The 69,416-nt window shown below is 31.5% G+C and overlaps 7 protein-coding genes across 7 annotated transcripts; 5 read left to right on the top strand and 2 right to left on the bottom strand.

The window, feature by feature from the left end:
- Positions 1-1,385: 1,385 nt before the first annotated feature.
- HELRODRAFT_63527 (hypothetical protein) lies at positions 1,386-18,366 on the top strand (the record flags this gene model as incomplete). The annotated part of the gene is made up of 17 exons (XM_009010489.1): positions 1,386-1,434; positions 2,641-2,831; positions 3,543-3,679; positions 4,054-4,217; positions 4,302-4,360; positions 4,420-4,560; positions 9,942-10,150; positions 10,250-10,421; positions 11,894-12,085; positions 14,343-14,459; positions 14,563-14,745; positions 14,858-14,995; positions 15,077-15,286; positions 15,847-15,951; positions 16,259-16,372; positions 17,976-18,098; positions 18,178-18,366. 17 exons carry the CDS (start codon positions 1,386-1,388, stop codon positions 18,364-18,366), a joined length of 2,493 nt encoding a protein of 830 aa, XP_009008737.1.
- An 11,229-nt stretch (positions 18,367-29,595) lies between these two features.
- HELRODRAFT_63395 (hypothetical protein) lies at positions 29,596-35,164 on the bottom strand (the record flags this gene model as incomplete). The annotated part of the gene is made up of 7 exons (XM_009010488.1): positions 29,596-29,733; positions 29,962-30,045; positions 33,848-34,000; positions 34,228-34,330; positions 34,647-34,814; positions 34,881-34,939; positions 35,078-35,164. Coding segments are annotated over 7 exons (792 nt in total), but the record flags the coding sequence as incomplete, so codon positions are not given.
- Positions 35,165-40,579: 5,415 nt separating this feature from the next.
- Positions 40,580-48,914, bottom strand: HELRODRAFT_158402 (hypothetical protein; the record flags this gene model as incomplete). Its single annotated transcript, XM_009010487.1, has 10 exons — positions 40,580-40,620; positions 40,682-40,795; positions 41,799-41,922; positions 44,149-44,271; positions 44,997-45,065; positions 45,505-45,568; positions 46,614-46,711; positions 48,153-48,191; positions 48,251-48,360; positions 48,908-48,914. 10 exons carry the CDS (start codon positions 48,912-48,914, stop codon positions 40,580-40,582), a joined length of 789 nt encoding a protein of 262 aa, XP_009008735.1.
- A 3,823-nt stretch (positions 48,915-52,737) lies between these two features.
- HELRODRAFT_158401 (hypothetical protein) lies at positions 52,738-54,791 on the top strand (the record flags this gene model as incomplete). The annotated part of the gene is made up of 4 exons (XM_009010486.1): positions 52,738-52,786; positions 53,306-53,414; positions 53,702-53,879; positions 54,702-54,791. 4 exons carry the CDS (start codon positions 52,738-52,740, stop codon positions 54,789-54,791), a joined length of 426 nt encoding a protein of 141 aa, XP_009008734.1.
- Positions 54,792-57,574: 2,783 nt separating this feature from the next.
- Positions 57,575-58,216, top strand: HELRODRAFT_62096 (hypothetical protein; the record flags this gene model as incomplete). Its single annotated transcript, XM_009010485.1, has 1 exon — positions 57,575-58,216. The coding sequence occupies one exon, from the start codon at positions 57,575-57,577 to the stop codon at positions 58,214-58,216; it is 642 nt and encodes a 213-aa protein (XP_009008733.1).
- Positions 58,217-60,019: 1,803 nt separating this feature from the next.
- On the top strand, positions 60,020-60,169 carry HELRODRAFT_62298 (hypothetical protein; the record flags this gene model as incomplete). Its single annotated transcript, XM_009010484.1, has 1 exon — positions 60,020-60,169. A coding segment is annotated over one exon (150 nt), but the record flags the coding sequence as incomplete, so codon positions are not given.
- A 5,456-nt stretch (positions 60,170-65,625) lies between these two features.
- On the top strand, positions 65,626-66,222 carry HELRODRAFT_158399 (hypothetical protein; the record flags this gene model as incomplete). Its single annotated transcript, XM_009010483.1, has 1 exon — positions 65,626-66,222. The coding sequence occupies one exon, from the start codon at positions 65,626-65,628 to the stop codon at positions 66,220-66,222; it is 597 nt and encodes a 198-aa protein (XP_009008731.1).
- Between the last annotated feature and the right edge of the window lie 3,194 nt (positions 66,223-69,416).

The raw sequence follows: 69,416 nt of genomic DNA, 5'->3' as shown, positions 1-69,416 counted from the left end.
TAGGAATGCTTGCACTGGAAAACGATTTAGCGAGATCTTTAAATTTTGATGATGTGGTTGATGACTTTGCTAATAAAAAAAGTAGAAAAGTTCACTTGTGAATCACAACCGTCAAATGTTCATATTAATGGTTTCTAATGTTAAATAATGTTAATGTTAAACGTGGTTTAAATGTTTTTCATGTTTTTAGTTTTTTTTTAATTTTTATTTTATCACCATTTCTCTAAATAAATGTATGAAATAAACAGTTGGTAGGTTTTACGTGTTTGTAGGTAGTCTGCGTAAAAATATATTTATTATTATTATTATTATTATTTATATAACGTTCTTTAAACTAAATTTGTTTATATATATATATATATAATATATATATATATATATATATATATATGAGGGGCCCGGCGTGCATTCAAACTTGGGGCCCGGTTTGGCTCTCGGCGGCCCTGCACACGACGCACTCGAACATTACATTTGCACGCGCAAGCACCGCGTAGTACGTGTACGATGGTCTTTCAGTTTCGGACACAGCATTCTGAACATGACATCACGTAATAATAGCCAGGGAGAGGCCTATCAAGCATGATAATCTCAAATCGGCGTGGCTACATGAAACCAGAAAAAAAAGATATAAAATACTGTATGCTGAAATCTTATGCAAATGCATGAAATAAATCAATTAAAAAACAATCGATTAAGCAAAGTATGTTGTGACATTTCTAAGCAATATAAACATTCGTAAACGTTCTTCTTTCTTTTTTTCTCTCTCTTTCTCTCGCTTTTTCTCACGATGATGATATCATATCGCCAATGGTAATGGTCTCTGATTGTTACGATTCATATGATTTCAGACGAAAAACTAAATATGCTAAAATATTGCACAAATCCATGAAATAAAAATGTTAAACAATAATCAAAATAAATAAAACCTTTGAGAATTGAATAAAAATTATTAATAAACTATAAAAATTGTGCCATTTGATGACCTTATGAAAACGAAAAAATGACACCGAATCTTAAGAGCACTGAAAATATTATATTAACTGAAAAAATGTTATATGCTCAGTTTTATTCTATTTATGACTCAGACTGCGTAGAATATATGTAGAATAAAGTAGAAATAGTATTATAAAATAGTAATATAAAATGCAACAAATGCATTTGAATAAATATAATATTGCAATCTAACAAAGAAAATCACACAGCACCATTTATGTAGAATAAGCACTATTTTATAAAAATTATTAAAGCACTATCATAAAAAAAATTAACATTTTTTTGGTATCGGTTCTGTAATACCGTCAATTTTAGCTCATCTCCTGGTTCTGTTTCCGTCTTTTATTTGTATCGTTATTTACGTCTGTTGGCTATTTCTTCAATTTGTAAGCATGCCGACCTACTTCCAAAGACCGGAAAACGCTTTGAAAAGAGCAAACGGTTCGTTTAATTATTTAATTCAATACTTTTTTTATTTGACGTTTTTTTAATTTTTGTTTGTTCCACAATGTAGGTCGCACTTGATCATTCTTGTGAGCTGTATGTTATTGTTATGTTGATGTTCTATCTTGTTGGTGTTTCTACTTGCGGATCACGTCAGTCAGTCAATGTGGCCGTTGGTTGTGGTGTTTCTGGTTAAGTTGGCAAATTTTAATCTTTTAGTAAATAGTTTAAAAAAGTTTTCAATCAAATAACTAAGGTACTGGTAAATCATAAAAAATATGACCTCTTAGAGATTAAAAAATCTAACATAAATTAAATAATTCTATGAGCGTTATGATAATTTTAGAATGGTTAGATCTATGAGTCCGGCATGGCATGTCGTATGCAGGCAACTTAAAAATAGTTATAGGTTAGCGCATCACGGGTTGAGTAAATTAGGAAACTATATATTGGGCTCCTTAAACATAGAACAATAAAAAAGGAACAAGTGTCAAGCACATGACAAGCTTATGATATAATAAAGAAATTATTTATTGTATATCTAAATAATAAGTGATAATAAGCATTTTTTGTCTTATATGACAAAAAATTGTAAAACTAATGTAAAAATATATGGTAAAAAATTGTGGCTCATTTAAAAAAAAAAACGAAAATTATAAAGTGTAAGGATACAGCCTCCTATATTCTAAAAATTGTTGTGTAACAAGACACTGAATAGTACATTACATGTTCAAATCTATACATTAAGACGAGACAATTGTTTTTTCAAAATTGTTCGAAATCTCTAGCTTTTCTCACTAATTTATTTCAAAATAATCGTCTCAATTTTTACTTTAAATTGGATAACATGATATAAGATAATATAAGATGCAGGAGACGGATTTGAAATAGATGGCCATTGAGTTTAATGGTTTGAGTTAAACAGATAATAACCATTACACCATCGCGCCGCCCGGTAACCTTTGTGGCAGTTGTAAAGGATTGTTTTTAAAGCTTCACGTTTCAATCAACGAAATGATTTGTTTTAACGTTTTACTGTCATTTAGGTAATGATGATTATTATTGTAAAAAAAATTTGTGTTAGAAAAACTTTAAATGTCTTCAGTTGACAAAAGATTAGTGATGATAGCCGTAACGTTTTCTATCTGTCAAATTTTTATTTTTACTGCTAAAATAAATAAATAATATTATTTACAATTACAGAGTTCATTGATGTGGGCAAGAAGCAGAGAGCTCTCGATGCCCTCTATGATGTCATCAAAAGTAAAAAGCACAGAACATGGCAGAAGATCCACGAACCAATCATGGAAAAGTATTTGGAACTCTGTGTTGATTTAAAGAAAAGTCATATTGCAAAGGAAGGATTATACCAATACAAAAATATTTGCCAACAAGTGGGATGCTTAGATTACTAATTATTGCATAATTTTTTTATATTGCAGTCTTTTATGGGAAGATTTTATTCTCGTATTTACTTATAAAAATTTTAAAAAGTTTTCTATTTCGTAAATAGTAAACTTTTAAATTTACGCTTGAGAAAGTTTTAATTAATAATAAGAATATAAGGTTTCTAATATAAAAATGACATGTGGAAGCTTTAATGTTAACAGAATAAATAATGTAAATTGCAGAATTGAAATGATTAAGTGGTTCAGGTATTAGGTAATTCGTGCTTTCTGCATGAAATTCCTTCAAGTAAAAGATTTTTGCAACAAATTAAAAAAAACTATTTGTTCATCGTTAAGCATAGTTTTAAATCAATATAAAGAACCCAGTTTTTATTGAAGTCAATCTTTAGCTTTAATCTCTTCAGATGTTTTGATCATGGATTTTGGAAACATGTAAATAGCCAGATAGAACGTTGTTGCATGAGTAGCAGGTGATAATGAAACTTGTGACTATTAAAACTAACTAAAACTTAATAGCTGAAATTAGTAGATGACAGTAAAACATAATTGTAATAATTTATGAATAATTTAGAAAGAAGCAAAGTACATTTTTATCATTTCCTGTTTTTTAATATTCAGCTGGTAGGGAATAAAGAGAAACAAGTGAAAGTTTTAATATTAAATGTTTACATATGGATTTTTTTTATAATTAAACAGGTGAATACTAAATCTCTTGAAGATATAGTTAAGAGGTACTTGCTCCTTGCAGAAGAAAGGACCGAAAATGCCAAAAATGAATCACACCAACTGGTTGTGGATGTGGATGATTTGGACATACTTCAGACACCTGAAAAGTATTTTTAAAACTTTTTATAGCTTTCATTTCACGACTCTTTCTGGTGTTACATTGCTTCCAACATTGCTATTTTGCATTTTTGAGTTTCTAACACAGCATTATTAATTTTAATATGATATATACCTGTTACAATATTTTTTGGCTTATTTTTTAGTATTTATTTATTTATGTAAACTATTTTTCTCCGTTTTTTATCAGATTTGTTAGTGGTGAAAAAATAATAAGGACATCAAATAACAGTGAAAAAATAAATATTAATATCAAATTAAGAAAACTTTTATTATTTGCAACAAACCAATCAAAATATTTTATCAATCAATAAAAAAAACTTTAAACATTTTTAAAAATTGTATTGAACTGTAAACCTCAAAGTGTCCTGATGAGTGCTGTCAGTGGAGAAGATTCCCAAGACCGCAGTGATAGAGCAATTTTAACTCCATGGCTGAAATTTCTGTGGGAGTCGTATAGGCAGTGTTTAGATTTGCTCAGAAACAACTCTATCTTAGAAAAGTTGTATCAGGATGTCGCACAGAATGGTTAAAACTACGACAGCTTTTAATAATTTATTTATCAAAAAATTTAATTTGGCATTACCATTGTATATATTTTGTGTTCAACAGCATTCAAGTTTTGTCTCAAGTATAACAGGAAAACTGAATTTAGAAAGCTTTGTGAAAATGTGAGTTTAACAATTTCTTCAAAGAACTTGTCTAAAAACTAAACAATTTATTTCTTCAGCTGCGAACTCATTTGGGTCACATACACAAGAACCAAAATCAACAACGATCAATAAATTTGAACAATCCAGAAAGCCAGTCGATGCATTTAGAAACCAGATTAGCTCAGCTTGATAGTGCCATTCAGATGGAACTCTGGCAGGTTGTTGTCTTATACATACTTGGATTCATTGTAACTTCCCAATTGGATGTCTTCACTAATGTTTATTATATTCTATTTCACTTTTTTATTTACTTTTTGTTTTTTCCTTTTCAGTCTTGAATTATTTAATTATTTCTTCTGTTATTATTCCTTATATCTTCAATTATATTTTTTGTAAAACTTCATATATTAGCTGAAAGTTTGGGATAGATGTGTTTTGGAAAGCCTATCAAGTTTTATGGGCGTAAATTAACTTAAATTATATCTAGTTAATTGATCAAATATAATTAAATTGCAATTGAATAATTTCCCTAATGAGATTGTATCTTTAAATTTCATAATCAATCAATCTTTGTTTTGCGTCCAGAGACCCGGTTTCCCAAGGTAGGACGTTGTTTTCTTTGCCATCAACTTTTTGCGCCAAATTAGATGATCAGTTGTATCCATTTCATTTAAATTTAGAGTTTTCATGTCTTGCTCGATTGTTTGCGACCAGAACTTCTTTGGACGGCCTTTGGGACGTGTGCCAGGTACTTCAACATCTGCAAGAGAAGTTATGGCACTGTTTCCACTTCGTTTGACATGACCAAACCACCGCAGACGGTGTTGCCGGCATTCGTCCTTTATATCATCTAAACCAGCACGACTCAAGATTTCGGTAGATTTGATGTGGTCCTTCAGACTAATTCGTTGCATCCATCGGAGCATTTTCATGTCGGTTCGTTGAAGTTGTTGTTCCAGTTTGGTTGTCATTGGCCATGTTTTTGCACCATATAACAACACCGGACGTATCACAGATTTATAAAGTCTTGATCGTAGTGGTAGTGGGATGTCACGACGAATCAATATAGAGGCAAGGAGATGCCATTTATTCCAGGCTGCACGTATGCATGCTCGAACGGCAGCTTCAGCTGTTCCAGTACAATCCAGAACATTCCCTAGATATTGAAACGATGTGACTTTCTCTATTTTAATGGCTTCAAAAACAGTGCTTTTTCGAATTTGTTGTTGTGGATTGAAACAAGCAAGACAAACAAAATTGGACACTTTAGATAAAGTACCAATTATTTTTGAACAACGTTTGTGACACCACTGGTTACACTGCTGACACTTGATTGAATTGTTACTTACACCAGCTTTACAAACTGAACAGGGCCATCGTCCAATAGCTGTGGATTGGATGGGTTCACCAGTGTTCATTGCTTTGGTTTTGCTGATGTTGACTTTGAATCCATGATCGGTGAGTCTGGTGTTCCAATCTTCAAACATCTCTGCTGCATTCTGCTCAGACGTGGCTGTTAAAACGATATCATCAGCATATACTAGATTCCAAATGTCATTAGTGTGTATCGGTTTTGTGATTTCTTCCATCACAGTTATAAATAACAGTGGACTGAGAATCGAGCCTTGGTGAACTCCAACGCCGATGTCAAATGCATCTGTGTTTCCAACCGTTGTGCTGACAAGAGTCTTAGTATTCGTATACATTTCCATCACAAGTCGAACAAGATATTCTGGAATGAGTTCACGGGGAACTCGATCAAATGCTTTTTCAAGGTCTACAAAAATGTGTGATAGTAGTTGATGCTTTGCGAGGTACTTCTCTTGCAGTTGCCAAAGGATGTGAATTGCATCAATTGTTGATTTCCCCGCTAGGAAACCAAATTGATAATTTCCGATTGTGATGCACGACGTTAATCTCTCAATGATTTTCTCGACAATTTTCAGGGAGTGTTCTAACAGACGTATACCCCGATATGATGAACAGTTCAATGGATCACCTTTGTCTTTGTATAGCGGGACTGTCATGCTATAGTTCCCATTCAGTCGGCATTGAGCAATTTCTCCAAATTTCACGGCAAAGTTGTAGTAACGTTTGGATACCTGCAGTACCAGATGCTTTGATAATGTCATTTGTGAGTCCAGAGGGCCCTGCTGCCTTTCCATCCTTCATAGCTTTCAGAGCTTCTGTAAGCTCCTCTACAGTGATGTCTGGAATCGGACCTTCGATGGGTGGAGCGTCAAAGTTAACATTGATGGGATTTGTTTCGTTTAACAGACGGTTGAAGTATTCTCTCCACTGTAGCTTGATTTCATCTTGTTCAAGAACCATCTCATTTTTGTAGTTTTTGATGCATGAGGCACCAACTATGTCTTTTTTCGTACGCTTTGCTTGTTTTGCTATACGATACAGAGATTTCATTTGTTCACCTTTGCTTTTAGTGAGTCACTCTTTATACTGATCTGTCCGAGCCAGTGCAACTTGACGTCTTGCATAGTTGTTCTTCTCACGAAAAATTTTATGGTCATCAACAGACTTTGATTTTTGCCATTGCTTGTATGCAACTTTCTTTTCAGCTATTGCATTTTGTACACTGTCATTCCACCACCAAGTGTCACGTTCATGCTGACGTTTTGTACCAGTTTTCCCAAAAACTGTAGTTGCAGCGTTCATCAAAACGGTTTTGTATGTACTCCAATCTGTACTGGCTTGCGATTGGTGGTCTAACTGTGTGGCGACAATCTGTTGAAATTTTTCTCGATGAACATTGCTTTTCAGCTTCCACGTTTTGATTCTCTGAGACATTTGTTTAGACTTATGTTTTGACAGTTCGACAACCAGGTCTGCCACAAGGAGTCTATGTTGGGCGACACATGATTTGCCAGGTATAACTTTGACATTTTTGAATAGCCTTCTGTGTGGTTACTTGACTGCGAAGAAATCAATTTGCGTGGCTGATGGTCCACTTTTGTATGTTATGAGATGTTCCTACCTCTTTCTAAAATATGTGTTCAGCAAACAAAACCCGTGACTTTCAGCAAACTCAAGGATGCGGTCGCCATCTTCATTCCGTTTTCCATAGCCAAAACCGCCATGTACGTTGTCAAAACCATCTGTTTTCTCTCCAACGTGGCCATTGAGATCGCCTCCAATCAGGATTGTTTCAGATTTTGGTATTGTTGAGATGGTGTCAGAGAATGTAGCCCAAAAGTCATTCTTCATCTCTTCTGATTCGCCTGTCTGTGGTGCGTATGCAGAAAAAATAACCATTTTTTGCTTTTCTATGCGAAGCTTGATCCACATGAGACGTGAATTAATCCTTTTAATATCCAATACTTCTTGGGCTAGCGGTTCTCTGACAAAAATTCCAACACCATTTTTGGCCGTCTTTTGACCATTCCAGAATAGTTTATATTTTTCTTTGTCTGAGTTGACATGACAGACACCATTCGATTCCATCGGGTTTCCTGAAGGCAGCTGATGTCAATCCTACGCTCGACCATTTCTGCGATTTCCATGCTGCGGCCAGTCAGTGATCCAACATTGAGCGTTCCAAGTCTAAGTACCATAGAGGGGCCATTCTGAATTTTTCTGCAACATCCCTCCGCTATTGCATACTTCCCAGAGATTCTTGGCACCCCTTGACCACTTAAGGCCTGCTGGAGACTAGGGGCCGTTGTTTTTCTTTGTGATGGCATAGGAATAATTTGGGGAAAAGTTTTACATCCGGACACCCATCCTGACGACAACCACCAGTTATAAGCGGTGGGCCTAGCCTTTCGCTCAAAAGCACGCATGGCAGCTTGGATGCAGTTTTATGTCGTACCCAGGACCAATTATCTGGCAATGATCCTGACATTAACTTTCTAAACTTACTTAATAATTCCTGTAATTATGTCAATGTTGATGAAACCTTTAATTATGTTGATAATTCATTTTCATTGCTGCACTTGAATTGTTGTAGTTTAATTAATAAAATGTCGGAACTAGGTACTTTAATTGTTAGTTGTAATCATTGTTTCTCTGTTATTTGTGCAAGTGAGACATGGCTCAGTGATGCTAATGCTAATTTGATTGATTTACCTGGTTTTGATTTTGTATTTAAAAATCGTAATAATAATAAGGTTGGTGGAGATGTTGGATTGTTTATACCTTCTAACCTCAGATATGTCATTTGTGATGATTTATACTTTCATTCCACATCATTTGAGTTAATAGTGGTTGAAATTGTTAATATTAATTCTAACAATTATTTGGTTTATGTTATTTATCGTCCTCCAAATAGTAATGTTACATTTATTGATTTAAACACCTTATTTTTTATAAATAAAAAAAAATGTCTAATTATAATGTTTATATTATTGGTGATTTCAATATAAACATAGATAAAAACTTTTGTAACAACTTTTGTACTCAATTTATTAATGTAATGTCCTCATTTTGTTTGTTTCCTCTGATAAAGTTCGTTCAGATAAAGGTATGTTGCCCATGGTAAGACCGGACTCGTTAATACTTACTAGAGATTTGCTGAAATCCAATCTTTCTTTAATTTGATAAACGGAGAAAACCTTATAAAACTCTTCAAAACTCGATAAAACACTGTAAAACATTGTAAGAGTCTATAAAAAAATGTAAAATTGAGTTTTACAGCTTCACAGGATTTTACCCTAACTCTTAAGGGTTCTATCCTAACCCTTGAGGGTTCTACCCTAACCCTGAGGGTTCTACCCTAACCTTTAGGGGCTTTACTGGGTTCATAGAATTGTACATTTTATAGAGTTTCATAGAGTTATACAGAGTTCTATAGGATTTATCGAGTTTGTTAGAGTGAGTTTGTTTGTCAGCAACTGTAAATATCAAACTTTTAAGAAACAATGTCATATTCGACAACTATATTTCAAGCAGAGTGAGTTCTACAGAGTTGAATTGAGTATTATAAATTTTTAAAGAGTTTAATGATTTTAATATTTTTTTTTTTAAATATTTTTTTTATTTTTCACAACAACAATGATGACAACAACAATGACAACAACAACAATTTCGTAACACAACAATGATGAGATGTAATAAGTTTATACATTACAAATATTAAGGTAGCATTTAATGTGGTTAGTTTTCACCAGGATAAGTCCTAACATTGAACCACGTTCTTACTTACATTAATTCAACGTTCAAATCATTTGCAAACATTTTTAACAGCAAAAACTTATTTTAAGTTAGAGAACAACCGGCTACTGCTTATAATGTACGATTTATTAGCAAAAAAGAATATAAAAATAATGAATTATGTAAAGAAATAAATAATAAAGAAACGTGAAATCTGAAAATGTTGTGCTTTTTTCACTTAATTACTCTCAAGTTTCAAATATTTACAAAAAGTGCAATGAGTAAAATTTTTCGATGCAATGTAAGAAATAATTGAATAAATAAATAAATAAACTGATTAAATCATTTAAATTAATAAATAAAATGAAATAATAAATGTAAACAATAAATTTTAACAACAAATAAATTTTAATAGAAAGAAAGGTTTCTTAAATTTTTCAAACAGTGTTATTGAAAAAGACTTTACTACATTTGTTGAATTTTATTTTTTCAGGAAGCTTACAAAGCAGTGGAAGACATACACAGTCTTATAATTATTTCTAAGAAGCAGCCAAAACCGTCATTGCTGGCTAATTACTATCACAAACTTGCTTTGGTTCTCTACAAATCTGGAAATGCGATGTTTCATGCTTGCACCTGGCACAAACTGTACCATTTACACAGAGAACAGAGGAAGAATATGACTGAGAGTGATCTTCAAAAGTAGCTAAAGACTGAAATATTTTACTGAAATGATAAAAATTGTTTTATTGAATAGATGTTTCGATTATATATTCTAGAATGTTCAATGTTATTTGGCAGGTTGGCTTCAAGAGTTGTCTGCGCCACACTGGCCATACCACTTCCATCAGTAAGGAATCAAAGCGATCACATCATTGATGTGGATGACAATGGACATGAAAAACAAAAAAAACTTTCAAGTCTTCTTTCACTCAACGTTCCACCAAATAGGAATGGGCTCATCAAGGATTTGGTAATCTGCATGACATTTCACTTGTATATATATAAATATATTTTTTTATTTATTTATTTATTAGCGCAGAGTGATCAGAAGTTATTTCTAACATGTATGATTTCTGTAAAAACACATAGAATGTAACAAATAAATAAAAAGAGAAATGATAGCAGTGTCTCACAATTAATGTTTAGTGCATAATGTAGACATGTTAAATATACATATGTATGCATACACATGAATATACACATAGGCTTACACACTGTGCATATGTATATATACATACATGTATATATATATATATATATATATATATATATATATATATATACACACATAGACTATACACAGATGATACAATAAGCATAAAACTATAAGTTAGGTGTAGGTTAAGAACATTAATTCTAGTACTTTTGATAATGATGATAGTTAAAATAAGTTACACATGAGAATGAAATAAAAGTAAATAACAGACACCATTTAAAATTAATAGTAAAGATATCAATCGTAAATGGGAAATTGTTAAGATTAATGACAATCTTAGGCCCAATAAGAAAGCAATATTTGATATTGAGATTGTTAACGCTAGTCTGGTCAATTTTTATATGCAGATTTGAGTAAGTGAACTGAGGTGTCAATATTAATACTATTTAAAAGAATAAAAGTATCATCGACAAAGACTATTAATTTTAGAATAGAAGAAGGGTTTATACAAACATTAAAGTAATGACCCTTGTGGAACTTCCATGTCAGAACTGATGTTGTTAACTAGGATGTACAGGTAACAATCAGTGAGAAAGCTTTCAAACCAGTTTAGAGCATGATGTCAAATTCTATAGTGCTCGTGTTTGGTGAATAAAATATTGTGGTTTAGGGAATCGAAGGCTCGAATACATTCCTGGTGATCATTTTTTTTCTATAAAGGCTATTCAGTAGACTATGTCAAGAGCAGCATCTTCACTAGATTAACTCTTCCTGAAGCCGCACTTGGAGTTGGATATGAGATAATTGGCATCTTAAAAACAGTTCAGAAGTTGAAATTTTTTGAGCAATTTAGATGGAGCAGAAATATAAGATATGGTCAGTGGTTGTTAATGTCCATTTTACATATTTTTTTGAAAAGTGGGCTATCCTTGGAAGTTTTTAGACCAAATTTCAGAGAAAGGATAACAAGATAGATCGGATGAGTGCTGATGTTTGGATAATTTTTTCAGGATGAAGTTGGAAGTAAAGTAGTAGGGTTGGAACATGGCTAGGAGAATTGAGAAGTAGAAGAAAAATTAAGCAATGTTGAAAATGTTGTAATTTGCTTGAATAATTGTATAAGTGAAGACCTTAAATTTGTTTTATTTTTGCTTAGTGATTATTATTTTTAGAGACTTAATTTTTTTTGCCTCGGTTGAGACAAAATTCAAATGTCGAATATCAGATCAAATTTTATTTTTTACTTGAAAAATTTTAATTTATTATTTTACTTATTAACTTTTCAGGCAAAATACAATATCATATCGCATGTTTATGCTGAACTGGGTAACTTCTACAATTTAATGGAAGTTGACTTTCAACCTCTCACACTTTATCCCCAAGTTTTGAGTTGTTTAAATTTTATGTCCAAGAAAGAAGATCTCTGCCAATATGTTCCAGCCATACAGGAAGTCGTCACTATTAAATTCATCAACCAGGTTTAACCTTACTTTATTTTTATTGGAAATTTTAATACAGTTCACTTCATGTTTGAGTTTTTATAATATACATTAATGAATAGCATAGCATAAATAGTGTCCTGGTTATGACATTAAACTGACCCTCACTGCCTTGTGAGTGATGTTGGATCATCAAAGGCTAGGCCCACCGCTTATAATTGTGGTTGCGTAAGGAAGGGCGTCCTGCGTAAAAATTAGCCAAATAAATTACTTATGATGGAATGGCGTCGAGGGGTATTTCGGTTTCATCATAGGTAGCCAAACGGCAACCCCCGATCTCGGGGAAAATGTCGTCTAAACGTGTGTTGTAAATAGCATAAAATTTTATATTATTTTTTTTATATGCCGACGATTTTAAAATATTTAGCCCGTTATCAAATACGTGTCAACTGTCTGATTGCTCAAAGTGATGTCGGCAATAGCAGCATGGAAGTTAGAACAAATTCCAGATCACTGGAAACAGGCACTAATAATTCCCATCCATAAAAAAGTTGATAAAATGGATTGTAGTAATTCAATAGGCATCGGCCTATTGAGTGTAACTGGCAAAGCTTTCACGCGGGTAATTCTGAACAAAATAACGTATAAATTCGACAGACAACTGAAAGAACATCAATGAGGTTTTATAAAAAAAAAAGTTGCTCTGCTCAGATTTTTTCTGCTTCAGCTAATTAAAAAGTGTTTAAAATACAGTAAAAAAAACTAATTATGTGTTTTGTAGATTTCGCCCAAGCCTATAACTCCATATGGAGAGAGAGCATGAATGATCTTAGAAGGATATGGAATTGATGAAAAAATTATAAGACTAATAGATGGTTTATACAGTGGTTGAGCCGTGCATCAAGATTAAACTAGTTTCAGACAAGGATGTATTCTGTTACCGACCCTCTTCAACATAGTTTTGGATTATAAACTAATAAAAGTGAATCATTTAAAAATGGTTAGGTGACATCTTTTTCCTCATGTTGTCAGGATTTGGGATATGCAGATGATACTTGTCAAGTCTCGTTTGATAAATTAAAAATAAGGTTGAACATCTGGCTGAAGAAAGCAAAAAACTTGGGCTAAAGTTTTGTGAAAATATGGAGTTGCAAAGGGAAGATCCCGGTTGAAACTTGAAAAGCTGGCTCAGGATAGAGATTGTTGGAGAGATGTTGTGAGGAAATCAGAGGTTGCACACAGCTGATGGATGATGATATCAAATAGAGAGGATGGTGTTGTGTTACAAAATTGTTTAAACAACATAATGCTGTGGTTCAGAGGTTGAGGTTCAATGTCAACATCAGTAAATGCAGCTTGTTGACGGTGGGCAGATGTTTATCCACACTTACAGATTATGTACTAACCAATGTAAATGCTGTTTCTCATATATTACTCAAGGAAAAGTGTATTTTGAGTCTCAATGTGATCATTCTCAATTTAACGATCATGTCATATCGTAGATAAAGAAAACTTAATGTTTGGAATTCTGACAAGAAACTTCAATTGTCTACCTAATGATGCCTTGTCTGCCTCTTGGCTGGAGTTTGGCGTTCAAGTTTTGTATCCATATAAAAAAGGATTGTTTAAAGATGTTGAAAAGTCTAGAGGAAAGATATGAAAATAAAAAAATGTAAAAATTTGGACTACAAATCCAGATTAATGAAACTTGTGTTTCTTAAGACTGATGGGACCTGATTCTAAGCTTATCAGATAGTTCACAACTTGGTGGGTCCAATGATTTGCCCAGTTTTGAACTGTCTATCAGCCTATGCACTACCTACACTAACTCTTGAGACTTTTATTTATTTTATTTCTAGCTGTTTTGTTTTTTACATTACTTTGCATCGCATATTACTTGCTATTCTGTATGTTCTATCTTGTCCTCGCATATTTATCTTGAAAGCAACATGCTATTCACAACTTCACTACAAAACAGTTTTGTAAATATTTTTTCTTATCTTAGTAACAACTAAATTTTAGTCTGCGATAAGAACCAAGAAAAATAAAAGATGTTCATTAACATGGTAACTTGAATTGTGACGTCCTAACAATTTTAAAATAGGATTTAGAATATTTTTCTGTTGAGGAATAATTGACTAATTACATTATTAATAATTTTTGCCCCAAAATATGTATACGTCATTTAATTTTGCCGAGTTCTAATTAATCTTAATTGAATCAACCTGTTTTGTTTCATCTTGTTTTTAACTTGTTATTATTATTTTTAACTTGTTATTATTTATTACTGTCGCAGATGTCGCAAGTGTACCAGACTGTATCCTTCAGTCATCTCTTTTTTTTGATGCCATTTGGAGACACTTTTGCTCTGGAGAAGTGTGTGGTGGAGGCTGCCAAGCATTTGAATTTGCAGGTGATTCATTCGTCTTAAACTTTTAAATCGACATCATTTTTCAAATTTTGCGTTGTGTTGTGTGTGTGTGTGCGCTAGAAATTTATATTTAATATTTGCATAGGTGAAAATCAATCACAAAGATAATTCTGTGAGTTTTGGGACAGATTATGATTTGTCGCATGACGATGTGGTAGAAGGACCTCACTTGCAGAGTATGCCTAGTGAACTTATGAGGAATCAATTGATTAACATGGCAAAAGTTTTGGACCAAACAATGGCTGTGATAGAACCGAAATATGTAATGGTACGTTAATTCTTCAATGTGAATAAACTCGAATTTGGAGAATAAATAAAATTTTAATTTGGTCTTTACACAGATTTATGTTCCATTTTCTTTTCATTAAAATATGTTTTAGGAATCAAGAAGCATTTTGAGACAACAAATAATGCAAGCATACAAGCAGTCCTTCAAGAAGGATCACTTTCATATGCTGCAGAGAAGACAAATCATTGAAGACAGAAAGGAAGAGTTGGAAAGTCTAAACGTTCAAAGAGTAAATTGTTTTTAGCAATTTAAAAAATTTGGATTGATTTGATTTAATTGCTGCAACATTTGATGAAAACTAATTTAAAAGGAGAAAGAAGAGCAGGAAATGGCTGAGGAGCAGAGAAGAAGGCAGTATGAAGCTGAGATGGCTCGTCTAACTAGGGAAGCTGACGAGCGAGAAAAACAAAGACGACTAGATGAACATAGAGATATACAGAAAAAATTTGTTCGTGAAAGACTGGAACAGATCAAGAGTACTAGTTTGGGAGCAAAAGCTTTTGCAGATTTGAGTGAAGATGTGAGTTTCATTTCATGTTGATTTCTTTTGATTGAGAATTAGCTCGTTATTTTCAAGTTTCATTAGCACTAATGTTTAAGAACATCTACAAGAGCACTTAGAACATTATCTTTGTTTTCTATTCATTATTCAACTTTCTTAATTCTTTATTTCATCTCCTTTTTCTGATGGTGTACAATTTTGGGTTTTATAATTCTGTCAACTCTGCACTGTTCCTAATCCAGTGCATTTATTGCAAGTTTTGCTTTTTTCAATATTTTTAAAGTTATTTATGATAACCACATTTTATGTCTTGATGTACTCATTTGCATGTTTACCTTTTTGTGCTTTTCTAAAGTTTTTGAAGGCTTAAAGTTTGAATTTTTTATGCTATCAAGGTTGCCAACTTAATGCAAAAAGTTGGTCAGTCTTTAAAACTAGTCAATCTCAATTATAAATTCTCTTTCACGACACTTGAATGGCGCTATAAATTTTATGAAATAATTATGTTTATAAATTTTTGACAATATATTGTATAAGATTATGCATGTATGTATAATAATGAAAATGTTAATTTTTAGGCTCTTGCAAATATGGACATGGATGATATTCTGGCAAAGCAAGTTGAGCAGTTAGAAAAAGAAAAAAAAGAAAAGGATGAAAAACTGAAGGCTCAAGAAAAAAAAGTTAATTTAATTTTCAAATTTATTCCTTAAAGATAATCTTTACTTGTCACACGTTTCTGCAATTTTAATGAGATTGCATTCTAAATATTTGTTTGTTAGTTTTAAGAACAAATATGCTAAGTTGAATGCATTATGTCAGTATTTTATTAGATTTTAGAAATTTAAACGTCAGATAAAAGATAGTTGTTTTTAAAAAATGTTAGGAGATGCTACTAAAAAAATGGTTGATTAGTATTTAATTTCTTATTGGATATTCATATATAATAACAATATCATTATTTTGTGGAAATTAAAATTTTTTTCCAAGATTGATTATTTTGAAAGAGCTAAATGCTTGGAGGAAATTCCTCTGCTGTTGAAGAAGTATGATGAGGATAAAGTCTTGCTGAAGAATTTTTGGGAAGAAACTGAGAAAGAAAAGGTTACGAATAAACACCTGCATTTTGTTATTATTTTAATATGCTCATTTTGATACAATATAAAAATTTTGTCTCAAGGGATACAAAATACTGCCCAAAATTAGTAAAATTAGAACGTCATAACAAGATCTTTCTTGATTCACGTTTTTTTAAGCTAGTTAGGTGACATTAAAATTTTATGGAAGCACATGCTTTATGACTCAAGGCTTGTCAACAATGACGGCACAAGACCTCAATTTGATGTGTGCAAGGTTTATTTGCTGTTGTTCATAAGTGGCGTGAAAAGATATAAAAAAAAATAATAGTTTAATTAGCAACCGTCAAGTTTTTACCTTTAAATTAATAAAAAAGGTATAAATTAAAAATAGAAACTTGAAATGTCATTAATAATCAAACGGTCATTGGAAAAAAGTCAAAAAATTAATAGAACAGAAAAATTTGCTTTTAACTATACTGAAATTCCTAATAATAGTTTCGTAATTCATGCCAGAAGCTGCATCATAACCTTTATAATTAAACCCAGCTTTCTTCTTAGTTATTCTCTTATTTTTGAATTACTTTGATGGATTTCAACTGCTTTTTTCAACTAACCGACAAGCATCAGTAAAACATTTATAAAATTTAGTCTACCAGTATTGTTCAATTAATCTGTTTACAGAAGGGACGAAAATATTTGAATGAATCTCTATTGCTGATTAGTTTGACGTGTGATAATATTTCATACCAGAAAGACGTGCAGTGAAAATGAATTCTAGACTAACCACATTGTGTAAAAGTGATTCACATCACTTTATGAGATTGGTCCGTTAAATTTGTCAAGTTTTCTTGACAGTTAACAACATCATCAATTTCCATGAAAGTCATTAACATGGATAGTAGTGTACAAGCTGCTTATCTATCACTTCACACGTTCTTGTAACACACTGGCCGTGGTGAATCATCACAATGAAATGAAAATGTATTAAATTGAACTGAAAAAATATTAGCAAAATTTTCAGACAAAGTATTTAAAAAAAAAATCAATTTTTGAGTTTACAATTTTCAAAGTAAAAGCCATATAAACAAAACTTTAAAACTTTTAAAGGCTTCTTTGACCACAAGATCCTAGGCATTGACGTCCTTTAAAGATAAGTAAATGTGTAATGCAACAATGATTTCTTTAAGAGATATTTTAATCGAACATAAGTTTTATAACATTAAATTATAGATTAATTTATTTTAGTAATAAAATTCTTTATTGTAACGCAACGTACATAGTATTACTTATTTTGGTATATTTACTGGTTAAGTGGTTTATGGTTCTCATTCTTTTTATTTTCTAAAAAACATCTTTTGAAAATATGGTACAATATAGCTGCAAGTGCTTTTTTAAATGACCCCAGAAATCCAACATGAAAGAATATCAAAATTCTGATCAACGTTTGAAATCAATATGAACGTTAAAACAGTGTATTAAACAAAATTAAAAAAAGATTAGTTAGATAATAACAAGGAAATGGAAACAAGATATTAAAAAAATACAAAAAAAACAAGTACATAAGAAAAACACAAGACTAGCAATTGTCAGACACTTTACAATTGTGTTTGGATATTTTTTAATTGCAGATCAAAGAAATGATCAAAGAAAGAGAGCTAGCCTTGAGCCAAAGAAGTCGACTTCTTAGAATAAAACCTGATCAGGAAGAGTTTGTTGCTAGGCTGAAGTCGGAAAGAAAAAATATTTTCAAGGTATAATTATTTCTTTTACATTTCTTGATATTCTGTAGAATTTATAACTTCTTATTTACCTAATACAATTTTTGCTCAGGAGAAATTAATGGAATTTGAGAAACATTTCTTGGAAGAGAAGAAAAAGTGTCTTCTTGAGAGGAAACAGAAAAGGAAAGAAGAACGAATGAGACTTTGGGCTCTGGAAAAAGAGGAAGCCATTCAAAGAAAAAAGGATGAAGAGCTGAAACAACGTGAGTCAACGACATTATTTCATTCAATGCTTTAAATTAGTGTTAATGTTAGAAAAAACATTTATTTTAAATAATTTTAATGTTCTTGGTGAGCGAATTTTCACTCTCAGTTGTGGTATAGGAATAATAACAGTATTATGATTATGATATGAATAATAGTATGATGTAAGTTTGTGTGTGTGTGTGTGTGTGTGTGTGTGTGTGTGTGTGTGTGTGTGTGTGTGTGTGTGTGTGTGTGTGTGTGTGTGTGTGTGTGTGAAGTTTCCAGTGGTTTGTGGACTATATTGTTGGTAATCTCGGAGACGGCAAAGTGGTTTTTCCAGCAATATTTATTTATAGTCAACAGTTTAAAGAGACTCATAAGCTCCAACCGCGGTGCAACTAATAAACTAAATACAGCCTGCATGTTCGTTGGTTAGCAACCGTATAATGTAAACAGCCGAAATACTAAAAAAGGAAAACTGTTTTTTGAGTAATTATTTTTAAAATGTTATTGAATTTAAAAAAAAAAAACAAAACAAAAATGTAAAACGCTTGACAATGCAATCTGCCATTTCTAATCAAAATCTAACCTGAATTTTATGCTTTGTACCCGTTGAGAAATGTTATAGTTCAATTTCTAAAACTAAATAGATCTATCCGCCGATTATGAAGTAAAAATTTTAAAAAAATAAACGGTTTTTTGAAGAATTTTTATTTTTTAATTGTTAATGACTTTAAAATTGAAAAATATGAATGAAAAGCGTTTAACAAAAAAAAAAGAATAATTTATACAACATAATATATACGGATGAGCTCAAGAGCTCTTTAGAACCGCTCGTCGCGGTCTCTGGCACCGCGCTGCCACTTAAACTCATTCAGATACGATGAGACGTGAGCATCGCAGGTGTCATGCATCCGTTTAAATTTATCTTTGGCACATTTCCAAAGATTTTCTATGCCATTTGTGTGAACTCCAGTTGGAGCCACAAACCCATATCTGTGATTCACACTATTGTGCGGCAATCCTGTTGTCTGACTTAGACTATTGTAAGCAGCCCAGCGATCTGACCACACAGTTGTTCCTGTTTGATAAGTTAGCAATAAAATATATTTGTCAACACAAAATTGAGAAAAATTACCAGGCAGTATATGGCGTTGCACTATTGGCATAAGCGTTGCTGCGTCCCTTTGTGGCACCTCCACAAGAAACGCTTCTTTTGTATCTTTGTCGATACCTCCAAACACCAACCTTTGCGGAAAGGGCATTGCGTGGCCGTTTCTCGTTTGTTTGGCACACGACACTAGAGATTCATCAATCTGGACTACGTTTCCTGGCCCAGGCCCACCTATTCTCACTGGGTTATCCCTGATCCACTCTGTGCACAACTCTCGGTGGAAATTAAACCAGGCAAAGTTTTGCTGCTATCTATTTGCAGCAGACTTGCAACTGTTGCCTGACTGATATCTCCCATACTCCAGTAGTATGTCAACTGAAACAAGCGAAAAGAATTGAACAAAACGTAAATTTAAATAGGTTCTTTTTTGAAAAAAAAATCACAATAGTAATTTTAAAAAATTCTTACCATAATGCACTGGTCTAATTTGAGACGGCTTTTCCCATAAAAGCTGCCGCTTCTTATCGTTTTTGTTTTGCCGCAACCAGTAGTGTTGGTGCAGCGCCAAATTTTACCATCGCAGGCTTTATGGTCTTGTAATTTCATTACACGACCACAAACGCAAGTCATGCGTGACGCAAGCAACCCGTGTTGCATTGCCCAATTGATTGCATCGTTTGTATCACGAATTCTATACATTAATTGGAAAGACGAAACGCCATGCAAAACAGGATAATTCATTTTTTTTGTTTAGACGCGACAAGAGCAAACGCGGTTTGTTTTAAAAGTGAAACTATATTTTTAACAGATACGTTTAAAATTTTGTTACACATTTTGTAATGTATCATATTTTTATAACTTTTTTTTTTTTATTAGTCTTTATTATTTCAGCTCTGACATACGCAGAACCACTTACAATGTTACTGATATATCATCTATATATCTTTATTATGTTCTTCATATCTTCAACCAATGATATGAAGCAGCCATCTTTTGCCACAAAGGATGTTTGTTTATCCTTTTCACACGACGTACACATGGATTTTATGTGCACGCGCAAGCATATACGCTATCATATACGCTGAGTATATGATAGCCATTGAGATGTTTGACTCACTGCGCATTCGAACCACTGAGCCATCTCGCCAGCCAGCATGCGACAACTTACGTCGTCTACCCATTAACCAACCCCGAAAGGATGGACGGCTGGGTTAACCGGGAGTCGGCTACCCGGATGAACCTGTAGAAACTGCAGAATTCGAACCCGGGTCGTGAAAGTGGTAGACAGACACGCTAACCACTCGGCCACGAGACCCCTATTGAGGTTTTGTGGTTTTTCTAGTCAAAATTGGTTTAAAATTTTTATTTTTTTAGTTTCTATAATTCTAAAATATGTTTTCGGAATTTGACATCTTTTCACAAGCTTACGACTTTGCTTTTATTATTTAGTTTAACTTTTAGTTGTACCGTAGGAGGAGCTTGTGTATTGTTTTTTAAACTGTTGACTATAAATAAATATTGCTGGAAAAACCACAGATTACCTATATTGTTACCGTTTGGTATAGGAAGCATAACAGTATTATTATATAAATAACAGTATGGTGTATTTTTGTGTGTGTGTGAGCGTGAGTTTACGTGTAAGTATTTATCTAACATACGGTTACATTTATAGTTAGAATTTTTTTAGTTAAGAGTGGCCTATCCACAAGTTTATCTTTTTTGGTAATCCTTAGAATAAAAAAAAAATAAACAAAAAGTGAATTAAATCCATTTTTGTTTCAATATTCTTTTTCCGTGTTAATGCTTAAAGAACTTTTTATTTTGAGTAACTATGTTTGTATGTTATATAATTAGTTAGCATTTGTCTTACAAAAAGTAAAGTGATTGAACTGTGAAAAAATATAGATGAACATTGTTTTATTGTCTTTATGATAGCCCGTTATTATATAAATTTTTATGGCAATAATGTTTTTTTTTGCAGAAAGAGAAGAGCAAGAAATGATTGCCCAAGCAAAGAAAGAACAGGAGGGCAAAGAATACAAAGAGAAATTGAGAAAACTTGAAGAGATAGAAGAAAAAAAGAGGCTGAGAGAAATAGAAATTGAAGAAAGAGAACAAAGACGGAAAGAAGAATTTAAAAATAAAGAAAAAATCAGGTATGACTCATTAATTTGTTTGCATTCTTCAATATATGAAATGCATTTTTAAATACTCAAATTTGACTCAACAAAATACCCAAGATGTTTAAGGGTGCTTTATCTTCATTTACCTAAACGCTATTTCCTCCACTTTTTGTGACAAGCATGTACAGAAACATTCGTTGTATTTAATTAAGTCTTATGTCTTATTGGCTAATGTGTTTATTTACCTCTGTTGAAAAGTTCAATGCTGATGTTCTAATTTTCAGAAAAGATGATGGTCCAAGAAGAGATGACGGATGGAGAAGAGATGATGGTCCAAGAAGAGATGATGGTCCAAGAAGAGATGATGGTCCAAGAAGAGATGATGGTCCAAGAAGAGATGACCTTTCAAGAAGAGATGATGGTCTAAGAAAAGATGATGGATGGAGAAGAGATGATCTTCCAAGAAGAGATGATGGTCTAAAAAAAGATGATGGATGGAGAAGAGATGATCTTCCAAGAAGAGATGATGGCCCAAGAAGAGATGATGGATGGAGAAGAGATGATGGTAATAAAAAATCTGACAGTTGGAGAAAAGAACCAAACGATTGGCGCTCCCAAAGGTTGTACATATATGTGTGTATCATCAATTTAAAATCCTAACATTTATTAGATAATATTTGGGATGCATTGGGTGCTGCACAATTTTGCATAACCTTAACCACCTGTTAATATTTTTGTATCTGATATTTCAAGTCAGATACAACAGTCAATATTACGGTCGGATATATCTGATTATATCTGATATTTCAAGTCAGATACAACAGTCAATATTACGATCGACATTATTAAGATATTTATAAAAGTAACTTTCTTTCAATTCAATTTGTATTCGATCTTTGTGATATCTACTAATAGTTTCTTTAAGCTTCAAATGTTTGGGTTCCTATTTTTCGATAAGAATTGAAAATACATTGCTTTTTGCAAGCCATTAGTCTGAATCTTCAAAATTTAGCAATTTTAGCTTTGAGTGTGGATATGGATATAGGAAAGTATTAAACATTTTTTTAAAGAATTTTTAGCTTAATGGGAGCATATCTTTTGTCCATGAAATGAAACAACGCATTTTTTTGAACATGGAGAAAAATTATCTTGGAAAATGAATCAGAAACATTTAACCTTATTCTTCCAATCTCAAGCATTTTTACAAATATAAAATATTTTTCCATTCAACATTCATCTGTTTCATAACAAATCTATGATAATATTGTTGCTATTAAAGTTGCCTTCCACATTCATTTTCAGTTGTTGTCAATGTGTTAATTCGTCTAAAAAATTTTCGGTTTATGAAAACGTTGTAAAAAAAGTAGTAGCTGATTAATTTTTTTTTACGTTTAAAGGAAGGATGATCTTCCCAAAAAAGAAGATAGTTGGAGAAAAGATGATGGTGGCAGTAAAAAGGGTGACAACTGGCGAAAAGATGCTCCTGATTGGAGAGCGCCAAGGTTATATAATTATTTTTACTAATCCTATAAATGTTTGCTAATGTTAGTGTCAAAATTATTACTCACCATGTGGTGGTTGCTCTTGATGGTATAGTGTGATGTTTGCTTTTAACGAGGTGCTTCTTTTCCATTTAGCATACTATATTTTATAAAACTTTTTTTAAATATTTATTAACTTTATTAGTTAATCTTGTATTGAAAATATTTTTAGAGATGTTTCGTTTACGATCAGTGAAAATGTTATAAATGTGTATATACGTTATTAAATCGGTCCAAGGAAGAGTGCTATTGGTGCAATTTTAATTGTTTGACAAAGTTAGGAAAAGTTCAGAGCCAACGAAAGAACTCATTATGTTTTAGTAGATCTGTAAAACGCTTATGATAAGGTACCGAGGGAAGTGATTAGGTAGGCACTTAGGAAAGACGGACTAAAAGAATGGTTGATGGACACAGTGATTGTATGTATAAGAGCCAGGACGGAGTTAACGATAGTGTAGGTTAGTGGTTGATGTTCAGGTAGGTCTGCATCAGGGCTAGATTCTAAGCCCTCTACTTTTTATTAGAGTAATGGAAATGATTAGTAGGGAGATCAGAAGTAGGTTGCCATGAGACATTTTATATATTGATGACCTAGTTTTTATGGCAGAGAGTGAGGAAGAAATGTAAGAAAAGCCTTCAGTGTGGAAAATATCCAAGAAAGAAAGGGTTTAAAGGTAATTGTTGGTATGACCAAAGTTATATGGAGCGGAGAGGATTCAGATATTTTTGAATGTGGTAAATTTCTCTGTGCAGCGTGTAATAAAAAAGTTGGAGGAAATTCAATACCATGTGTAAAATGTGATATTGGACACAAAAACGATGATTTGGTTTGAAAGTAGACCTCAACAAAAGCAAGGAATTTGTTTGTAAAGGATGTAAGTTGAAAGATAATACTAAGCAAAGTGGTGATACTGGGCACCTGGGAAATTTGGAATTTGAAAGGGATAGGTTTTGTTATCTAGGTGATATACTAAGTGAGTAGGATAGAGCGGTCGAGAATAGAATAAAAGTAAGATGGAAAAAATTCAGAGAAATGACTTCAGTGCTGTGTTCTAGAGGCATACCATTGGACCTGAAGGGTAAGTGTGTAAGAAGTTGCCTGTTGTATGAGTGCGAAACTTGGGCTTTTACGGCTGAAAACTTGAGAAGGCTGGAGAGAACAGAAATGTAGATGTTGAAAAGAACAAAAGGAGTATCCCTGAAGAATGGTCTAAGTAGTGAGGTAATAAAGAAATTAAGCATGCCTGCTGTAAATATGTTTGAAAACTTCTTGTAAATTTAAAAGCTTTAAATTAACCTTTTCTTATCGATACCCAGTAATTAATAGCGCTAAACCACCGTGGATGCCTTCTCGATAATGTCAAAAATGTTTCAATTGTTTTATTTCAAGCAAATTTTGTCCTATCACATTCAGTTAAAGGTTTTTTTTAATATTTAAAATTGAAATGTTTGAATTTTTTACTCAACAGGTCCTAGATTCATCAAAAGAAAGGATATATTTAATAATTTTATTGAATGTTTTGCTAAACTTAATTACGGTTATTAAGTTTTAAATGAATTTAAAATGTTAGAAAAACTATTTCTTGATATCTTAATTGTTAATTTCGTTTTAAATAGTGTGCTGATCACTGTCAGCCTCGCAACAGTGAATCGCTGCGCTTTGCAATCTTAACTGAAGTTGGTCTATTTCAGTTTGTTCGCGGTTGAATTTTTTTTATCGATATCGACTCGGCTACAAGCACATCCGAAAAAGATGCTAAATATGCAAATGCATTAAATAAATTTACTAATAAAAAGTAGGAAAATCTTTTTAAAAATGTGTAAATATAACAATGGGTATTGTAAAATTTAATGAATGTTCATGGGAACTGAATAGGATCGGACTAAAGCGCACTGAAAATGTGCGCGGGTGCGTTCGAGAGCCTGTATTTTATGACCACCGTTAAGTCTTGCTTATGAAAATAAACTTAGTTTAAACCATGGAATTATACAACTATATAATTCAATGGTTTAAACTAAAGGCGACGAGGTTAGTAGTTTTGACAGTAGTAGTAGTGAGGGAACCACTGCTACGACGAATAAGCGTCGCTCACGGTGGTCATAAAATCGAGCAATGATACTCTGACGCATTTTATAGTACGAAATGTCGAAGAACAAGATTCAGATATGAGATAATCGGTTCTTGTGTATTTGTGCAAAGTTCGATAGACAGGAAATGAGAAATTTGGAAAGAAAATTGTGCAAAAAAAGCTTACTTACTGGCTGGGAATGATATCTAGAAATAAAGAAAGAAAGGCTTTAATAGAGCAGTAGTGTACAGCACAGTACTGTAGCTTTCAACACAACAACAAATCTCAACACAAGCATCAAGATAGAGAGATTTAAGTATTAAAAACTACGTCAAACTTATTGTCGAAGGCTGGAATACAAACAAACATAAAACAGACATGAGAACTGTCAGATTGAAAAACTATGAACATATAATAGATTTGGTGTTAAAATACAGAGCAATCCCAAATGCAAAAATAGGACCAGGTTATCGCCTTGCGTGGCACAACATTATGAAGGAGATAAAAATAAACCAAAAACGGGTAAAACCAACAAATATTAGACAAGACAATTAATAAAATACCGACGTGGCGAAGGAAAAATTGGAAAAGATAAGAAAAAGAAATAAAAATTTACAACCAGGATCAAGAGTCAATAAGCTAAAACCTTTTCTAAGAAAAATTTTTAATTTGTATAACTAAGAAAAGTGTTATAAAAACATGGATGAAACCAAAAATGCGGTTTCTCAACCTGAAGAAAGATGGAATCATATTGGGAAAAAAATGTCAATGCTGAAGAGAATGACAAAAATTAGATGAAATATAAAAATAGTCCCAACAAAAAAATGCGAGACGTGGAAAAATGAAAATGCAAAAAATGAAAAGAAAAACGAACAAAATTTATTAAAGACAACGGCTAAAAAGTCCTGACAGAAAACCATAGATGTCTCGACGAGTTATCTATGCAGAAAACAGATTAAGGATAAGTGGACAGAATATACCAAGAATTTATTTACAGACAAATATAAATATGAAAATAAAACGTTTGATGCTTAGTGAAACAGTCAACAAAGAAGAAACTAAAATGACCATGGTATAAAAAGGGATTCTAATTTAACCTAAATGAGCAGAAAAACCAGATGTGCTACCGCAAGAAATTTGAATAGCCCATCAGATAATTTGGAACATCGGAAAATGAACAGACGTATACTGCTAACTAATCGATCATGGTTGCGATGCCAAAAGAAGCAGGGTGTCGGATACAAATTTTTCCGACTCCAACTTTGATTAAAAACTTCCCGATTCCGAGTAGGTCGTGTTTGGAAATTGTCGAAGATTAATCAAATCCGTACTAGTGACAAAAAATACCAAAAGAAAAAGGTTGGGAGATCTGACAAGAAATGAATGGATGATATTATAGAACGGTCTAAGATGAAAATTTTGAATTCAAAAAAGAATATGGACAAAAAAGAATGTTGTAAGTCTATAAAAAAGGTAAACGCCAGTGACCTCAACAGTTCCTCGAGAGATTAAGGAAAATAAGTGATCGAATATTGCGGAACAAAAAGTAATTTCTTCAACTTATTTCATAGCTAGCGTTTTTGTTTCACTAATTAGTGATTTGAGTTCATATTCCGCGACCAGATGCGTTGACCATACTGAAAGACAGTAAAGGCGATCAAAACGAAAAACATTCTCAAATGATCGTGGATGGAAAATTTAGTTATTGAACCCACGAAGCTGATGTCAAACCGATAAAAAAAACATTCAAATTTTTAGATTCTTCGTCTTCAGCTAATATAGTTTTCGCGTTGCATTTCATCTCATGTTATTTTCAACTAATTTGTATAAATACATCGCATCTCAGGACGGGTCATTGCAATTTAATAAATTTCATATCTTTCTAACGTGTTTGTGTACTCAGGGCACCTAAGAAACAGCTGCAAGTATGGCACACGCAAATGTTTATACCATCATTATTGTCGTCGTCAACAATACCAAAATAACTAACAACAAACTAAACGCTTTTTTTGATAACAATTTAACAAAATGCACTTCAAAAATATAATTTCATATAATTGAATGCAAAAAAGCTAGGAATAAAAACGCAAAAACCCAAAATTACTAATGAAATTATTATTCATTGAAATTGGTTTAAAGGGGATTATAGCGCTGATTCTCTCACCATTTTCTGTAGAAAAATAATTAAAACTGTAATTAATCATAAGTCACTTTCAATTTATGTAAGAATTCAGATTTGGATAAATTTTAAACTTATTTAACTACTCAAATAGAAACTATGAATTGCACCATTGAGACTGTTAATCAAAGTTCTTTACGTAGGGCAAAATTTGGAAAAAAATTGGAATAAACCATGACCAGGGTGTCGGGTCCGATGAAAAATATCCAAATATCCGACTCCGGGTACAAATCTTCAACTCTGGGTAAAAATATCTTTCAACTTTTGCATCAATATTTTACTTAAATATCACTACTGGATGAAAAATACTTTAAAAATCACTTGAAATTAGAGATGCACCGAATAATGAATTTGGCCGAAAGCCAAATGGTTGATCCACTATTCGGTCGATGCCGCAGGCCGAACATCAAAAAGTCCGGTATTTTGAAAGAAAAAAGTATTTTTATATAGAAAAACAAGTTATTGAAAAAAAACAGTAGGTGATTCATTTTTATCCAACAATTCTTCATTGAGATAATATTCAATCTCTTATTCAAATTCAGATGTTTTGATAAAAATAAATTTTCCGCTAATAAATCAACAATTATTTTTCTGGAATCTGAAAAAGTACTTGAAATCTGTCAATGTAATTGTTTTTATCAATAAAATTACTTTATACTTATGTTAAAAAACACTTAAAAAAATCAAAACACTTGAAAAAATCACGCGTTTTATACACATTTATGTTTTATTTTCAGTATTAAAGATAATTGCCTATCTTCATCTTCTGAAAAACACGATCTTAAGAAAATATTTTAAGAATAAAAAAGTTTTTAAATTCGTATAACTTTCCAGAGTCGGATGAAAATTTTCACTTAGGAAAAGCTAGCAAACGTTCAGTTTTAAGCTATTTTCAAAAAATAAAAAGTATAGCAAATTAAACGTTATTATGGAATAATAAATCATTTCAAGTTTATGATATTTAGTAATAATTATAAATTGGTTATGTCAGGGTAAGGGAACGTTTGCTGACTTTAGACAAGTAAATTTTCCGATTCCGGACCTTGGAAAATTCCGACTGCGGCAAAAATCTCTGACCGACCGCGACACTCTCATAACTATTTAAAGGACGATAAGAAATATAAAAGAAATGAATAATGACGCGGAAATGCAATTGGTTGTAAAACCCAAAAGAAATGTTTATCACCGGAAATTAATTTTGAGAAATAGCGAAGTAGCATTGAAAGCATTTATTCATATATTTTTTTCGTTACCATTTTATACTATTGCCTTGCATGCTGTAATAGTTTCTGCGTCTGTCAGATCCTGATTTTTTAAAGAATAATAATAAAAAAGTAAATTCTGAACAACTTTTTATGCAATAAGGCTTCCAGAAGAAAGCAGCTTGCAAAATTTGTGGAAATAGAGAATATCCAAGTGATAAATCTGAGCATATTTTATCATCTTATATCAGATGATAGTAAAGTAATAGGAGGTTACTTTGCTTGGTGTATATAGAATACAATTATGAATTCTTTAAATAAACAGGCCTAGCGTACAACTTTGGAAAACAGAAAATGTTAAATAAAGAAAACAGAATCTGATGCATAGGAAATGATATTTAGTTTTGTTATCATTGTCGAATAAAACCAGAATCATATTTGCAACAAAAATTTTGAAAAATTAAGTTAGCTGCAAAAATGTTGAACAACTGGCACCGCTTTGTGTGTTAAAATTGATCATTTCAAAATTAGAAAAACTGGCGTAGAAGAAAAATTGTTAAAGCAAATTGAACATTCAACATGGACGATGCAGTCAATGATTAACGGATTTGATTCCGTGGCGTACAAGAGGGATGCAGGCGAAAATAGGTATGAAAGTTTTATTCACTTTAAAAAGTTCAATATTACTTTGTTTTAAAAGTCCATTTATTACAATGTTTATAATTGGTTCTACAAGGTTCTATGGTATTTTTAAAACTAAAAAAAAGGATTATATGTGTTACACAATTCCTAGGAAGAGATTTTAAAACGGTGGAGCATGGAGCTCGAAGGTTGAGTGACAGTGCTCTGCAGCTTATCATACTTATACGTTGTTTGTACTGACGACCTTTCAAAAACATAATGTGCTGTTTGTAGACAATACATCTGTATCGCATTTGCAAACAATGCATCACAAGTCTAATTCCAAATGCCAATGGAATATTTGGATGTAATTTATTGCGCTAAAACAACTTAAATTAAAACAAATACTTCGTATTTTTACTAAATCATAGTTTATGTTGCAATTACCTCAGAATTTTGTAACAACTTTGGCCAGTTGAGAGACAAAATTTTAGGAATGAGATTAAGAATAATATTTTTGAATGATTGGGAATTTTTCTTCATTTGTTTCATAACTTTGTCAACATCAACCTGAAAAAAGAGCAACCTGATTATTTAAGAAACAAAAACAATAAACAACAAGAAGCTGGCTTGAATAAGACAAATCAGCATTTTATATCAGACTCACATAGAAAAACGTAAACGCCATTATCAGCAGATTTTTAACTGAATAAAATAACATCACAAATGTCAAAACCAAACTATAAAGCATCACAATGCAAAACATCGAACTGCTATAATAATGAAAATGTATATTACGTGATCAGATTCTTGCCAGGAGTCCATGTCCGTGACAAGTGCAAGTGCTGTGTATGGTAAAGCCAGTTCTGCTGCCAACGACACCTTCAAGCGTGATGAATTTGCTTAGTGGTACCAAACAAATTAATAAAACAAAGTTTCAAATCATACATCTTCAAAAATGTTAACAAAACTAAGGGCGAGTTGCTAAATGCAACTTGTCAGACAACTGTGTAAACATACAACATAATAGAAAATATAAAAGGTGCGAACACAAGCTCATATGCCCCCACAAAACCAACTCATGCCATAGTCTAAAGATAAACCGGAAAAGTAGATAAGAAAATTAATAAAATTATGTTAAAGATATATAAAAAATATAAAATAATGTAAATGAATTAAAACCTTGTTAATCTAAAACAAATAAATCAGCCCTAAATATTAAATTTACGACAAATTTCTTAAACTAAAATCAATCCAATCAGTTTTTAAAAGATTGACATCAATCGCGTTCAGCCACATATTCAAATCCATTCCATGTATCTGAATATTTATGTTGAATTTTTGCGTTGATATCTTGTATTGATGTCTCCTTGTCCTTTCGTTCTCTGCTTAAACCAAAGTAGAGTAATGTGATGATCTAACTGGAATTCTTGTCAGTTTGTACACCATGATAAGATCACCGCTTTGAACGTACATGTGCTGCTAATAAGAAATCGTTTTAAGCACTCTTCATAACCTAAACAACGACATTCCCTCATCATTTTAGTTGCTCTCTTTTGCACTTCTTTAAAGTCATCCATCATCATCATTGAACATGAAGATCAAACACCAGTTGCACACTCAATCTTTGACCCCTAATGGCTTTATGTAATAACTAAAACGGTTTAGACCGCAAACGATTAAGAAAATAAGGGTGAGAAACTAGACCTAAATAACTACTTTATATAAATACTTTGTCAACATTGCATCAAAATTATCAAAATCTATTTGATATACCAATACACGAAAAAATCTCAACGGTTTTCTCTCCAGGTTATTTATCTGCCCGTATGTAACCTCATCTGAAATCATTTCAACAATAAAATCTTTGGCATCAAAAACATCATGTGGTTTGGATAACATTCTATTTAAAGTATTGACATTAACTATTCCTTCAACAGCTGCTATTTTAGAGTATCCTTTCAATTTATTATTGAATGCATGACGAGATTGGTCATTGGATGCCAAATAACTCATTAAAGTTGAACCAATGGAAGACGCAGTTACATCCAGTTGCAGCAGTTGATAAGGATGAACATTAATCAATCAATCAATCTTCGTTTTGCGTCCAGAGACCCAGTTTCCCGAGGTAAGACGTTGTTTTCTTTGCCACCAACTTTTTGCGCTAAATTAGACGATCAGTTGTATCCATTTCATTTAAATTTAGAGCTTTCATGTCTTGCTCGATTGTTTGCGACCAGGACTTCTTTGGACGGCCTTTGGGACGTGTGCCAAGTATTTCAACATCTGCAAGAGAAGTTATGGCACTGTTTCCACTTCGTTTGATATGACCAAACCCCCGCAGACGAGGTTGCCGGCATTCGTCCTTTATATCATCTAAACCAGCACGACGCAGGATTTCGGTAGATTTGATGTGGTCCTTCAGACTAATTCGTTGCATCCATCGGAGCATTTTCATGTCGGTTCGTTGAAGTTGTTGTTCCAGTTTGGTTGTCATTGGCCATGTTTCTGCACCATATTACAACACCGGACGTATCACAGATTTATAAAGTCTTGATCGTAGTGGTAGTAGGATGTCACGCTGCATCAATATAGAAGCAAGGAGATGCCATTTATTCCAGGCTGCACGTATGCGTGCTCGAACGGCAGCTTCAGCTGTTCCAGTACAATCCAGAGCAGCTCATAGATATTGAAACGATGTGACTTTCTCTACCTTAACGGCTTCAAAAACAGTGCTATTTCGAATTATTTATCCTTATATGTCCTAAAACGGTTTAGACCGCAAACGATTAAGAAAATAAGGGTGAGAAACTAGACCTAAATAACTACTTTATATAAATACTTTGTCAACATTGCATCAAAATTGTTAAAATCTTTTTGATATACCAATACCCGAATATATCAATATATCCTTCAGTACAACAGCCTCCAATATTGGGGTTCTTCTTGATAGCAAACTGTCCATAAAGGACCACATCAAAATGATATCTGTCCCTTGTATTACGCACATAAGAAATTTATATGGAGTTAGATATTTGTTAGACAGACCAACAATGGAGGGTTTAGTCCATGCTTTCATATCAACACGGCTGGATTACTGTAATGCCCATAAGGTCAATTGCGATTCTTCAGTCAGTTCAAAGTAGAGCTGCGAAACTTGTAGCCGGTAAATTAAAATTTGAACGTGTGATGCCCATTTTGCATGAAATGCACTGCTGAAGGTTGAGAAAAGAATTATTTTCAAGATCACGGTAATCGTATAAATGGGTTGTCACCAAGATATACTTCAGACAAATTTTCTAAAAAAGAGCCTGCTCCAAATTTGCGTCTACGGTCGGATAATATGAAATTGCTGGTGGTTCTGGTAAGACGATTGCGGTTTGCATCGAGAGATATTGCTGTTGCTGGTCCACCATCTGCAGCAGCCTACCAGCATCAACGAGAAGACCTGGAATTTGTTTTTCTTAGTTCAAAAAATAATTGTAAACCTTTTTATTTTACGTTTAAATATGTCTATGCTTGTATATATTTAGTTTATGTACAGTAACAATTTTGTTTTTTGTATTGCTATGGTGATATTGTGCATGCTTATTTATTCTTTTGTGACAATTACGCACAATAATAATTTTGTTAAATATAAATTTTTAATATATATATTTAATATATATATATATATATATATATATATATAAATTTTATTCGTCCACTGTTAGAGTTTGCAGTATCATATCATATATATATATATATATATATATATATATATATATATATATATCACCCTTTTCTGTCATACACTCTTTGATGCACCCCAGCATTGAAACAGATATAAAGCAATATAAAACATAGTTTGCACTGTTTGTTTAAGCAACATGCCCTGTTATTTTTATGACCAAAAACTTTTTTATATTTTCAAAATAGTTTAATATATACATAATTGCAAATGTTCATAATTTTTCATATCATTCTTGATGTCATTATTCTCAATAAACCCAAATAAATTGCAATCGTTTCATTTGGCATTGAAATATTCTTAAACTATTATATTTAGCAAAAAAATGGTTGCAGAGAAGTAATAAAATGAAGTGGCAAAACCAGAACACTAAATGTGCATATATTCGTGAAGTTTTGGTTCTAGTTTAAATGCTTATATTGAAAATGTGAAAAGGCTCAAAAATAATTTTTGTAGATGTAAAACAGAATAAGATACAACACACGCAGTCTGTAGTTTACCCATATCTCATCTAGACTGAATGACATAAAGCTTAACTATCTATTAGTAAAAAAATATTTGAATTGAGTTGACTGTCAACCACATTCACAATTTTAGATTTCTATAATTTATAAGTTTTACTCTAAATTTTTGGATCTTTGATTTTTTAAATTGTGAAATTAATGGTGCAGTTATATAATAACAGTACATTCAGAATGTGCCCAATGTTTGCACACATGGGTAAATAAATAATAACCTGTATCAATCAATTATCTTTATAACAAATCATTTCACTTTGTAATTATTATACAAAATCAAACATGTTATAAAATGCAGAGAATGGCATTTGAAATAATAATCAGCTATGAAAAAAAGCCAAAACCAAAACATAAGAAATGCGTTTCGTTTTTAGCTCCCGTTTATAGTGAATCTCTTTATTTAATGTGGTGAAATACGGACAGCATTTAAACAAACCTCAGGAAAGGTTGTCATGCCAACAACAGAAGCTCCATACGACTGCCATACTTTACTCTCTGCTCTGGAGGAGAACCGCGGGCCTTCTATGACCACAATCGTTCCACTTGCATGACTTCTAATTCCTAAGTCATTTGCAATTGAATGCAGAAGCTGAAAATTAATTATGAATCAAAATTATTGAAAAGCAAACAAATGTAGTTAGAATGTGGTTATAAATTTTATTTTGCCAGTCGGGTCAAGGTCAGTATTTTATTGCCTATCTGATCGTATAGGATGTTCTTCATACTTGCAACTACAAATTCATTTCAACAATCAGGTTAGCCTGGAAACTACTCAAGTAAATCATTTATGAATTAAGGGATTTTATAAACTTTCACCTTGTTTAAATCCTCACAGAAAGGATGAGCCATCGGAATGTGACAGACTCCAGGAAAAAGATCTGATGAGCCATCATAAAATGTGCTCAGTCTTTTGGTAGTTCTGAAAATAAAATTTTGCTCCTTACCAAGAAATGGTATCTTTAATAAAATTTTGCATCTTTCGTTTTATTTATTAAGTTTCCGTCCAACTTCTAGATCATGCTTCATTCACTAATCATTCTAAGGATTCCATTTCACTTTTCCCATTGTAAAAATAATCAGTTATCAAATTTCATGCTATCTTTAATAAAATTTTTCAACTATAAATTTTTTTAATGCAACACTATTACACAGTAGCACGATTCTTCTATTACAATAAAAATCAATTTTCAATTCTGATAAATTTTTGTAATGTTATTTTTTAATTAGAAAGCAACCTATCAATGAACTGGTCTAAAATGACGACATCTCCAGGTACGATTGTCTCTTTTAAGGAGCCAACTGCACAGCTTACCACTAAAACATTGCACCTCTCTTGCTTAAGGGCCCAAATATTTGCTTTATAATTAACATTCGTCGGGTTGATTGTATGGTTTTTCCCATGCCTTAAAACAAAATGGAATTAAAATTTTTTTAATGTCTTGAAGATCACTTTGAAAAAATTGAAGTACCTGGACAATATAACACATCTGATTCCATGTATTCGACCAATTGTTAGAGAATCAGAAGTCTTGAATTATATAACATTACAACTAAATTCAAGCCATCATCAACACCATCTCAGACATGAGTTGAATTTTAATACATAAACAAATATAATCGGACATCATTTATAATAATGAAAAATTGAAAATAAGAAACAACGGACATTTCCAAAAGGTGTTTCAACAACTTTCACTTCTTTACATTCAACAAAACTTTCATCTTCTAAGCCAGATCCGCCAATGATTCCAATGGTGAACTGCAGTTGATCAAAAAGTCAGTCTTCAACTTATTAAAAATGAGCAATCCACTAAAACAAAGTCATTGGTGAGAAATACCATCTAATTAATAAAAAACAAATTCTGAGAAATATCATTCAATGACAAAAATCAGATTCAGACAAACACAGAAATCATAATGAAAATCAACATAAATTTTCAGGATCTAAATACTAAGTCTCTCAATCAATATTAGATTAGTGTAACTAATATTTACCTAACGTTTTTTAAATGTTTTTTTACAATCAAAATAATTTCCCTACTTTTTAAAATTTAAAGGCATATAAACTATAAAAGAATAATTTATTCACTGAGATCAGTTTTCAATTTCAGTAGCATGAGCATTGACTGACTTCACCAAATTTTTATTTAATTCTTATCTATCATTTTAGGATCTTTTACTATTTACAAAATGTAATTTAATACACCATCATAAAATTATATACCCACAGACTACCACTACGCCAACAACTTTCAAAATAATTATTAAACTTAAAAAATAAATACACTTTTAATTTAACTCTCATAATTAAATAATAAATTTTAATATATCTATCATAAATTTGCTGATTTTAATTTAGCTTTTCGGTTAAATATTTATTTATTATTATTATTAATGATAGAAAATTCAATAAAATAAATAGTTCAATACTTAAAGATTTTAAGCTAAAATCTTTTAAACTTGTCTTAAAACTAAAACACTCAGTCTTCTATCAAGTTATAATATCAGCTAACTACTAAAAACTAAATAATACAAATTTAATTTTTTTTTAATTATCAAATTTAAAATTTTTATACTAAAAGTTTAGTTTAATTTTCAATTTAAAATTTTTTAATCAATTAATGTTAAATTAAAAATTTAAATTAATTAAAATTAAATAAAGTTAACCAAATTTACTTTAACTAATTAATTAAAGCAACCCTTGACTCTAGTCTAAATGTAAAAAACTAAATAACAAGTAAAATTTAGTCAGAAAACGGCCAACCTCCATAGTTTTTATTACTTTTATTATTTATTATTAAATTACTGTTGTATAATTATAATATAATTTATTTATTTTTATGATTGTTTACTGTATTCTATACTCTCCTTGCTAAAGTTGCCTATTCTTTTCTATTGAGTGTATTAATTGAGTAATTGAATTGAATATTGAATCGAAATTTGAATTGAATATTGGAATTGAGTATTGACCTTTTTAGCTTTTTTTATTCTGATTTTATTTCTAAAATAAAATAAATTTATTTTTTAACAATTACAATTCCTCCTAACAAAAGATTAATTAAATAATTAATTATTTATTTAGTTAGATTAATTATTTGATCTTGCCGGCAAAATCCAACACACCGACCAGCAGCAGCTGACAATTTGTCAACCTTCGACCTTTTCCCAGCAAGCCTACTTCATTATAAGGCTAACATGGTTAACATAGACATTGAACAGATGCAAAGATGTCAAAGTGTGAGAGACTCCCAACACAATCATAATAATTAATTTGGCATTCTTTACGCCACGTTCAACAGTGAACTTCTTTAATATATTTAAAATCTGCGCCAAATTTTCCAAATCAATTTTTTATTTTTTTTCCGTTGAATTTTATGAGAACATTGGGTTGTAAATAAATAAATCAAAAAACAAGTGACTGAGAAAATCAATAGCAAAGAAAATGTAAACGTAGGCATGGCTGCAAATATTATTAATTTTAAATAGGATGATAAATCGAGAAAAATTAATCGTTCAACAAACAGTGGCTGTAAAAAGTGGCGCCCCTTGGGCTATTGAGGCCTGGAGCAGAAATATTTTTTTGAGGCCCTTCAGCAATATATATATATATATATTTTATTGTTTCATCAATTTCTCCACTGTGTTTTTAATTGATAAGATTGCTATGCCATTAAGTCTTGCTTGACTCATTGTCAAACGATGGTAACTTTTAATCAGCTTCAACTCAACTTCGAAAAGCTTCTTTCGTAAGAAGTTGAAACGCACACTGAAAAAAAATTTTTGAAGCTAAAAATAAATTTGGAACTGATTCACGTTAAACTATTTCTGTTAGATAAATTAACATTTTCAGAACAGACCATGGATATATATATGGAGCAGACCAATGTTCAGCCTCTTCTTTTTTAACTTTTCCTGCTTGAAGATGACGTTTTAACCGTTTAGTTTTGGCTATAATTTCATTTCCTTTTGCATTGATTCTATCCTTTTCTTAAGATCTTGTTAAAATTATCAAGTGACTGATACATAGATCGTCTTAAGTCTGGCTTCAATGTTAAAGCTTCATTTTTGGCCTCTTCTCCAGGCATAAACTTTCTTCAACTTTTTTGGCTAAATTTTTTCTAGGAATTATCCTTTCTTCACAAATATTTGTAGAAAATGTCAAAGCATTTTCAACGAGTTCGTTGCGACTTTTGCAAAAAAGTTCAAAGCATCTTATTTTTCAATGGTTTTTTTCTAAACCAATTTCTTTTATTTGTTGGCTTGTACTAATTTGCGGAAATGTTTCATTACAGGTTTCACAACATAATATTGTTCACTCCACCTGGTCCCTGCTAGCCTTTTCACAATGATCCCTACTGTTTCTGACAAAATATTCCACCTATGAGTTGATGATTCTTCCATCTTCCAATTATTCCAAACAACGTTACTGAGTTGAATTGCTTTTAAATGCATAAGCCTCACTCAAGTTAAGCGAATGATTAGATCAAAGTGCAAATCAAATCTTCTGAATAATTTGATAGAAATGATTTATACTCCGGAAGATCACCTGACATTATTGAACCATTGTCACAACTTTGGCTTCGACATAAATTAATATCCAAACCATCTTCAACAATATAGTCTATAACTTTTTGTGATATCAAAAGCCTTCTTTTTGGCAAGGGAAAAAAAAATCCTAAAAACGATTCTTTGACTTCTACATTTTGGTTTCTGATATGATCATATCTGATAATATGATCCGTCCTAAAAAAAAACTCCACTCTTCCTTAACTCGACAACTTTTACAAAATTATAATAAATTTTTTTTCTAATAGGAGTCATTCAACTTTCTTTAGCTCTACTCTTTCATCTACTCTACCAATTAATTCTAGCGTAGTTCAAGGCTCTGTCCTTGGACCATCTACATTTATCATTAATGCTTCTACTCTCAAAACTTTTCATAGCTCCAATCAAATCATCAAATACGCTGACGACACCTACCTTATCATCCCATCATCTAACTCAAACACCATGCAGTCAGAACTCGACTCGTTGTCACTTAATCTCAATCATAAAACTCATCATAAAAAATGGCCGTAAAAAATAACATTACCTCCAGAACACTTATCAATCACTCGCACAATTCAATTAAAATTATTAGGCTTCACATTTACCTCCACACTTAATATAGCACCTCATATCAACCACATAATCACAAAAAGCATTCAAACATTTCACGCACTCAAAACACTCCGCTCACATGGTCTCAGAGGCATCAAATTATTCGAATGGTCTCAGAGGCATCAAATTATTCGACATCACTGAATCACTCATAATCTCACGCATCAAATATGCAGCTCCCTCTTGGTCTGGTTTTGCTACACAACAACTTCAATCTCTCATCAAAAAACTAATCCGCTCAACTATCTACCTGCATCATATCCTACCGTCACTCAGATATTCAACACACTCGACTCAAGGCTGTTCAAGAAAGTAGAAAATAACAACAACCACGTCGTCCATCCTCTACTACCACCAATTAAAACTACAACACACAATCTTCGTCAGCGCAAACATAACTATCAAGTCGTCTCCCAATCTACATACCAGGATAAGACTTTCATCACAAGACACCTCAAACATATTAACACTCAATAAAACTTTCATCATTCAGACAACTAGTTTTTATTTATCGATAGCCTCACTAACTCAATAAGTTTTTATGCCATTACTTCATTTTATTGTCAATTTCTTTTCTTTTATTTATTTTATTATTTTTTACTTTATTTTTCATGTTTAAACATTTTTCTGTCTCCGTTTTTTATTTATTTTTTTGTTTAATTTTGTACAACTGCCTTGCATACTGTAATAGTTTCTGCGTCTGTCAGTTCCTGATTTTTAAATATTAAAAAAAATAATCTGGCTTAATCCCGTTGTAAGCAGTTTTTGTATGCGGCGATAAGCAAAAAAAAGATCGTCAATCACAAAAGTTGGAACTCCGGGTCAACATTGAAACATATTGAAACTTTTTCAAAAATTCCCCCCCTTGTCAACGTTTTAAAAATTTAAATTGTCTAAATCCGCCACTGGTGAGATGTATTAAACATTATCCAATAATACTTTGCTCTCCTTACATCTTCAATAATTTTCTGCTTTACGGTATCCCCCAAGATAGAAATATGATAAATTCATTCGGTTGGGATTTAAAAGAAACATTTTTTGTAACTCAGTATATTATATTTTCTTTTGGAAACTATGGGGTTTTTAGTGTTGGACTGGATTGGATGCACTAAGCCTGACAGGAAGCATGTTTACAATTGTTGCAATTGTGCGCGTGTATAGCGGTGTGTCGTCATACATACTTGGACCCACAGGTTTTTTCATTTTTTCTCGTTATTTTTATGTGCAAAATTTTTTTCTCTCTTTTAATTATTTTTATATTATTTTTGGCTGTATTAATAATTTGTTTAATATTTACTGATTCTGAGTTATATAATAGGGGTCTCGTGGCCTAGTGGTTAGCGTGTCCGTCTACCACTTCCACGACCCGGGTTCGAATTCTGCAGTTTCTACAGATTCATCCGGGTAGCCGACCCCCGGTCAACCTAGCCGTCCATCCTTTCGAGGTTGGTAAATGGGTACTAAGCGTATATGATGCGGTGCTTGCGAGTGCACATAAATACATGTGTACGTCGTGTGAAAAGGATAAACAGCCTTTGTGGCGGAGATGGCTGCTTCAAATCAATAGAAGAGGATTTGATGAACATAATAAAAGATATATAAATAACATATCTGTAACATTGGAAGTGGTTCTGCGTATGTCAGAGCTTCAATAATAAAGGCTAATAAAAAAAAAAATAATAATATAACTTATGGGCTAAATGAAACAAATAGTTTGATTTTTTCGTTCTCTTTGCAGCTGTAAAAAACAGTTAAAAAACAGACAAGCACACATTGCATGTAAATACACATGAAACACTTCATCACGCACATTGCGTGTGATATGCGGGGATCTTTTTGCAGCCGAATCCGGTCGATGCAATAGCAGTGCCAGATATTTTACCATTACACCATCCTGCTGCCAATATATAGTATTTTTAATACATGTTTTGTAGATATTTATTTTCATTCTTTTTTTCTTATAATTTAGTGATACCAGGCCTCAAATCTTCATTTATTTTTATAACGGCTATTGTTGGAGTACTTTGCTCAGTGCATGGAGAATAACACCTGGTGAACAATGATGATTTATTTTTATGAAATTTATCATTAACTTGGAAGTAAGGCTAACCTGTTGCCACGGAAACATTTAAACACTGAATGTAGTTGCTTCCATGATTATCCACTTTTAAAAAAACATGGCACAATTTTTCAACTTCTTCACTCAGACCACTACCTTCATTCCCTTAAGGTTAATAACAAAATAATTATGAAGGCGCAAATAATATTCAATCAATAAATCAATTAATGCCATTGAATATATATATCTTAATTTCTAAAAGTTCAGTTGGGCTCAACCCAAAACTTGCAAAACAAAAAATTACGAAAAATTTAAAATAAATGAAATTAAAAAAATGAAGGGAAGAAAAAAAAGCAAGCGTGAATATTCAATGGACAAAACTTTTGAAAAAATTTAAACAGCAAACACCATAAACTAATCAATTGATTAACAGAATTAACGATAAAATAATAGGATAATAAAAATAATAAACCCAACGTACAGCAAAAATAATCAACAAATCAATGAATCAAGCACATAGAAAAATCAGGTAATCAATTAAACGATAATAGAAAACAGCATGCTATAGACAAGCAATAAATCAATAAAACAAACATAAAAAAAATCAAAAATCAATTAAGAAAGTAATAAATGAATAAATAAATAAAGCAAGTATATAAAAACAAATAATTAAACAAAAAACATGCAAAATTAAACAAGCAATAAATTAATAAAGTAAACGTAAAAAGAATTAAGTAATAAACAAACGAGCATAGATTAAAAATCAATAATCAGTTAAACTAACAGTCGATAACGCTTGAATCTAGAAATCAAATAACTAATCAATCAAGCATGGAAAATCAAACGAGCAATTAAACAAGCAATAGATAAACAGAGAATCAAAATTAATAAAATAATCGCATATGACAAATCAAATAGTTAATTAAACAAGTAGCGAAATAATCTTAAAAAATTCTGATAAAACAATTTAATAGCAAAAGTTTTTAAACCGAAAAGTTTTGAGACCTGCTCTAAACAATGAAATTGATTTAGAAGAAGTAAGAGTAACAGGCGAGAATTCCATAAAAACGTTTACATTAGTGTGTAATATAATATATAAGTATATTACATATAATGTACCTACATTATTTATATTATATTAGTGTATAAAAATATAAAAATTTCTCACCAAATATAACAGCGATGTTTTTATTATTAATTACTTGACACATGTTCATATCGATCATTTTTGTCTTATCAAGATTGTCATCTGCTGAGGTACCGCAAATAAGCCACTCATCAGACGAAAGCTCCTTCGGAAAAATAAAATAGCAGTGAATGAATTAAATTAAATTTAATGATCTATCCATTAAAGGCATTTGTAAGAAATTAAATAATGCCATCAACAATTTGTCTATATATCATTTAGCGTAAAAATATAGTTTTCTTTGTCCTTGGCAGAGTCAAAAACAAAACTTTGAACCAAAATGAGTTAAAACTTGTCGGCTGAATTTGCCTCGCTTACGTTGGTGGGTCTATTTCACTTTATCGTTTTGTCATTGTGATAACTCATTTGACTGGTTTACAGTTTTAGATTGTTATAGGCAGAAATCAAGATGAAGCAAGCTGAGAGATTTAGCACACAATATTTTTAATTTAATTTAGGACTCAAGTGAAAAATGTGAAACATTTCAATAGAAATAGGAACATTTTGTCGGAACTATTTTTTTAATCAATAAACTTGTCCTTTTAGAATGTAATAAAAAAATAACAATAAAAGTTATTGTGGGCTGTCCATAAATGATGCCACGCTTTTTTAACGTTTTTTTGACCTCCCTCCCCCGTGTCACAAACTGTCACAAATCGATCAGCCCTCCAAAAATAAGCATGTCACAAAACTTAACTCCCACTCTTAGTGAAGAGTCATTAAACAATGTAACTGTTCTATGCATTTCATTTTTTATTGATATCAAAATAACGAATGACAACTCTGACTGGTCTAACTTTATTATGCTGAAATAAAGATGTTTTGTGAATAACATGATGCCTTTTTGCCATCACAATTGAAGCATTACATAACCAACATATTTCGCAGATGCTGTTTTTAAAAGAACCTTGAACAGAAAAGCAAAATGCATCATATGGGAGCCGGGACAAGCTGTTTGGAAGGGCTATTTTATTTTTCAACACCAATCAATTTTCATTTAGCGTCCAGAGACCCAGTTTCCAGAGGTAGGAAACGTTGTTTTCTTTGCCATCAACTTTTTGCGCCAAATTAGACGATCAGTTGTATCCATTTCATTTAAATTTAGAGCTTTCATGTCTTGCTCGATTGTTTGCGACCAGGACTTCTTTGGACAGTCTTTGGGACGTGTGCCAGATACTTCAACATCTGCAAGAAATGTTATGGCACTGTTTCCACTTCGTTTGACATGACCAAACCACCGCAGACGAGGTTGCCGGCATTTGTCCTTTATATCATCTAAACCAGCACGACGCAAGATTTCGGTAGATTTGATGTGGTCCTTCAGACTAATTCGTTGCATCCATCGGAGCATTTTCATGTCGGTTCGTTGAAGTTGTTGTTCCAGTTTGGTTGTCATTGGCCATGTTTTTGCACCATATAACAAAACCGGACGTATCACAGATTTATAAAGTCTTGATCGTAGTGGTAGTGGGATGTCACGCCGCATCAATATAAAGGCAAAAAGATGCCATTTATTCCAGGCTGTCCGTATGCGTGCTCGAACGGCAGCTTCAGCTGTTCCAGTACAATCCAGAACATCCCCTAGATATTGAAACGATGTGACTTTCTCTACCTTAATGGCTTCAAAAACATTGCTATTTCGAATTTGTTGTTGTGGATTGATGCAACAGGAAAATAAAATTGGACACTTTAGATAAAGTACCAATTATTTTTGAACAACGTTTGTGACACCACTGGTTACACTGCAGACTAACAAATAGATTTGAAAATTTACTGTGTTTGTAGGCCTTCACTATTTTGACTAATTGGAACTGGAGGTGGCAGAAATCCTTTAAGGACTAGTTTCAACAGATCGCTTCTAAATTTGGAGCAACAATTAATATCTGCATATTTGGCAATTTGCAAAAAATATTGTTTGAACATTGTTTGAAAATCAATGGACAGATCTGTTAAGTAAATTATCAGCCTTTAATTCAGATGCGTTAGGATTAATATATTCCGAAATTGTTGGATAACCATCAAATACTACGTTAGACTTGATTTCTACAAGCACTTTTCCAGCGTGCTAAAAGTTTATTATTACCATATCTTAGACGACGATGCGGTTTTTAGAATCTAGGTGGTTACCAAAATGATCGTGAGGTAATATTAAAAAAAAGGGACGTCACACTTGCGTTGAAACGTGACTTCCTTTGTGGACGACCCTGTTTATTAAAATTTACTAGATAATTAAGCGTTTAATAAGCGAAGATCCTTTTGACATATTCGAAGACGCCCATAAGCATAAAGCGTTAAGAATGTTTTTCATAAAACAACAAAATGTTAATTTTACTGTTATGAAAGCAGCCAGAGAATCAACAGCGAAAATGTTTGCAATCTCCATCGCTCCAGCGCTGGCTTTGCTTACTGCTGGTGAAAGTCGACAACTGTGATGAAAAATCTCGTTATTTTTAGCCTTTTACGAATTTGTGTTTTAAAAATATTTAATTAAAGTAAATCGCAAACAATAACTACCGAACATTTAAAACTGTTCTATTGTGCAAAATAAACCGGCTATCAAAATATTACACAATGATTTTTACGGTACTCTTTAACAAAACGCAAATTCAAAAAATTGAAGGCCAACGAAGAGATATGACAACGCCAAATATTACCTATTTAAAAACTCTGATAAACAACAGCAAACTATTCGGCAGGAAGGTGACACGTGTCAATAATAATAATAATGGGAAAATCCTTTTATTTTCATTTTAAAACATTTGTAATTATAAAGTTAAAATAATAAAACTTATAATGTAAATTATATATATATTCAACAATGCTCTCCATACATTTTGAATGGGCACAAAGAGAAATAGAATCAGCATTAAATTATGTTCAAATCGTGTTCCTTTCACATACTAAGAAAAGTAAATTTATTTCATAAAAATAGAGTTGTAACAAAATCTTTACAAAATACCTGTTGTTGGCTGTAACACAAATATTTTCAAATCCAAAAAAATTGCATGTTCGGATTATAGAACCGAAATTCATTGGGTCCTGAAAGTTGTAAACTCCGATTGCAGAAGCAATTTAATATAAAATAAAACATGTAACAATTGTTAAATCTCATTAAATTCCAGTTATTTTACCCAGTTGTAAGTGATATAGCGTCAATATGTAAAACAACTAGAGACGGACCGAATACTCGACCATATTTAAAGACCGAGTAGCCAAATATTCCGTCTCAGCAATCATGTTTTTAGATACCTGAACAATAATTGTTGATTTTTATTGGCCGAAAATTTATTTTGGCCATCATAAATCTTAAAACTTTTAAATTTGAACAAGAGATTGAATTTCAACTCAATAAAGAATTGTTGAAAAGAATTGAATCGTCTAAGGTTTTTTCATTGCAAATTTTTCATTTTAATTTTTTTTCAACTATTCGGTGTCATGTCAACGTAAAACATAATGGAGGCCCAAAACATAAACAAATCTGGAAAGATCATGAGATAAGAACAAAATGTACATTGAGATAATATTGTACTAATCTTTTATAATGAAGTTCAGCTTATGAACATTGAAGTAATTTATAGTAAATCATAAAAAATTCAGCCCAAATAATAGTAGCATAGTTCGACTCCAATATTATGAACAATTTAAACTTAACTGAATTAGAATGGAAATTTAACTCTTAAAATCTCACCTGAATGGAATCAAGAATAACAAGCTTTTGCAGCAAATCATTGACTCGCGGAATTTGTTTGTATCTGATTGGAAAGTTATTTTTTGAAAGATTATTTTATTATTAAATTTTATTATTACCATCAGTTTGCAAAGTGAAAGATTTTTGCAATCAAAATTAAAATTAGTCACTATGAAAAAAATCTGACATTTTAGGACTAAAAAAGCAGCTTTAACGCACAAACACGAGATTTCTCAAGCCCAAGTTTAGATAATGCTATAAAAGATGAATTTTATTAATTGTTTAATGGCGTAAAAGTTTCAATTTGAATATAGTTTGAGAATGATATCAGCAGGGCTGTTAATAGCGGAGTAGCGGTATCGGCGCTTCTGCTGATATTTTAGTATCGGTAGTAACAGCGATTCATTGAATAGTGGCAACTTTGGTGGTGGTGCTACTTTTGAAGCTAAAATAAAATCTGATTGCTACTTTTGAATTGAAAATACTTTTTGTTTAATTAACGATTTTTTACTGAAAAAACTTTGATCAAACGGCGTTGCTTCGTTTCTATATTCGTTGTTTTATTTTCGTTGTTTCATGTTACTTCGCAACCCGAGTGGCTCGTTTTTCGTTGTATCCTGTTGACAAGCTATAGTTAACAGGAAGAAAAATTTGTGTACCTCTGAAACCATAGCTCAAAAATAAACATTTAAAAATAATGATATTCATACGTTCAATTATGTAGTGATCAAGAAATTGTAAATTATAAATTTATAATGATGTATTAGTGTAATTACATAAGCGTGATTGTCATTGTACATCCTTTGGTCGGGGTGAGAGAGGGTGCACTTTACGTACTCGTGCTGGCCAACCGTACCTGCAACAGTAAATAGGCAAATTCTCACTCTCATACATATTCACGTACTTGTGGATTCAAGTCGACAGATCATTTCCTTTATTTATCAAAGTTAGAGTATGTCTCTATAGACCAAAATGTGCTTTTTTGAATTACCCAAACAACACCTTAGTTTGCAATATTGTCCACTGAGATAGTATTAAAATAAATGCACTAAGATGATGTTTTGGCTCGGGCTACTGACGAGTCCGGTAAGAGACGAAACGCGTCTAACCTGTAACGAGCTGTTACTGCAGGTACGATTAGCCAGTACAAGTATGAAAAGTACACCCTTTGGTCGTGGTGGAAGAGGGTGTACTTAACGTACTCGTACTGGCCAACCGTAGATGGCAGGTGGGCAAATTCTCACTCTTTACTTTTTTTTATATACCTATTACATTATTTCGGAAGCATCACTAAACATAGACGGCTTTTCTGGAGGTGCTATTGAATGTATATGTGCTATGTGAATGTGCTATTGAAGTCGACGATGGATCAATCCTTGGGCCACTGCCGTTAGTGTGTTTTACACGGCTGACATCATTAAAACTGTAGAAGAGAGCTTTATGGTTTCGATATTTATGATGAGTTATGATAGCACCCAACAAAGACTAAGACTCATGAAGGATATTATGTCGCCAGTAAATGACCTCGGTGTTGTACTGGATTCATGTTTGTCAATGAAAGACGATGTTGAAAAATTATTGTTATTAACTCTATTGAATTAATCCAAAAAACACTAGTTTTGTTTGCAGTAGAATCGATTTCTCTAATTCTTATGCCCGCTACTATTCATTATTTAAATAAATGACTTACCAATTTTATCTCAACTATGCAACTTCATCCTTTATGCTGATGACTCAAATGTATCCTTAACAGGATCAAACTTAAGAGTTGGTCTATAAGTATGCTACTTGCAACTATTACTATCTCATTTATGTAGCGTTCGTTGCATGATGTGGTCATGAAAATGATCAAACAATGCTTGATCAGCAGCCACAAATGCTGTGAACATCAATTAATGAAAATTCAAAATTATTTAAAAAGTTCTACGATCGACTACGATCGACCTTTTTTCACTAGAACGAATTTAAACCGAAAAATTTTAGACTGTTTTTTTTCATAAAACATTGAAAAACATATTGAGTAATTGTTATTCAAATGTAATTTTATTACATTAATTTTCAAAGTGCTTGTAATTTTAGTGCGTAAAATTATAAAAAAACGTTCATAATTTAACTTTTATCGTTTGTAATTTTGAGGAAATGAAAATATGGGGAACGGGAAAAAACGGAAAAGGAAACACGGGATTGAGGTGAAAAATTATGGAAATTTCAGAAAACGTTGGTCAAAACGGAAATTTAATAAGGGAAAATTCAGAAGGGAAATGAGAATGACCCAACAAATTGAGAGAGAACTGATAACAAATTTCAATTCCCGATCACCTCTATTTTACACCACGCTTTCGTCTGTACGTTGTGCTGTCTGGAACGTTAAATGCCAAATCGCCTCAAAACAAACGCGCAAGATACCACGTAAATTTAAACTCTCTTTTTGAGCAAGCCGAATTAAACCCTGGTAGAGCAATAAACCCAAATTTTAATATAAACACATGCTGATGAAATAAAAATGGCGGATCCGATGCCAAGAACGTGATTGTTGGTTATTTTATGTATATTTTTTATCAAGATGCGTATGCACTGCATGCAAATACGATAAATCAATTAATACCAAAACTATACAATGAAGTAAAATTCATGACTAACGAGCTAACTTTAACAGCATTCAGCTTGCTTGCATTAAGACAAATTCCCTTCAAATTACATAAAAATGTTAATATAAATATTAAAAATGAACAAAATAATTTTTAACCTGATGTTGCTTTCCATGAGCTATTTGTGACATAAGCAAATATTTTTGAATTGAAGTGTTGATATGTAAAAATTCAGCTTGTGCTAAAATATCTTTAATTTCACTTTTTTCTGAGAAAAATAAATTTTCGCTTAACACCAATTCATAAAATTCTCTCTTTTTGGCGTTTATTGCTGCTTGCACTGGGTGAATTCCATAAATTATATCTCCCTTTATAAATCTGAAAAATTAGAAGCTTTTTGTACAATTTTCACAAAAAACAATTTAGAAAACTAACTGTGAACATTGAACAATTTTTTTCAAGTTTTTTTCTGTAAAAAAAAAGGTAGATAATAAATATATCAAGCTTATTGAACAATGAATTAAAGAATTGTAAAAACACAATAAAATGATCTTGATCTGGTGTAGTGTAGCATACAAATCACACATAATAAGATATTCATTTTATTGTTCAATGAGAAAAATTTAAGGTTTAAGGGCAACTTTAAAAAAATAATTAATTTTCAACCAATTATTAAAAGGCAAAATGAGATGATTACGAATGTTCAAGGCCGGCATGGAATCATCATTTAACATCTCCATAAAAGACCAAGATCATTCAACATAAAAAAAATATAATTCATATGCTTAACAATTTGTTACACATTTTCAGCTCACTGTACATTGTTTATGATGATTATGAAGATAAAGTAATGAAGAACAATTTAATAGTAAAAATGCAAAATGGTTGGTGCAGAACAAATATCTAAACATATTAGCAATTTTGTCATGAACATATCGGCTGGACTGGATGGCATCCATAATTGAATTATAAAAGAATGTTGTTCGTTCCTCTATCAGCCCATTTTTATGTGAATCGTTTAATGCATTGTTAAGATATGGTTTGGTTCCAGATGCTTGGAGAGACTGACTTGTTAGTCCAATTTTTTTTAAGAGGAGAAAAGTCTGATAAGCAGAATTACAGGTCAGTTAGATTGAGTGTTATCTGTAAATTATTAGAATATTTGTTAAGGATGCATTGAGAGATCATTTTGAAGATAAGCATTTGATGGTTTACAAATGTTAAACTTAAAAAACACATAGAATGTGTGCATATTGAAGTACAATAGATAATGATTCTGAAGTGAATTTTAAAATATTACTACTACTCATTTCTTAACTATTTTTGCACTGTTATTTAAAGGAATGTTGCATGAATGAAATGAAAAAAATAGTTTAAAAGTTTAAAAAATTCCATTCAAAGTTCTAACCACCATTTATCCAATGATAAAATATAACAAAAAGCACCTAAGCAAAACGACGGCATGCTTTTGTTAGTACATGCTACTGTTGTATATTTTTAAAAAGCTGAATAATTCTATTATTAGATTATGCTCAAAATAGTCTTATCTGTCATATGGTTCACTGTGCTAGTCCTGTTTGAAACTTTGGTATACTTGCATAGCTGTCCGCACACTTCTCACTTGCTGTACATGACATATTTGTTATAACATATATTACAATCATATTCTTACATATTAATACACAATTGACGATATACATACAAGCATAAAGGAATAATAAACAAAATTTTAACAGTTTTTTTTACGTTATTTTAAATGTCAATGCTATTTTGCTACTTTGTCAATGAATTTTACGTTATTTTTAATGTCAATGCTATTTTATTTATAATTTATATCATTCAACCGATAAATGCAAAAACAATATTTTATTTTTGTAATGTGAATTATAATTATATAATATATAGAATATAGATATACATATAAATCACATTTTAAAAATCAACTTTTATATATATAAATAAATAAATTATACCTTAGATAAATGTATTTTGTATTGTATTATAATAAATTATATATATATGCATGCTTTTATATATGCATAATCTCGTTTAATAAATAATCTATTTTCTATTAGTTTTATAACTTTTATTTATTAATTATATTATTTTTCTTAATAATTTTTAAACCTTATCACATCAAAGTGCAAATATAAGATATAACACTCTCTAACCCTCCTACAGTCATGTTTCACTGTGCATACATTTTTTGTGGATTGTGGACATTTTATTCTTAATCTCGTTTAATAATTAATCTATTTTCTATTAGTTTTATAACTTTTATTTTTATTTATTAATTATTTCATTTTTCTTAATAATTTACTTGTTTACTGATTTACTCACTGTTTCCTGTGTGAAGATGTCCTATGCAACGCATTAAAAAAATAAGAACGTTTGATTTTGAAAAATAAAATTGTGATTTTAAAATCAACATAACTAAAATTATATAAAAAGAACTTCGTAGTAAAAGCCGGCACGACAAAAATTGCCGACACCTAATTTAAAAAGCAAATCAATTATGAAAAGTGAATGGTGGTAATGAATAATTCTTTAGTGTTTAGTTTTATTTTTAAAATAAAAAAATTAATGAAATAAAATTTATAAAAATGTAATGTATATATTTAATTTTATTAAATTAACTATATGATTTTATCTAATTTAATATAATTAAATTACTTCACGGTGATTAAGTCACAGCATGTTCGGCATATATATATAAGTTATTCATACCTTGGTGCATGCATTTGTTCATTCACGATTGGACTATTGCAATGGTCTGTTTTACGATTTGCCAGATAGGTCTACTTCTGCAATTCAATCTATTCAGAAAAGAGCAGCCAAATTGATTGTTGGAGGTCTCAAATTTAACCATGTTACGCCAATTCTTAAGGGCCTTCATTGGCTTACTACAAAGAAAAGAATTAAATATAAAATATGTATTTTGATGTATAAAACTGTGCATGGCTTGTTACCAAGTTATTTGATAGATAAAATAAAAGAAAAGTCTATAATGATGAGTGGTATGAACCTTAGATCAGATGATGGCATTTTGCTGGTTGTACCTGATGTCAATCTGCAGGTAGCATCAAGAGATTTTGCAGTATCTGGACCAATGTTTTGGAACAGCTTACCGAGATCTTTTAGAACTAAAGATTTGAAACTTGATGATTTTAAAAAGAAACTTAAAACTTACTTATTTTCGCTTTGATTTTGTTGTTAAGTGAATAATTATTTGTTTGTTACTACCACCACTGACTGTACTTTTTCTTTTTTGACTTTGTTTGATTATAGATAGCGCTTTTGAGAACTTTTTGATTTTAATTAGCGCTTATAAATTTTTCATTAATAATATATATATATATATATATATATATATATATATATATATATATATATATATATATATATATATATATATATACACACATTCTGTATGTGTCCAGGATGTGTTTCATCCAGTCCTGCAGATTTGCTAAAGTTCAATATTTTCAAATTTTGCTGATATTATTGCCTCATTAATCAATAAATCTTCATAACTACTATATCTTGAAAATCGCCATGTGTGTCATCATCAAAAACTGAAAAAAAGTTAGCATATGTTTCTTCAACCATGGAATTATATAACTAATATAATAATATATAATTCAATGGTTTCAACTTTATCTTTAACATCGGTAATTATTTTATTTTCCCTCCTATGGTAGTGGACCTACCAAGTCATCATATCTGAATACTTTTTTCACAAAGTTTCAGAACAGCCTGGAGTCATTATTATATTCTCTGGCAATTCTATCATGAGAATGAGTTTTCAACTCACGTGTACATTTTTTTCTCTGATTGCACGGTAGATTTCTATCTTGTCCTCACCATATCGGTATAGGCCAGAGTAAATGCTTTTGTTTGATCATCTCTTAAAGTTCATTATTTATTTTAAATTTATAATTATAATTTTTTGGAACAAATATTTGAGTAAATAATTAAATTTTGTTTCTAAAAAATTTCCATCTACTCACAGCATATCCACTTAAAGCAGATGAAACTTCCATTGCTTGTGATAGGTCACTTCTGAAACCCATGTAATTTCCCAAATCATAACAAATCTTTTTCTTACTTTTTACAGCACAACATCCGAAACCAGTAATCTCGAATCTAACAACTGTGAATAATCACAATTTTCTAGTGGTGGAAAGTGTATAATGTTGTTAATAAATTTCTGATTTGATATCATTAAATCTAAGATATTTGCTGTTTGACCATCTCTAAATTTCGTCGGTTAATTGATGTGCTGTAACAAAAATTCATCTTTCAAAATATTCAAAAATTTATTGTCTATCCTCTCGTTATCACCCCTGCAACTGAATGTAGCCCAATCGATCTCAGGAAAATTGAAGTCACCCATCATCGACAAATTTTCAGTAAGTGCCAGCCTATTATAAATCAGTGATAACAATTTGTTGTTATTTTCATCATCAGATTTGGACTTTTGTAGATGAAAAAATGTTCAAAAATTTGTTAGGACACATAATATCTTGAATCGGCCAAATAGTTATCATTATGCATTACTGAACACACACTAGCTTATTTTTTTATTTAAATCTGAAGCTGATATAGTGAATAAAGCTGGTAGTTTTTTTACTAGATTCACACAATGGCGGATCTAAGGGGAATAAGGGGAACAAGGCGGGTCCTTGTCTCCAGTTATTAAAATTCAATATATCTCAGTTTTTAGTCAAAGTTTGATCAAAAATTGAGGCTATGAAACAAAATAAGGTAACTAGCCTAACTTTAGCAGAACTGGTACAAATTTGGTGATTTTTTTGCCCCTCCACCAAATTTCAAAATTTAAACCTTTTTTAAATTTCGGCCCTTTCGGTCAAAGTTGTCTAGATCTGTCATTACATATATCCCTGCATACAGCCATATACATTGAATACAGTATAGTCAGCGGAATGCCTATCAAGCACGATGATCTCAAATCAATCAGTTCGGCTATACGTACACCAAAAAAGATACTAAATATGCATAAATATTATGCAAATGCATAAAATAAATCAATTAAAAAACAATTAAAATATTTAAAAAATAAACAAATAATGATGTGGCTTCCAAGGGGAACATGTTGACGTATCAGAGGCTCCAAGGTAGCAGCTGACCAGTTAACAACGACTTTCAAAACACATTTACACGATTCCCGTTCGATTGCACCAAACACCCAGTGTCCTTCACTGAACCTGCCACGGTGATATTTTCTGTGAAAGTACTTGCTTTCGTCTACTTTGACAATGATGGATTCACCGTTTTTATTGAAGCCGCCAAGCACCACAGGTGTTTGTTGTAGGTATGAGTCGCATTCCTCTTGACAGAAATTATACCAGTCTACAACAATTCGTGCACTACCAACAGACGAATCGTGAGCAGTAACATCTGTTGCATGTCTTTGCACTAACATTAGACTAGCATCATAATTTTTTCAAAGAACAAATGGCTCCTTTCTCGTATATTGCGGTAGTACCGACAATCGTTACAAGCCCATTGCTTCCTGTTTGTGAGACCGCTTCATCACGGTTATCTAACTCAGCGCTTAGCGTCACCAATCGCCAACTCTCCTGTAGGATGGACGGCTGGATTACTTCGTTTGGCAGAACAATATACGCATTTCCAGGCGGGAGTCCAGACATTTTAATGATTTTTTTGAAATTATTATACTTCTTATTTATATTGCAGAGGACTTCCTGCGTTGTGAATTTGTATCAGGGTTGGCATCCAACGTTGTCAATTAACCAACGTAAAGTGAGATTACCAAAAAGAGTAATAATAAGCTTTTGTTGAGGCAGTTTCAAACTGTGCCGTGTAACTATTCTGGAAAGTTGTTCCGTCTATCGCTGGTGCAGTTAAATTTTCACCGGAGTGTGGTATAGCGTCGCAAATGGTCGCAACTCTTTTCTGTAATTTTTCCTATTTTTTAGCTTCACCTTTTTTCGTTTTACCAGCAATTTTTCGATCCAATTTGCTAACCTCCCTTTTTAATTTCGTAATCAAATTTTTCTTATTTTTTTATGTTTTTATGTTGCTTCATATCTGCTGACAATATTACATTTTTTGTTCCCGCTATCGGTTGTTCTGTTTTTGCAGCTTACTGTCACTATTCAACAATATTCTGTCTGTATTTGTATTATAAGTATATGATCTGTATAGAATATTATTCTGGTGTTTCATATTTAGCTGTCATTGTCTTTATACGTGTTTCTACGTTGCCAATCTCAGTTATTCTTTAAAGTCCTCTCAACTTAGTTAATTTTAATTCATGACTAATTAATCTTGTTCGTGATTGTTTGGTTGTAAAATTATTTGTGATAAGTTGAGTTGAATTTTGCTTTTGGTGAGGCTTAATATCGGCAAAAATATATTGTAGAATTTTGTCATATCCATCCATTCCATTCCTGATTTATTGTTCAAGAACTTCTTGTTTGAACATCAAACTTTGATGTGATAGAAATCACTCAAACCTAATTTCTTATCATTCAATCGAAGCTGGTACTTTGCTTATCTAGTGATACTAAATCTCTAAATGGTTAATTTTGATATGACACTTAGTTTTTTCAAAATTTTTAGGTAAAGTTGAATGTTGAATTGTTAGATTCTACTCTAACTAATACTCTAAAGTCTAAAGTAATTCAATTCAACTTACTTATAAATTATTAATTCTAAATATTATAATTAATTAATAATTAATTAAATTAGTTAAAGTTTAATTTTTTAAAAATTAATTACTAAATTAAAAAAAAATAAAACTAGTTTATTTTAAATTTTTAAAGTATAAAAAATATTTAAGACTTAAATTTAAATTAATGTTTCTTGTTTTTTATTTAATTACATTATTAAAATAATATTACATAGTTTATTAATAATAATAAATCAATAATTATCTATTTAGTTGTTAATAACACCAATTTTACATTCCTTGTTTATATGTTAATTGATTATTAATTAATGAATTATTAAATTTTATTCATTGGCATGGTTGGGTCAGTTTGTTTTTATTATACAGTTGAGTAAGCATTAATAATATGATAAAATTGTTTAATTAGTTTTGAATGAATTGGTATGTATTTTTTTTATTAAGAAATATAACTTTTTTACAAAAATTATTTTATAAAATGTAACAAATACAAAGAATTATATTTTTACTAATTTATAATTTAATGTTTTTTAAAAATTTTAACATATTGGTAACAGCAGGCTAAATATATAATTAAATAAGTAATTACATTGAGATGATTTTTGTTTACCAGGTGCAAATAACATAATTGTAAGTGCTTCATTATGTGAATTTAGTTGACATTTTCTCAGCATCTTCCATAATGTGCACAAAAGTTATTTACAATTTTTGCTGCACAATGCAAATTGCGCACAAAATTCATTCAAATTTTTTTCTGCACCTAGTGTATTGTTCGCAAAAGTCAATTAATGATATGATTACGCTCTGCATGGAACAAATAAAAACAACATACACAATAGGATAAAATTTGAATTCAAATGATTTTAAATTTTGGTTTAATTCATTCATAGTAGTTGTTTTTGATTTTAAATCAATTTGTGATTGTAAATCTAAATTAATATTGGTGCGATTTTGATGATTTTAGGGGTTTTCCTTTATTATGAAACCATATCACTCAATTCACAAAACATATATATGTATATATATATATACACACACACTTATATATATGTATATATAATAACATATATATATATATTCAAAATGTTGACTTTTTATTATGATTATTCAATGAAGATGAAGATAAAGTGATTTAATTTTATGTTACTATCTTGTTAACTCAAGTTGTAAAATTATTTTTGCTTATTTAAATTATTTACAAATTTATTGTTTTTTATTCCTTAAAATGTAATAATAACAATATTAATAATAATACGATAATAGTAATAATACAATTACCGGGAACCGGGATCGAAACTGTTACTTCATTTCAGTATTTGGGAGCTATGCTGGATTTTACTAGAACAGCTGATGCCGCCGTTCATGGACGCATACGTGTGGCATGGGGCAGATGGCACCTTCTTGCCTTTGTACTGATGCGGCGTAGCATTCCTCTACCACTGCGCTCAGAACTATACAGCACAGCTATACGCTCTGTTCTAATGTATGGTGCAGAGACGTAGCCATTGACAACAAAACTTAAACAGCAGCTTCACCGAATTGACATGAAGATGATTTGTTGGATGCAGCATGTTGATCTAAGGGACCATATCCATGCAACCAAGATCCTGAACAGATCGGGACTGTGCACGTTGAAGGATGCATGTCGTCATCATCGCCAAAGATGGTTTGGCCACGTGAATCGAAGCGAAAACGAAACAATAATTTCCGATACTGAGCACCAGGTGCCTAGCACCCGCCCAAGAGGTCGCCCAAAAAAATCCTGGACTCAGACCATACAGGAGGACTTGAAGGCACTTGGTTTCAAGAAGACAGACGCAATAGATAGATTGGCTTCGAGACAGAAACTGATGAATGGAATAAAAAAAGTCCAACCCATAACGGATGGAAACTTTAAACGAGGATATTCTTTAACATGTTTTCATGCATTTTTTGATTCTTTCTTCTTTCTTTCTTGTGTTTCTTATCCTTTCAGGACATTGGCGACCATAAACCTCCACAAAAACCGATCTTTAAAATTTTGTAACAGTTGAAATGTGGTGAAATTCAACAAGTGACACATGGACCTCACAAATGTTATTGTTGACCACAATCTCTTCTCTCTGCAATCTTTCCAGTAATTGTTAGATTTTCCATTTTTTCCTTCTGCATGATGTGACCAAAAAACTTTAACTGCCGTGTTTGAAAACTATTCTTGCTTTAAATAAACAACATGCTAAATGCGTAAAACAATTTTTATGGAAACCATTTTTCAGTTGTATTTTGTCAATGCAAGTTCATTATGTAGCCTGAGATCTTATAAGGGTTAAAAATTTTGGTATTTGGATCATTCATTACTTTTTTAAATATTTTTTATTCTTTAACTGTTAATACATAATGGTACTAAACGATGGATACGTTGTAAATTTGAAAATCATGCAAATGGTCATTTACCAAATTACTTATTCAACCGCTGTTATCAATAAAATTTTTGCTTTTCTTTGAAATTCAAATAATTTTTAAATATAATTTTTATTATTTCAGAATTACCTAAATGCCACATCATAAACAGTCCCAAGTGACCAGTTCCAAAAATGAGAGTTGTCAGGACCTTTCTGATGATAAAGCTGTATGTTCCTTAGATGATTGTTCTAGAAAAGTTTCAAAGTTTTGGAAATTTTTTATATCAAAAACCCACGAGACCAACCCGGATGTCTCAAAAACGACAAAGAGCAAAAATAAATGTCTGACAAAAAGGTCAGTTAGTCCTGTTAAACTTCACTATGAACTAACGTCTGATGCCATGATTTTTTCCTCTCCAAGATGTATGGCTGCGGATTCATCACTTTGTTTAAGTTCTAATTTTTTTACTCAGAACAGTAGAAATATTGGAAAGTACAGTGCTGATACTTTCAAACCTGTAAATATTGATTCAGATATTAATTCAGTAGGAACAGTTCATACTCAGGTTGACTACATTCATTGCCTCGTGCCAGATTTACATCAGATAACAAATTGTAATTACTACTGGGGTGTGATGAATAGATATGAAGCTGAAAAATTACTTGACAACAAACCTGATGGAACATTTTTATTAAGAGACAGTGCTCAGGAAGATTTTCTGTTCTCTGTCAGTTTTCGTAGATACAGTAGATCATTGCATGCTAGAGTTGAACAGTTGAATCATAAATTCAGTTTCGATTCTCATGATTTGAATGTTTTTGCTTCAAGCAGTGTTTCAGGATTAATAAAACATTACAAAGATCCGTCGTGTTGCATGTTCTTTGAACCAATGCTGACAATACCTCTATCAAGAAACAAGCCATTTTCGTTGCAGTTCATTTGTAGAGCTATAGTCTGCAGTCGAGTTAAATATGACGGTGTTAATTTGCTACCCATCCCAAAGTGTTTAATGGAATATTTACAGTATTATCATTACAAGCATATAGTAAGAGTTCGACAGTTCTAGCCCAGCTTAATATGTAAAATTTAACATTCCCGTGCAACCACAGTACACACAATTACATTTACTAACAATTTCATTTCAATGATTCAGTCTTGAAACATTTATTTTGTAAATTTGATTTATTTAATACATTGCTTGATTTTGTTTTTAAAAATTTGCTTTGATGTTTTCAATTAATCACCGGCATAACCATTGATTTACACAATGAATCACTTTAAACGTTGACCTGCCGCGCATTCTTTATTTTCAATTTTTTCTCGCCAATTACCTAAGTCGAAAACGGTAAGTTAGTGCAACATTAATTTATGATGCATGTGTGTGTAACGTCATTGCTGCTCTTGCTTCTAGTGAAATTTATAATTGGAAGAATACTGTCGAGTAATACTAACACCACGCCAATTTACATCAAGGACAGAAGGATGACGTCGATGTTATCTTATTTTATATTTTCCGGGCCCCCTATCTACTTGTTCATTCAGACAAATGTGTGAGTCCGGAAAATACAAAATAAGAGAATATTGAAGTCGTCGTGCCTAGATCTAACAATCATAGATCGTGCGGGAGGAGCAGATGCTAATCGATCTGTTTTATGCCACTGCCTGCTTTTTTCGCTCCGCGGTACAGGATCAATTTAGAAAATAGTTCTACTTACAGGATTCAATTCAATAACGGCGAAACGAAACAAGTAAAGCATGAACGCCTAAGATTTCACAGATAAAAAGATATAGAAAAAATGTACATATTCACTTGGTAGTATCGAAAAAATTATGTATTTTCATTTTCATAGTTTAAATTGTATGTATATTGCATTAAATTAGTTTTTAATTATTTATTTTGTAATCTTTCATTATTATAACTTGCTTAAATATCCATGTATAATCAAATCTGTTCATTTTGTAATTTTATTATATTGGTTTATTTTCTTATATAATTACTATATTAGATCTTCATGTGTTATTATTTATGGATTATTTTTAATTATTAAACATTAACTTCAAGAAGTTTATATTGATTTGATTTATTTAAATATATGATATAATTTTATTTATCATGACTCATCTCATATAAAAGTAGAAAAAATTGGCCGCAAGTAATGACAGCCTACTGTCCACAATTTTTGCCAAGAAAACCATCGACAGACAAACCAAATTAGAGACATCATCATATTGACACGTTGAATACACCTTTCACTGTGGCAACATGGAATGTTAGAAAGTCGTACAAGACTGGGAAATTTAAGAACGTAAAGTAAGAAATGAACAAAATGAATCTCAGCATTCTAGATTTGAGCGAAACTCAATGGAAGAAATCAGGTGTCATTACCTTTGAAGAAAGCAAATTTATCTACTCTGAAGGTGATTCAGACAAACGAGGAGTAGGTGTACTTTTGAACAAAGAAATTTCTAAACATTTAGAAGGTTTCTGGGCAATGTCAGATAGAGCTTTGTTGGTCAAAATACACGCAAAACCTTTCAACCTAGCTGTTATTCGAGTTTATGCGCCAACGTCTGAAAGCAGTGAAAAAAACCTTGATGCTTTTTACAGTATCTTGATGATGTTTAAAAGACATATAAATCTCAGGAAGGTTATTAGGATGGGTGACCTGAATGCAAAAAAGTAATGATCAGAAAAAATAAATAACGTGTTTGGTCTTCATGGGATAGGTAAAAAAATGAAAGAGGAAAAAACTTGATTGAATGGTGTTTCGGAAATGTCCAAATTATTACGAACACCTGGTTTGACAATCACCGAAAGCAAAAATACGCTTGGAAGAGTCCCGTAAACAAGGTAAGAAATATGATTTAATACATTACTATAATAAAGCGACTTCAAAATGCTGTTTTACAATGCAAAAGTTATCCTGGAGCTAACTATGGCAGTGATCATAACCCAGTTGTTTGTAAAATCAGGATAAAATTTAAAAAATCAAATGTGAGTTGGCCTCAAAACGTTTGAATTTTGTCAGTCTATCACAAAATGATGAGATCAAGGTCAAATGTAACGTTGAAGTACGGAACCGTTTTCAGTTATTGACGGTAAACGTACATAAATCTAAATGTGAGATATTTAGAGATGCCCTCACAGAGTCAGCTAGAAAAGTTAAACTTGTGAAGGGGCAAAGAAGAGGTCAGAAATGAATAACAGATGACATCGTATCTCTGATGAATGAACGAAGGAAATGAAAGGCTGCAATCCTGATAGTTATAAAAGGCTGGACAAAACAATCAAAAGGCAAGATGCAAAAAAGAAACGATTAAATGACATGTACGAAATCATTGACAAGATCAAAAATAGTAATACAAGTGCAATGTATAAAAACATCAAAGAAATCACTGGAAAAAGGGCTTGTACCGTTTCTAGATGCATAAAAGCTAAATCCGGTAAAGTAATTTTAGAGAAAGAAAAAATACTTGAAAGATGGACTGAATACATAATTGATCTTTTCGATGATATCCATGGTGAAAAGCCTTCTATTAAAAAAGACTTAGATCTGAAGTTCGTGCCGCTATTTCCAAAATGAAATTAAATAAAGCATCAGGCCCAGATGAGATGGTTGTTGAAATTAAATGCCTTGATGATTTTGGCATTGGAAGAGTGACAGAAATTTTGAATGAGACATAACAGTGGCGAAATTCCTGAAGATCTGCCCAAGTCAATATTTATTGCATTGATTAAAAAACTTAAAGCAGTATGTAAACTACATCGAACAATCAACTTGATGAGTCATCTTACAAAACTTCTCAGTACGAAGCAAAATTAGATCTGAAATTTTAACTGTCCAATGTGGTTTTGTCTTGGATTGTGGCTAATCTTTAGGCTAAGAATTATCAATGAAAGAGCGATTGAAATGAAGAAAGACTTGTTTATACGTTTTGTCTATTACTTCAAAGCTTTTGATAGCGTGAAAAAAGTGGAGCTTATGGAAATATTGGAAAATTTAGGCATTGATAGAAAAGAGACGAGAGGAGTTATTAAAAACTTCTATTGGGACTTAAGAGCAGCGATGAAAGTTGGTAACAAAGATGACAAGTTTTGTCGAAGTAAAAAAAGTTGTTAGGCAAGGCTGAGTATTCTCACAAGACTTGTCAAATCTCTATAGTGAGATCATTATGAAAAAGATAGAAGATCTACAATTAATATCCATTGGAGGCGTAAATATAAACAATGTAAGATATGCTGATGCTATAGCTCTTATAGCGAAATCAATAAAAAAACTGCATACAATTGTTTCCAAACTGGTGTTTGATAGTAGAAAAGGCTTGCAAATTAACATCAACAAAACAGAGTGCATGGTTATCAGTAAAAGCTAAACCACCCCGATCTGCCCTATAATCATCAATGGTAAACAGGTGAAACAAATCGGCAGCTTCAATTATCTTGGAAGTCTGATTACCTTAGGTTGTAAATGTGATGTGGGCGTCAAACGAAGAATAGCTATGGCAAAAGATGAGTATTTTAAAATGAAAAACATCCTCGCCGACTGTAAAATCAGAATATCAAAAAAATTAAAACCATTATAGTGTTACATTTTTCCTGTGCTCACTTACGGCTCTGAGTCTTGGACAATTTCTAAAGAAACCAGCTTGGCCATGAGACCAGAAAAAACACAAAATATGCGTAAATATTAGGCAAATGCATGAAATAAATCAATTAAAAAGTAATCAAAATGAATAAATCTTTAAAAAATTAGTAAATATTTATTAATAAATTATAAAACCTAAAAAATATATAACTTGATGAGTTTGATAAATAATTATATATATTTATCTATATATAGTAACCATATATCTTGACTTAAAATATATGGACCAGACTCCATAAAGCGCACTGAAAATGTGCGCAAATGCGTTCGGGGGCCTGTATAGGTATTCTAAGTATACGGATGGATCTAATACTTTTTTAAAGATTGCCATCGTGTAATGTCTACGCCATATTTGTAGTTTCAAATAAGATAGAAAAAGAGATAGAAAAAAGAGATTAAATGAAGGTCAATCAGGGTATATCTGTCAATGATATCGGTCACAGATCGTTACGATTCTATATGACATCAAAAAAATGAAACTAAATATGCTGAAATATTGTCCAAATGCATGAAATGAAGCAATTACAAAATCGTCATTATCATCATTGGTTCAGTTGAGTTCGTCTCTCCGTGATACTATGGACAAGATCTACCTCAACTTTTTTTTTCATCATAATATATATTTGTTTTTGTATATTTTCCACCTCCTTTCAAATTCTATCGCAACTTCCGTGAATGGCATAGATGGAAATTCTGCTTTGATTCTTGGTCGTTCTTCATGTGCGAAATTTATATATGCCCTTTTTTGGATTTTTTAAAATTGCTTGATTTCTAGCTGGAGATTTATCAGATGTAACCGTCGCATACGATGCAGAAAAATATACGGTTCTCTCCATTTCATGTCTTTCTTTATCTTTGGCAGCCATTGTTTTATACTTTTCTTTATTTGAGCATATTTTCCATCTCTTACCCAATTATTTGGCTACTTCTGTAAAGCGCATATTCAGAAATTTCGCTTTAATTTTTGGTCTTTCTTCCAATGCAAAATAGACATATGGAAACAACGCCGTCTTTGGTTTGTTGGAATTTTTTGCATGTCTTTTTCGTTTTTTCGAGTTATCAGTTGATAAATTGTTGACTATCTCTTCTTGATTTATTTAGTCATCATCACAATGTTTTATTTCTTCATAGACCTTCTTTGACTAGTTGTGATCTTTTGATTCGTTTTCTCTCATTTTCTCACCATCGGACAGTGCATAGTTAACCATCTCTCCCTGATATCTTCTTGTATCCCTGGCTGCCATTTCCTCATACGTTTTCACATCTTCGGATGATAGATTTTCCCATTTTTCAGAAACATGCTTAGAAAACTCAGTACGACATGCAAAAAAACTTTTCTTTAATTTTTCTCTAATATTATTCATAAAAAAATGTGTAGTATGAAGTCAAGCTATTTGGTTTTGCAAAATTTGTTGTTATTTCCATATCTTCGGAACGTTTAACAAAATAGAGCAAATTATAATGGAAAAAAGTTTTGATATAACTGCGAGAAATTAGTCCACCGGGCAGATCAAGTTAACGAATTGCGATTGATTGGGAAACTACGCCTATATATATAGTACCAGTCTGTGTTTTCTAACAAAGGACCAAGACTGACTCTGGCATAATCATTTTGCCTCATAACAGCGGACTAAGAATGATTTGTTTCATTTCGATAATTGGAACGTAAACCATAATCAAAAATAGTTAAGTAATTAGATGTACTGACTTTGATAAGTTTATGTTATGGAAGTTGTCCCTATTTTGCAATTATTTTCCAAACAAATACATTTTCGTAATAATTTTTTTTAGTTTTTTATTTCATCGTCAACAGCATTAAATGTTGTTGGCAGGTAAACACGGGATAGACAGTTTAATATGAAATTGTACATTTGAACGTTTTAAAAATTAAGTTTAAAAAAGTTGGTTTTGTTTGGAATATTAAAATCAGACCGGCGCAAAATTAAATTCACAGTCACAACAATTAGCTGTCTAATTAATGATTTATATCTTTAAATTATAAAAACTATTTAAAAAATTATAACTAACTATTTGTAAAATCATTACTTTTAAAACTAGTACTATAAGTGAACATTATAGAAATACATAGATACTAAGATACTTAGGTACTTAAGATATATAGATACGTAAGATACATAGGTACTTATGATGTCTAGATACTTTAGATATAAAGTACTTAAGATACGTAGTACTTTAGATACGAACAGACGCATTCATTGTTTTAATTATTTTAAATTCGTAAGCTGTCAAGACTGTACAAATCTACCGTTTAGACTTTTTATATATTTTTGTGATAAGTACCCAACAAAGATGTCTAAGTTTAAAGAAAATGAAAATATAGTTAATATTTATATCAAAAAATAATTTGTTAGTTATTTTAGGAATAGTGTATAAATAAAATATAAGAATTTTTTACGACCAAAACTTTTCAGGCTAGTTATATTCAGCTTTTTACAAATTTGCTTATATTCACGAAATACTTTTAGTAAAAATGCATGCATTAAATATAGAAAAAGAAATTTATTCAAATTTATGTACACAAGAAATATACATAAAATTAAGACATCTAATTTCCAACTTTATCAATTTCTATTTAACGTCTGTAAAAGGAAATTATCCCCAGCTAATTTGCGCATGAACGTTTACTATTAATTTGTTTATATAATTATATAATATATATTATATAATTTGTATATACATATATGTAGAATAATATATATATATATATATATATACTTAATATATACTTAAAACACTTATACTTGCCCTCAAACGCACACTCGCACATTTCTATAGTCTGGTCTCACCTTTTAAGTTTCCATTCATTAAACTCACCAAATTTTACAATTTTTAAATTATTATAGTTAATAAATAAATATATATTAATATTTTAAAATTTTTATTTATTTTAATTATATTTTAATTAATTTATTTCATGCATTTGCATATTTGTGCGTATTTGGTATCTTTTTTCTGGTGTACGTGTAGGCGAACTGGTGTGACATCGTCCTGTTTAACACGCATCCGAAAAAAATATATATGATATATATATATTCTTAAAAACTATATATATATCTATATATATATATATATATCTGCAATAATTTCGATAAAATGTTTGTTATTAAAAATAAAGGTTCAATTTTAAACAGACTTTTTTTTTAAATTTACTAAGACAAATAGAAAAATTCGAATATAAGTTGATAAACACTAATAAATCGGTGGAATTTATGACATATTGTCAAGAATTCGGTCTTCTACCAACATATATATATATATGCTGGTAGAAGATACCTGCCATTGAGCTGCTAGCTGTTGGTCAATTGTTTTTTGCTGTTGATTTTTGGCGTTTTTTCGAGTCGTTTTTGAGTATTTTCGGTTAACTTTTGGACGGACTTTAGTTTCAGAGAATTCAATTTTTTGGTTAATATTGATATTATAAGGGTTTTTGTTAATTTTTTAAGTTGAACTAATTTTCATTTTTTTGTATATTTGTTTTAAGCTGCGTTGTACAATATTCAGGTTGTTGGTGATTGGACAATTGCTAGCATGCCGAATGCTAATGATAGAGTGTGCACTTGTTGTAAAAATGAAATTAAAAGAACTGAAAAAAAATTACAATGCAGTTCATGCAAATTTCATGTGCACACAAAGTGTGTAAACATATCTGATTCTTATTTACCTGTGTTTAAAATGAAACATGTGAAATTTCATTGCGATGGCTGTCTGGAAATTTTCGAAAATTTTGACAATGCTTTAGTAAATGTTGATAGACATTTTGTAAAATCTGCAGTTGAAATTATTACAGCTCATTTCTGAAGTAAATGAAATGAAACAATTGTTGAATAATTTTGGAAAAGATAGTGTGGCCGTCGGTCCTGAATTTGCTAAAGAAATGGATATAATGAAAACAGAGTTGAAGGTTAGCTTTGCTGATGTTGTTAAAGGTGAATTTAAAAATGAAATAAAATCCGTCAATACCGAGGTCATGAATGTAAGTAGAAAATTAGATGAGGAGAGTGAGCGGAAAAAGAGAGAAAATAATATATTAGTATTTGGTCTTAAGGAACAAGGTACAATAATTGAGGAAAAAAATGTTGTATTAAAAATATGTAAAGAATTGTCATGTGATTTAATTGAAAATACTAATGATTTCAAAATAAGTAGACTGGGAATAAAAGGTGAGTCACCACGGCCTATGTTGGTTGCTGTCAGAAATAGCAATACCAAAACTGCCATCATGAAAAATTTGTTCAAAATCAAATCATTTGATTCTGATTTGAATAAAATTATAATTAGACATGATTTGACACCCCAGCAAAGATTGTCGTTGAAAAAAATGATTGATAAGGCAAAGGAAAAACAGGCGAATGACCATGCGGGTTTTTATACAGGGTCAAGGGAGAGCTGGGGGAATGGAGAATAGTAAAATTCAAAAAGATGGAGTTAACTTAGAAGGTGTAAAATCATATAAATATAGTGTTGGGTTGGTTAATAATGGGGTTAAATTTGGGTTATTAAATATTAGGTCAATTATTACTAAATGGGGGATTGTTATCAATTATTAATGGAGGGTCTGGATATTTTTGTTATCGTTGAATCGTGGCATGGTTCCTCTGATTATATATCGGTGAAAATGTCAATGCCACCTGGATATATGTTTGTTGATTATTTAAGAGTAAATGATCCATACCATGGGGGGTTAATAATTTTTTTTCGAAATTGGTACAAATTTGAAAAAATAAATGTACCTGTTTTTTCATCATTTGAGGCACTTTGTCTTGCCTTGACAATTGATAAAGTTAAAATACTTTTTTTGGCGATGTATCGGCCTGGCTCTGTAATGATATCTTCATTATTTTTTGAGGAACTGTCTTCAATATTAGAATTTGTAACATCACCATGTGATAAAGTAATTTTATTGGGTGATCTCAATATACATGTTGAGAAAAGTGATTGTGGTCACACTATCCGCCTTAATAATTTGTTTGATCTGTTTCTAATGCGTAATGTCATAAATGAGCCTACGCATAATTTAGGAGGTATACTAGACCTCATCGTGTCTGGTTATCAAATGTCAGTTAATGATATCAAGATATATCCGAGTGGGGTACACTCGGATCATAGTTTGATAACGGCGTGTTTACCTATATCACATCCGCTTTCTCGTAAGATGAAAAAATCAGTGCGCTCTTGGAATCGAATTGATAAAAATAAATTGATTTCATTAATTCAAGAATCACCAATTGTTAAATTTTGTGATATTATTGATGCAAATGAAGCTGCTGAGCTATTTAATAATGAATTATTAAAAATTGCTGATGCTGTTGCACCGATTCATATGGTTAAAAAAAATTGTGGCGACTGCACCTTGGTATGATGGTGAGTGTCGTAAGATAGGGCGTGATTGTCGAAGGGCAAAAAGAAAATATAGATTACATTATAGAATGGGGGACAAAAAATTGTGGGTTGAATCATTAAGGTTAAAAAACAAATATTTCAGGGAGAAAAAAGAAAATTATTGGAAAAAATTGGTTGATGAAAATGCTAATGATCCTAAAAAGTTATGGAGAATTTTAAATAAAATTTTATGTAAAGAGTCATCAAATGATTGTACTATGACCCATACAGCTAACGATTTTGTTGAATTTTTCATTAAAAAAATTTAAGGGATAAAAAACAATATATCTGTAGCTGGAGAGCCTACTATAAAGTGTAGGTCTAATGTTGACATAAAATTTTGTGAATTTTCGCGGGTATGGCAGTCTGAAGTTAGAACCTTTGTAATTAGTTCTCCGTCAACCTCCTGTATGATTGATTGTATGCCTGTTAATATTTTTAAACAATATATAGATTATTTTTTGCCCTATTTTACGGAATTAATTAATTTGTGTCTGTCAACAGGCACATTTCCAGCTGTTTATAGGCATGCAATTATTATTCCTCTTCAGAAGCATGCGTCTTAAGACATGAATGAACTTAAAAGTTTTCGACCTGTCTCGAATTTAACTTTTATTTCGAAGGTTTTTGAAAGAATTGTTCATAAACAATTTCTAAAGTATTTAAATGATAATAACATTTTTCCGAATAATCAATCTGGTTTCAGACGCTTTCATTCGACGGAGACGGCCTTGTTACAGATATTGTCGGAACTTTTTGAGGCTTCTGATCGCAATCAGGTCTCTCTTCTAACTCTACTTGATATGAGTGCCGCATTTGACTGTTTGAATCATGATACACTGTTACGTCGATTATGTTTAAGTTGCGGTATCTGTGACTTAGCTTTGGAATTTTTCAAATCTTATTTGTGCAAACGTACCCAGCAAGTTTATTATAATAATTCTTGGTCAAATACAGTTGATGTTTTGTCTGGGGTTCCCCAGGGGTCTGTTTTAAGCCCGCTTCTTTTTACATTATATACAGCCGATATTATGTATCTCATTGATGAATTTTCTTTAAAGGGTTTTGCTTATGCAGATGATGTTCAGATAATTGCAAGTGCGGCGACTGGGGAGATTGATTTTCGGATTGAAAGAATGTTGGATTGTTTGGGTGCACTGGATGGGTGGATGGGTTTGAATGGTATAAAATTGAATCGGGAAAAAACTCAGCTGGTACCAGTTGGAACTTGGCAGCAAACCTCTAGGATTAACGTTGATTTTGTGAAAATAAGTGACATGATTATTGATTTTGGAAAAATGGCTACAGTGTTGGGTTTTAAAATAGATAAAAATCTATGTATGGGTGAACATATAAAGGTTTTGGTAAAATCTTGTTCATTTCAATTGCAGCAATTGTATCGAATTAAAAAGAGTTTGAACAGATCAACCATGGTTACTCTGATTCATTCGTTCATACATTCTAGATTGGACTATTGTAATAGTTTGTTTTATGGTGTTTCGAAACATGAGATTGCTAAGTTGCAGATGGTTCAGAATAGAGCTGCAAGAATTGTTGTTGGTGCTAGTTGTTCATATTAGCCCAATGAACATATTAGCCCAATTCTGTCGGAATTGCATTGGTTGCCGGTCAGCAAAAGAATTGTTTTTAAAGTCTGCGTTTTGGTTTATAGATGCTTAAACGGATTGGCTCCGCAATATCTGTCCGAAATGTTGATTGACAGATCATCGATTTCTTTAAAAACTGGCCTACGATCAGATCGGGGAAATTTGTTAGTGGTCCCGGTTACTAAATTAAAAATTGCATCACGTAGTTTTGCAGTTTATGGACCAAGGCATTGGAATGAACTTCCATATTTTTTGCGCCGGTCTGGTCTGACATTTCCCCAGTTCAAGAGTCAATTGAAGACATATCTTTTTTCCTTGTAGAAAATTGCCGTAGTTGTAAAGCGCCTATGAGAATGTTTTTAATAGGCGCTATATAAATGATCATATAATAATATATATATATATATATATATATATATACATATATATATATATATATATATATATATACAATATTCTATAAATTCTACCGAATGTTTGGCGTTAATATGTTTGTAGTTCGTTTTTTTTTACAAACATATTAACGCCAAACATTTGGTAGAATTTATAGAATATTGTACAAATTATGGTCTATTACCAACACACACACACACACACACACACACACACACAC

This window comes from Helobdella robusta (genome assembly GCF_000326865.2).
Source record: "Helobdella robusta unplaced genomic scaffold HELROscaffold_1, whole genome shotgun sequence".
Classification (NCBI taxonomy): Eukaryota; Metazoa; Annelida; class Clitellata; order Rhynchobdellida; family Glossiphoniidae; genus Helobdella; species Helobdella robusta.
Note: the sequence above shows the minus strand (reverse complement) of the source record. Positions and strands in the feature narration are given on the sequence as shown.